General features: G+C 42.3%; 2 protein-coding genes across 6 annotated transcripts in view; one reads left to right on the top strand and one right to left on the bottom strand.

Annotated features, from left to right (window-relative positions):
* The first annotated feature begins 565 nt into the window (after positions 1-565).
* GPR19 (G protein-coupled receptor 19) lies at positions 566-37,014 on the top strand. Of its 5 annotated transcripts, XM_058442617.1 has the most exons (8): positions 756-1,055; positions 1,423-1,475; positions 4,665-4,948; positions 5,535-5,664; positions 9,257-9,399; positions 10,034-10,199; positions 12,705-12,861; positions 35,453-37,014. In XM_058442617.1, the coding sequence occupies exon 8, from the start codon at positions 35,475-35,477 to the stop codon at positions 36,720-36,722; it is 1,248 nt and encodes a 415-aa protein (XP_058298600.1). In that variant the 5' UTR covers positions 756-1,055; positions 1,423-1,475; positions 4,665-4,948; positions 5,535-5,664; positions 9,257-9,399; positions 10,034-10,199; positions 12,705-12,861; positions 35,453-35,474; the 3' UTR covers positions 36,723-37,014. The 5 variants fall into 5 exon arrangements, with proteins under 5 accessions (XP_058298603.1, XP_058298600.1, XP_058298601.1 ...); XM_058442620.1 differs by lacking the exons at positions 756-1,055; positions 1,423-1,475 and adding an exon at positions 566-673; XM_058442618.1 differs by lacking the exon at positions 1,423-1,475.
* A 14,811-nt stretch (positions 37,015-51,825) lies between these two features.
* Positions 51,826-58,206, bottom strand: part of CREBL2 (cAMP responsive element binding protein like 2) — a 32,115-nt gene continuing 25,734 nt past the window's right edge. Inside the window, exon 4 of the mRNA XM_032159657.2 lies at positions 51,826-54,441. Within this exon, the coding sequence (XP_032015548.1) occupies positions 54,437-54,441 (5 nt within the window). The 3' untranslated portion in view covers positions 51,826-54,436. The remainder of the gene's footprint in view (positions 54,442-58,206) is intronic.

Genomic DNA, 58,206 nt, shown 5'->3' with positions numbered 1-58,206 from the left:
CCGTGACAGCTCTGACGCGGCACCGATTTCTGAGGGTCCAGTGTTTTCACTACCATTATTTTCTTTGGTCTCAAGTTGACACTTAAACTGTCCAGTTTTAAACCTCCGATCCGTGCTCCCAAATGCAAACATGACTTTCATTATGAATTACACGTCAAGGGAGCAAACCAAGGCGCTCGGAGCGGCGAGAACCGGGACACAGCGCTGCGCCTGGACTGGTAAACAAACCGCTGCGCAGGCGCAATGGCAACAGGACGGTAACCTGGGTAGCCGCCAATGGGCTTTCTCGTAGAGTGAAAAGCGGAAAAGCCAAACAAAACGCTGGTTCCAAGGTGATAAACTGGCTGACTTCCTCTATTTTTACTTTTTAAAAAAATTTTGTTTCTGAAGAACTAGTTGCGCGGCCTACCGGGCCCCGCAGAGATCTTCGTGGAATTTCTCGGCCCCCGAGAAATGCCGCTAGCCTGTCGGCTAGTTATAGTGGCCTAATTTTTTGTCTTGACCTTTTTCATTTGACTGCAGCACTAATCCTAATCCACTGGGAAAGCAAAAAAAAAAAAAAAAAAAAAAAAAAAAAGGCGGCGGGATCTCAACGCCACAGAAAACCTTCCTACTAGCCGGCCATCACCAAACCACGCGAGATCTGCCTGAGGAGAAGTGCGACCTCGGGAGTGTACGTTTGCGCATGCGTCTGGCTCATCAGTTTTAGCGCGCGAAAGTTCCAAAACTTTCCGCCTAGTGAGAGGCGGTCCAATTTGGCCCTTGGGGAGTGTCCGTCGCGTTAATGTGATGGATTCAAGTACACACCACCACATTCTATGAGATTTTGCAGGCAAAAGTCCACCAAAAGGGATGGCCATACAAGTCATCCCTTCTTTCCGTTTTTATATTGGCCGTGAACTCTGTGAGGGGAGGTTTCAGCGAATAAAGTAGTAAAGGAGTGGGAGCGGGAGAGCCAATCAATGAGGCTGTAGAATAAGAGAGAAATCTGAAGGGACAAAGGAGTTTTATTTATTTTTCGGCTGGTGACCAAGAGGATGTGAGTGTGAGCTAAGGTAATACAGTGGGAAGGAGAAGATGGGAAGATTTGAGAGGTAAATGAAGGTAAATCAAGGCAGTATAGATCTAGCCTACCTGGGAGGCCAGACTAGAAGGAAGTTGACAGTAGAGGACATTTTTCTTAAAAGAGTGTGAACTTATGCATGTTTGTAAACAGGCAGAAATGGCATGCATTTAGTACATGGTGTATATAAGGTGGAAATCGGGACGCCCCTAATGGAATGGAATGAGGAAGATTCTAAAAGCCACAGTCCTGAACACAGGCCGAGGTGGAATTGGGAAGAACAGTCGCGGTAACAGAAGTCAGGAATTTGGGAACTGTCTGGAGGGATCTGACCAATCTGACCTCTTTTTGTCTCTCAGCATATATGGGACACATGCACAGGCATTGGATTTGGCCCTGCAACATCTTAAAGGTACCACCCAACACCTGAAGTGTCTGCCTCCTTCCGATGGAGCCTCCTGGCCCCTCCCACCTCTCACCAGCTTTACTCTTTAGCCGGAATGAAATGTGGATTTCATGGAATGAAATGGTGGCATTTAGCTACCACGTTACTCAGATGTGTCACTGACATCTTACAAAAGTACATACTTCTAGCCTCTAGCCTCCCAGTTCACTAGCTATTAGAGTCCATCTTGATATTGGCAGCAATTCTATGCCACTTAGCTAGTATATTTTGATTCTTTGTATACTATCTGGAGTACAAGGCAGAAGAATGCTGATGGAATACGTAATTTTACTCCAACAAACGAATGGCTGATAGGTAAACAGTATCACTTTATCTGTAAGAAAAACTAAATATGGAAAGCCACAGGATTGAAGCTAGCAGTGATGGAGAAGGATCCCAGTGTGAATATATAGAATCAAAGTACTTCAGTAAAGAGCCAGGCATGGTAGTCACTTACCAAGAAAGTGATTTCATTTCATTTTGGCAGCCTGAAGTATATCCTGGCAGCTGCGCTGTATGTGTGAAGTGCATAGGAACATGCTGCAGGAAAAATCCATGGAGGCAATGGAATAGGATTTCAGGGTTGAAGCCTGGGTGTCTTGTTTTAGGGAGTGGGATCATCCAGCTCTGAGAGGCATGACATCTCGATATGATGTCATATAAAGTGTGTACAATTGGGAATCAGACCTGGGCTTTGACTTTAGGGTCTGCCGATCACTCTGTGTGACTGTCTGAATCTCAGTTTCTCTATTTGTAAAATAAGGATAATAGTGCCTGTGCCATAGTATTATTGTAATGACAAAACGAGGTAGCATAGAACTTAGTATAAAGTACACGCCACCTACCAATTGAATTGTGGATGCTCTATGCATCATAGGGCTGTCTGTATTTAGGGAGCTTTAAGACAGGTACTCTACCAGGCCGGGCTCGGTGGCTCACGCCTCTAATCCCAGCACTTTGGGAGGCCAAGGCGGTCGGATCACAAGGTCAGGAGATCGAGACCATCCTGGCTAATACGGTGAAACCCCGTCTCTACTAAAAAAAAAAAAAAAATACAAAAAATTAGCTGGGCATGATGGTGGGCACCTGTAGTCCCAGCTACTCGGGAGGTTGAGGCAGGAGAGTGACGTGAACCCGGGAGGCGGAGCTTTCAATGAGCCAAGATCGCGCCACTGCACTCCAGCCTGGCAACAGAGCGAGACTCCGTCTCAAAAAAAAAAAAAAAAGACAGGTGCTCTACCATGCCCACACATTAGAATCACCTTGGGAGCTTAAAAAAATCCTAATGCCCTGGCTTTACCCTAGACCAATTAAATCAGAATCTCTGCGAGTGGAGCCCAAACATCAGTACTTTTTTTTTTTTTTTTTTTTTTTGGGAGGGGGGGCCTTCTCTGTCGCCCAGGCTGGAGTGCAGTGGCACAATCTCGGCTCACTGCAAGCTCCGCCTCCCGGGTTCACGCCATTCTCCTGCCTCAGCCTTTCTGAGTAGCTGGGACTACAGGCACCCACCACCACGCCCAGCTAATTTTTTGTATTTTTTAGTAGAGACGGGGTTTCACCATGGTCTCGATCTCCTGACCTCGTGATCCGCCCGCCTCGGCCTTCCAAAGTGCTGGGATTACAAGTGTGAGCCACCACACCTGGCCATCAGTACTTTCTTAAAGCTCTCCATTTTGCAACTAAGGTTGACAGCCACTGCTTTAAGAGTTCCCTCTAGGGCCAGGCATGGTGGCTCACGCCTATAATCCCAGCACTTTGGGAGGCCGAGGCAGGGGGATCACGAGGTCAGGAGTTTGAGACCAGCCTGGCCAACATGGTGAAACTCCGTCTCTACTAAAAATACAAAAATTAGCTGGGCGTGGTGGCACGCTCCTGTAATCCCAGCTACTCTGGAGGCTGAGGCAGGAGAATTGCTTAAACCCAGGAGGCGGAGGTTGCAGTCAGCCAAGATCGCACCATTGCACTCCAGCCTAGGCGATAGAGCAAGACTCCGTTTTGGAAAACACGTTTGGAGGAATGAAGTTTAGAGCTTGAGACAGGCAGATAAGTAGGGCATCATGAGCTCTATTCAGGAGGGAGGCCACTGTGATAAGAATGGGGTTAACATACTAATTTCGGAAAGGTCATTGATAAAGCCATTAGTATAATTGCCAGGATACACAGGCTTAGCTGTAGAGATAGAAGAGTTTCAGTCTCTCAAGCTGGTCTTTTGATCTAGCACAGGCAACACAGATAATGATGTCTTATTGCATTACACATGGTGAATCTTGGGCCATCAGCAGGGCTGATGGCAGTAGTGGGTTGGGGTGGACCATTACAACCTGCAATACCTCATTGGTTGGGGAGGGCATCAAGGCATGATTGAAATGTGGGTTCTTTTCCAATGAGAGTCTGCTATACATGGGAATGCATGTGCAGCAGGGCATTGATAATGAAGTGTTTTCTTGTAGCCTATCAGGGTTGATGTGGCTGCTGTGACCACACAAGTGGTTTTGTTATTATTAACAGATGAGAAAGGTGAGGTTCAAGCCTGTCTTTGTAGCCTTTCAAGGAACAGAGAATCACTTGGAATAGAAGTGGCATGGCCAGCAATTTCAGCTTCTAAGAGACAAGTTACTTGCTAGTAGGACAATTCTGGTTTCTAGGTTTATAAATAATTCAGAAGTTGAAATCACCATACTACTTTAGTTATTGAATATAGGACAAAAAAGGTAGTGATAATGGCCAAGAATATCTTTTGCCACATGAAGTTACCTGTCTTTAATTGGGTTCCTTTTCTTGAAAAGCAGGCACACATGAGTGACAGAGAATCTTCCTGGGACCGACAGGAATGCTGGACAGATTGGTCTGTGTCTTTAAAGGTTTTTATGAGTTAGAGTGAGCCAGGACTAGAGCCAAAGACAAGTAATGCTTCAGTTTCTTAAGGGCTTTTTCAGCTGCTGGAGGCCAGTAGTACTTTTGCCCAGAAAGCAAAGGAGAAAGGGGCTTAAGCCCAGTTGGAGAAAAAAAAAAACAAAACTATAATTAGGTCTCTTGTGCTCTGTGGATATCAAATACCTGTTGGACCTTTTTCAGAAACTTTCATATTGTACCAGTATGGGGTTCTGGTTCTATAAATGAGGGTATCCAGTCCATCTTTCTTTCTGCCTCTTTTAGGGATGCAAGAAATTAAATTTGAATCAGGCGCAGTAGCTCACACCTGTAATTCTAGCACTTTGGGAGACCAAAGCAGGAGGATCGCTTGAGCCCAGGAGTTCAAGACCGGTCTGGGCAACATGGCAAAACCCCGCCACTAACCTGGCTAATGTTACCAAAAAAAAAAAAAAAAAAAAAAGACAAGAGAAGCCAGCAGCGAGTCATCACTGGACCTGACCAAGATGACCACTCAAAGAGAGGAATAGACTTCAGCAGGGAAAAGCTAGAGGTCTTTCTGGAGTTAGGTAAGTGGCCAGCTGGTCAAAGGAGCTATAGTTGAAAAATTCATAGAAGTAGAGTTTTGTCCCCCTAAACCCACATAAGTGCCCATGAGATATGGAATCAGTCTTTAATACCTGTGAGGTACAGGGAAACTGATGGCAGCTCACGATAGTACCGACAAAGTAAGACGTACTGCTCATCCTCCTCTCAAACCCTGGAGGGATCAGAAACTAGGAGGGGCAAGATCTAAGGAAACAAGTCAGGAAAAAAGAGAAGTGGCCACACTCTTTTGCTAAGTCTACTACAGAAGGCACAAACTGGGAGGAGGGAGAACTGCCTAAGTCAGGTGCCAACTTTTGACTGTTATACAGGACTGGATATTTTAGTTATTAACACCTCTTAACTAAAAGTGACCAGAAAAAGTAACGGGACCACCCAGGTTTTAATCAGGGATAAGAGAAGAACCAACCTTGCAACCAGACACCCTTGAAGGGTGTTTTCAAAGGGACAGTGGAAAATAAAAATTAGCTGGTTTTAGGTTAATCTCAAAAGTCATGCTTATTCAGTGTGCTGGTACACTGTCGCTGAGCACCTACTTTGCTGTTTTAGATCCTAGAGGTATAAAGATGAATTGGATGACATCCGCCCTACAAGAATCTATGAAGTCAATGCAATATGATATATGCAATCATATAAGTAGCATATGTGAAAATTAAAGTACTATGGTGAAAAGGAAAATGTGAGTAACTTATTTTGGAAGGATACAGAGTGGGAGAGAAATAGAACTACAGATAAGATAAAACCCAGCAGGGTTTGAAAAGAGGAGTAGATGTTCACAAAGAGGACAAGGCAGAGAACCTGTCAAGTCTAAGCCACGGAGGCAGTACAAGCAGTGTGAAGGGCATGCTTGTTCAGCAGGTGACTCAAATGGAGGTGAAATGGAGGTCACAGGGGTTGAGTTTAGACCAGAGCTATTGGAAGGCTCATTCTGGAAAGTTAATGGAATTTTAGAAACAGATACACCAAGAGACCAGTCATTTCATCGATCAGTCATTCCTCACTCTGTTTGACCTTGCCTTTTATAAAATTGACCAACAGCTCTTTTTTTATTTTTTATTTTTTAATTATTATTATTTTTTCTTTAGTTTGGGATATGACCTTTATTGAGCTTATCCACCAGAGTGGAAATAATATCTGTACAAAACCAAATGTTTGTTACTATAACTTCTGCATCACAATTAAAATCCAAACAGTTATTTAAAAACAGTCAACTCAATCAAAACCCACTACTTCAGAATCGATAGCTTCTTTGAAGCCATAGTAACACTTAAATATGGTTAAGACTCGCATGCAGAAATTTGGTTGGTTGGAAAGCTAACTAAACTTCCAACTTGCTCAAATAGAATTACAAAAAGGTAAAATTGCCAACAGCCCTTTTAGAGAGTGCTGAGAAGATAGTACAGGAACTCTTTTCCATCCCGTTCTCCCAGCTGGTTGGATCTGGCTCTGTATCTGAGTTAGGCTGGGTCAAACAGACTCTGCCTCCTAAGAATTTAGAGTCAGAACATTGAGAGACTGGATCACTCTGACAGGAGCATTGAATTTATAAGGACATGTGAATTTCAGATCCAAGGCCACCATTTAGGGGCAGCCATTTTGGGGCCAGTAATACAATAAGGGACAAGCAGAACTAGTTGATTTCAAGAGAAGCTGGTGAATGCAGCTAATGAAGAAACAGAGAGAATTGGAGGTAGTAGGCCATGTGGTCTCCTAGAGAAAGAGAGAGTCAGTAGCTACCTTGGGTCTGACCACTTTCAGGACCCTTGTCTAATCTAAGGTCTGGCTGCCGCTTTTTGTTCTTGAGTTCCCTGCACTTCCTCTGAGTCATAATAAATCCATCTCAACCTAAGGGGATTTATTTTTCTCCCTAGACAACAGTGTTATGTGCCTAATTATGTTCTCCCCTTCTTAATGTTCTTTGTCCTGATAAAACCATGTATCTTCCACATTAGGGATACACATGTATAGCAAAGACACTTATTTAACTCGCTACAGATATCTCATGAAAATGTAGGTCCTTTATTTTGTCTAGAGTTTTCACCTATTAGTCATCTATTACTGCATAACAAAATTCCCTACAGTTTAGTATCTTGAAAGAATAATATCAAGTTCAACAGAGCTTAAAAAAGAAAACAAGCAAACAAAAACATTATGTCATAGTTTCTGTGGATCAGGAATTTGGGAGCAGCTTAACTAGGCCATCTGGCTTTGGGTCTCTCACAAAGCTGTAGTTGAGATGTTAGCTAGGGGTATGGTCACTTGACTAGGGCTGGAGAATCTCCTTCCAAGGCAGCTCACTCACAAGGTTGGCTAGTTGGTGCTGGTTGGTGAGAAGCCTCGGTTTGCTATGTGTGGGCCTCTTCACAAGGCAGCTTGAGTTTCCTTATGATGTGGTAGCTGGCTTGCCCAGAATAAGTAATCCAAAAAGGTGAGAGCCAGGTAGAAACTGTCACAGAATCAATTCTGTCACATTGTACTTATTAGAAAGAAGTAACTAAGTCTAGCCCACATTCAGGGGGAGGTGGATTAGGTTTCACATCTAAAATCTAATGTGGCAGCCAGACCTTAGATGCATTCTTTGAAGGCATATCAAAGAATTTGTGGATGTATTTTAAAACCACCACAACCTGTTAGGTTACAGAAAAAAAAAGTGTCTAATCCTGTTTCAAATATAGTTCAATTTCATTCAGTTCCTTTAGATAGTATTAGTACCCTATGGATGAAATGTTTCATCTTTCATAATACCTCCCAAAGAGGTCCTGTCATTTTTTTCTGAAGATGACGTTCACTTGTTTGGGGGGAAGCAGGGGTATAATTACATATCCTTGTGGCACTGATGAGAGAGAGGGTACCTCCTGGCTTCATTCTGGACCTAGTGTATGCACTGAGGTACTTTCAAGTTTCCAGGATGACACCCTCATGTAGTTTGAATTTATGTCCCTGCCAAATATCATGTTGAATTGTAATCCCCGGTGTTGGAAGTGGGGCCTGGTGGGAGGTGTTTGGGTCATGGGGCAGATCCCTCATGTCTTGGTGCTGTTCTTACTATAGTGAGTGAATTCTCTCAAGATCTGCTGTATAAGTGTGTGGCACCACCCCTAACTCTCTCTCTTGGTCCTGCTTTCGCCATGTGACATGCAAGCTTCTGTTTTACTTTCTGCCATAAGTAAAACTCCCTGAGTCCTACCCAGAAGCTGAGCAGATGTGGGCACCATGCCTCCTGTACAGCCTGCAAAAGTGTACAATTAAACCTCTTTTCTTTATAAATTACCCAGTCTCAGGTATTTCTTCATTGCAATGCAGGAACAACCTAATACATACCCCTTGTCTGCCTGATCCCTGGGGAACATGCTGTCCTGTGATGCTGAAGCCTGCAGCTGGTGAACTCATGGTGAACTCATGTCCCACCTTTGGATTCAGACAAATCTCCCAGGGAGTATTGGCCACCTCCCCTGGCAGACTCAGTACCCCTGGCCCCTGCTGTGGGGTTACCTTGCCTTGGTTGTTGCAGGCCTACTGGCTGTTAGTTCAGCATCATCCTTCGAGGGAACAGAAAGGCTTAGAATAATTGATTGTCATATCTGTGTCTGACCATGCTGTTGTGTACTTAGCCTGAACAGCCATAGAAATGCAAGGAATGAGGTTTGAGGGACTTGGGCAGTTGTCTCAAAAAGGGAGTCAAGGCAGAAATCCCTTACCCTGAGCACTGCTCTCAACATGGAGGTAACTCACTGTGGTAGGCAGCCTTTTATTTCATGACTTGACTTTTTGATGAGTCCAAGCTAGTTCTCTTGTAGAATAGTCTGCATTCTTGATTTGGCTGATTATTTCCTCATAATATCTTATAATTTGCTTCTCCAACCCTTGCCTTTATATTAAAAAAAAATTAAATGTACAGATTTGATTATATTCAGGTTAAACATTTTTAGAAAGAATACTTCAGTAACATTGAGTAGGTTACATCATTTCATGTTAGGCACATAATTTCAGCTTGTCTCACTATTAGTAACACTAAATTTGGTCACTTGGTTAAGATGATGACCCACCCTCCCACTCTCTCCATTGAAAAAGGACACACATCCCTTTGCACTTTATAAGTAATCTACAAATAACCTGTTCAACAACTTTTCATCTTATGCTTTGAACACCTTTTGTGATCTTTTCCTGAGTCAATTATTTCACTGGGGGTTGCAAAAATGGTGTTCTAACTGTAGTAGTCTGTATTTATTAACTAGCATTTTTCTGCAAAGAACTTTCTATCTTTTTTTAAGAGACGGAGTCTAGCTCTGTCTCCCAGGCTAGAGTGCAGTGGCACCATCAGAGCTCACTGAAGCCTCAACCTCCTGGGTGCAAGCAATCCTCCCACCTGAGCCTTCTGTGTTGCTGGGACCACAGGCACATGCTACCATGCCCGGTAAGAGCGCTGTTTTAAGAAAACCATTTTAATGAATTTCTCAGTGGACCACTGGGTAGTGGTTTGTTTCCAATTTTGTTGAAAGCACTTGGAAAGCTCCTGATTTTTAAAAGGATTCGTTACCCAGGTATTGGAGCTATTCACTTTCTCAATCTATCCCCAATATTTTCAGTTATTCCTATATTTGGTCCCCAGGAGGTTTTTAAATTCAGGCAATGCAGGATTTGAGGTAAAGGTGGAAGAGAGGTTCGGCAATCTATGGTAAGATGGAAGAAAAGCTGAGTGGAAACCAAGAACCAGCATGACATCTCGACTGCACCAGTTCTCAGAAAAGCAGTTTTAGAATGCATACTTGTAGAAGTTGAGGATCTAGAAATTGGTTCCCACAAAACTCTGCATGCTTTGGGACCCCTTGGAAAGTTTTTGCATGAAGCCAGAGGTCTATAGTACAGAACACTGAGCAAAGTCTTCCAGGTTTGGTTGATGACAATCTAAGGGCAGAAATAAAGGAATTTAGAGACTGGCTTTCAAAACAATAGCCTGGATTTCAAGCCTATTGTTTTGTTTCTATTTTGAATTTCAGAAACCAAATATTAATTTCTTTTTTTCCACTCCTTTTGTAACATCTAAACAGTGCCAAAACCCTATCTCCAGGGCAAATGGATTCCCCAGGCAGATGAGAAGATCACATTACTCATGTTCAAAATATTACTGCAGTTGCACAAGTATTGTGGAATTTTGTGCATTTGGATGAAAGACAACTGTTTCTTTATCTTCTTCCAATGTCAGGAGTAATTTTGGTGATTATAACTTTGGCAATATATTTTAAGCAGAATTAGTATATTATGTAACATGTTTTATGACCATCCTTAATAACATTTTGGGTTATGACTCCCTACAAAATGATTTTAAATATCATTAAGCCATAATATATACATGCAGTCATCCTGGAAGGAATAAATATATTGGTCATTTTTTTTGTCTCAAATAATTTAAAGCAATCTTTGTGATTTCTCACATCAAGGGGCCACAGTAGTAAGTCACAACACATTAAACTGACCAGTTATTTTAGTCTAGTCTACTATTTGTGACGCAGAATAGCATAGTACACTATGCCTGCTCTACAGGCTGAGTCAGTGGTTCCAAATCCTAGCTCCCACACTATGCAGCTTTGGGCATATTACTTATCCCCCCAAGCCTCCATTTCTTCATCAGTAAAACAGAAATGCCAGTAATAGTACCCATCTTGTTGGGTTGATAGGATTAAATGACATAATGTGTATGTAAATACCTGGCACATGTTAAATATTAGTTGTTCTTGTTGTTGTGATTATTCTTGACTAAGAGAGGAGATGATATCCAAGTCACCAGCCTGCTGACTCAAAGAATTTCTTCAATATCTAACTTTTTTGATAATGAGTTATCATTATCAAAGTGTTAAAATTAACAGTTGAATTTCTCTGAGTCTTACATAGAAAAACTAGAATCAACCTCACTCCTCCTAAAATAAAAATAGAAAATACGATGAGGATGTTGATCCAGGAAGGACCTTCAGTTTCTTGAAAACCATACTCCAGCTTCCTTGTGCCACCTGTTTGCTTACAAAGTTTTCATTTCAACATGCTGCAAGTCAGCATTCCTCTTTCAAAAAATAAATATTCTGAATTGCCTTGCTTAGGATTCTGAGTTAGAAACAACAAGTTATATGCCAGTGTTATGAGACAAATGTATAGCCAGTTTATATTTCTGACTTGGAGTAATCCAAATGCTATCCAAGTATTAATAAAATTTGTATTTATTTAAAATAATTCGAAAGCTCACATTTAAAAAAATTGTCTTTTCTCCCATAGTGTTATAAATAATCCACACATTGTTCCTAGTATCGACAATCAGGTGTGGTTCTAAAGTATCTCCCAATTAAGGCTGTTAGGACTTAGATAATGGCTTCCTAAAAGTCAGATGTTCTAACCTGAGGAGAAACCGATTTCTTGAGTTCTTTCCACCACCCTCTGATGGCACTTCAGGGTCAATCTGTGAAGCTGGAATTTTCATTCAGTTGCACCTAACTAGATTTTTAAGGAAAGAAGCAGTGGAAGATGGTGAGAGTAACTATTGCAGTGTCCATACTAATTCCTAGATTCCTTTCAAGATTTAGGACCGACAACAATCCAATTTGGCTCTGAGAATGCTAGTTGAAATCCCTCCTCAGCAATTCAGTCCTTTTCCCTCTTCCTTTCTTTAGTCAGCAGGCTCCCATGGTGACCGGTTTTAAAAGAAACCATCCTCTTCAGCAGTTGCCTAGCACCATGGCAACTAGGACGTCAGCAAAGCAGGATAGACCCTGCACAAAACAGCTCCAACCAGGCTCCCTCCCTGCCTCTCCAATTCAGCCCTGCCTGAGGCCTAGGGGATGGGGCTAATGACATCTAGACTTGTACACCCCAGAATTCCTATGTGTTTCTGTGGTTTTCCCCATAAGCATAGATATTTGGGCATACAGTAAACTATGTTACAGGAATCTCCCTCCCTGCCCCCCCAAAAAAACATAGATCATATTTAAAGGGTGAGGATGGGTGAGGGGATGGGGACAGGGAGGTAGGTATGGGATGGTCTTTTGGGTTTAAGTAAATATAAAAATTATGTTTGTGTTTATAAGGTAACAGTAAGCTGATAGTAGGGGAAGTCAGAGCCCTAAATGTATGGTGTGGTTTATATTTAGGCACAGGACCTCAGGGAAATTTTAAAAAATATTTTTATTTACTTGAGAGTGAAATAGACAAATGGCTTTAACAAGCACTGAAGAGGGTGTAATGCTGTCCGTGGTGCTGAACACCCCATTGTCCCAGATGTGTGCTAAGGGGGATCCAGAGGGGAGGTTAAGGAACACCTTGCCAGGTCAGGATACTGACTGTAAGAAAGAAAGAGAGGGGTTGAGGTTAAGAAAGCATCATTTATCTCCCATACTGAGCAACTCTGAATGGTCAGGATAAATCTTCAGACAGAAAAAAAAGAAAATAGAGAAGGAAGGAGGTTTGGGTGACTGAATCTTCCCCTTTTCATATGGAGATTTTTGGTCTGAGCCAATCAAGACAGAGATTTCTGCTGCTTTGCTCCTGAAAGGAAAAGTGGGGGAAGGGAGGGAGAAGATGGCCACATTCTTCCCTTCAGCCACATGATCCATTTCCCATGTGACACATTCCAGAGCCTTGGAAAGGAGAAGGGAGGGGCAACAAGAGAGTGGGGCTGGGGGCGGGAAGATGGTTTAACAGTCTACCCTGCACAGCGTCATCTTGTCTCCCTAACAGGAAGCAGGCTGTGAGCCAAGGGGAAGGCAGAGGACAGAAATGAATGTGTTTCCAGGCTTTCTTGGTGGTTTATGGCATTCTCCAAACTCCTATGCAAGGGCTATTCCTGACAAAGAAGATCTAAAGAGAACGTCTCTGAAATCAAGTCCGGATGAAGGTATGTGATAGGGATCCCTTGGTATTGCGACTGAAATTTGGCTCAGAGGACATAATGCCTTCTTTTTTTCCAGGCAATTTGGAGATTTTGTCCTGCCTTAGATGCTGGTTAGAGGCTTTAGGTTTGTTACCAGTCCAGAAAAGATGCCTAGGTAGTTCTGTAAAACGAAAATTCATCAGAGTATGTGCCTGTTGAAAAATTGGATGGAAATTGTGTATAGTGATAATTAATGAAACAAAGCACTCATTGATGAAAAGGATTTTTTCCCCTTGAATCCTGGAAAGGGGGAAAAAAATTACCGAAACCAACTAGGTTTCATCATCACTGCAATAAAAGCTGTTTCATCCCTTTTCAGCTGCTTATTCCATGCCCATGTTCCCAGAGGTTATTGGCAGTGGCTCGGGGAGCTGAAGTGGGCAGGCGTGCTGCTCCTTTGTGCTGTGCGATCATCTTCCTTCTGATGTTCCTGGAACCAGGGGTGCTTGTGATCGTTCCCAGCTCTGATTTAGGACAGTAGACTGCCACAGAATTTCACATCTTGTAGAATTGCTAGCAACAAGACCCTGGGGAAGTTCTCAAAGGAATCTACCAAACTTACGGCTAAAATAATCAGCCATGAACTCAAATTTTCATGTCTTTGACTATTTTCAGCACAAAGAGAGGAGCCCCTTTAAATTTTATTTTGTCTTTATTTAACAAATACTTAAGAAAGTTCTTTCTAATGTGCAAGGCACTGTTCTAAGCACAAACAGTCATTGAATCCTTATAACAACCCTTTGAGGAAGGTTTTATCACCCACATTTTAGAGATGAAGAAACAGAAGCACAGAGAAGTTAGGGAACTTTCCCAAGATCACACAGCTAGCAAATAGTAGAAGCAGAACTTGGACCTGTGAAGCTTGACCCCAAGGCCTGTGCTTTTAACCACTGAGCTATGCTGCTTGCCTGCTCATATTATTTCAAATGATGTCAGCAGTCAGTTTGGCTTCAAATTTTGTTCAGCTGACACTACTAGAAGATTGAATCAGCTTGCTTTGCTAAAACAGATCCCCAGAGAAATCTATATTTAATATTAAATTATCCCTGTAGTCACATTCTGTACCCCCAAGTAACCCAGTAAGTAATTGCTGTTCTGTTTCTCTTGTGCTGTATAGATCTCTGTAGTAAAATGCCATGTTACTATGGTGACCAATTGATGTCTCAGGAAAAAAGAAATCTAGAATTATATCATGGGTTTTTTTAAAAATCGAACGTAGAAACACTCTTCCATCCTCAGAACCTAGCAAGGCCAGCCTAAGCATATTTTCTTTAAAAGCACCTACCTAGTTCTCAAAATACAATAGATTAAAAACTTCTAAAACTATGTATATAAATTATAATATCAAACTGACTGGATTTATTGTTTTAAAATGATATTATACCTTAAAATAAGGGGATAGGTATCTTTTGCAAATTATTTTAGGTTTTTAAGGATAAAAGAGGAGATTTGCTAATAACTTTTTTTAACTGCTAGAAATTTCTGAGATATAGAGATTTCCTTTTTTTGATCTGTGTAGATTTCCTTCTGGCCTTTGATAATAAAAGATGACTGATCTGATTCCTATAAGCTATGGAAAAACTAAGAAAAGTTACTAGTTCCCTTCAGGGTTTCATTGCGCAGTACTTTAAGATGTAATTGTGTCCCCTACAATATTGCACTTTAGTCTTTTAGCTTAAGCGTTTGATCCCTGCTGAAATCTACATTTCTCTGGAACAATTAACACTTTTATGCTATTATAGTCACATGAAGTGAGCTTCTTGAGGGACGGTATCCTTTCCTCTTTGGATTTCTAGCACTTATCACCAGGCCTGGTTTATGGTGAACTCTCAATATACTCTTGCGAATGAAGACTGAGAAGACTCAAAACAATGACGTATTCTGCTGGTGCCAATTTGGGAGTCCATGCCTGTTTTATTTTGCATGTATTTATAGGGAGGACAGTGAGGAGACATGTGTAGTAAGAACTTGGCAACAGTCAAAATTATGCCTGAAGTTTATATAGTTAGGCTGGCCCTGGAGCAGCTGCAAATTACAGTTTAGAAAGTATACATGAATTATTTCCTGGAGATCACCAATCCCCCTGACATTTTTATTTACATTTAGAATGAAGTTCTCCTGATATTTTTATTCGTATCTAGATGGAAGCACCCCTAACAGTCTTATTTTCCTCTGATGTTTTGGGTGGTCCCATCTCCCAGTGTTGAAACAGTTCAACTCAGTTTGAGAGTGAATGTCTTGAGAAGTCAACTCCCGCCCCAGGCAATTCTCTCCTAATCCAATCTGGCTCCCAGTCCTTAGAACTCTGTATAGAAAGCTCATGGGACTGCAGGACTATTTCCTAGGGAACTCTGGGATCTTGAGTGTCAGTGTGGGTTAGGGTCAGACTGCCTTTCCCAAACCATGGCATGATTGAAGAAGATGTCCTGAATGAAGAAGATTGTCCTGGGGCATTTTGAAAGCTTGGTCAGGATTTAAATTCAAGTTAGCAAGAGAGTAAGGCTTAAAATAGTCACCCTCCTGATAATATACACAAACATAACCTATGATTTTTCCATCTAATTAAATCATTAAGGGGTTGTGGATAAAGTGTGGGTCCTTGAATTCTACCAGCTCATACTGCTCACCTCAAGCATTACCTGCTGAGCGAGCTGCACAAAAGAGACAACAGCCCTGATGGAAGCACAAACCAGCTGGCAAGTGCTACATGCCCCCGACACATGCAGGGCTTCTCAGATAAGCAGGGCTAGCACACACATGAGGCATGGATCTGGAAGCCTAGCTGGGCTTCCTACACATCCCTCTGGGGTCTAAAAGGGGGCAACCTACTCAACCAGCTAAATGGGAGGATAGAACAGAGGGAGAGAAAATGGAGAGCCTTCGCCTTGACAAGAGGCCTTGCCAAGTATGATTTCAACCTAGAGGTGAGGGGTGAAAGCAGAAATAAGAAGAGGGACAATGAGCGTGGGTGAAGAATATGAGAAAGTGATACCTGGGTCCTGCCTTTCAGACACAACAGCTTGCCTGCAAGTAAACCCCGCCAAATGAGTCAGGGCCTGCCAGGGGAATGATCACATCCCTTCCTAGGGTGTATGTAGGGAGGGGAGAGGAGAGAAGGACCAGAGTGTGGACGCAGTTTCTTCTCCATCGGCCAAGGCAAGAAATTGGATGACACAGGAGTTGTGCTCTCTGAGAGGATGGTTTAAAAGAAAAAGGGAGGCTGAGTGCCATGACTCACCCCTGTAATCCCAGCACTTTGGGAGGCTAAGGCGGGAGGATTGCTTGAGCCCAGGAATTCGAGACTAGCCTAAACATAGGGAGACCTTAGGCCAGACATGGTTGCTCACGCCTGTAATCCCAGCAGTTTGGGAGGCTGAGGTGGGCAGAACACTTAAGGTCTGGAGTTCTAGGCCAGCCTGGCCAACATGCTGAAACCCCATCTCTACTAAAAATACAAAAATTAGCTGGGCATGGTAGCAGGTGCCTGTAATCCCAGCTACTCGGGAGGCTGAGGCAGGAGAATCGCTTGAACCTGGGAGGTGGAGGTTGCAGCGAGCCGAGATTGCACTACTGCTCTCCAGCCTGGGCGACAGAGCAAGACTCCGTCTCAAAAAAAAAAAAAAATTATAGGGAGATCTACAAAAATAGCTGGGTGTGGTGGCACACACCTGTGGTCCCAGGTCCTCGGGAGGCTGAGGTAGGAAGATTGCATGGGCCTGGGAGGTTGAGGGTGCAGTGAGCGGTGATCGCTCCACTGCACTCCAGCCTGGGTGACAAAACAAGACCCTATCTCAAAAAACAAAAAATAAAATGCCAAAGGGGAGTTACCGTCATTAATACATTTCCCTGTTTATGGAGTCATTTTCCCTTGGCCAAACCTTTAAAGCAGTCATCTCCTGGAGCCTTTCATTCAGTATACTCTCCTAGACACTGCATGTCTGTCGTGTTTAATTCTCATAGCAACTTCTATGATATGCATTATTAGCCCCAATTTTAGCTGAGGAAAATGAAGCTCAAAGAGATTAACTTAACTGTTCAATGTCCACAGACGGCAGGTAGAGTCAGGATCTGAATCCAGGTCTTTTTAATTCTGTGCTCTTTTTACTATATCACAAGTAAAGTTCTTTTATCTGCATTATTTTAAAACATGTTTTTGGATATTAGATTAATACAAATATCATTCCAGAAAATTTGGAAAGTATAAGGCAGTATAAAAGGATAATGAAAATAAAAATCAGTTGTGATCTTGCCACCTGGAAACAGTCACTGTTAAAATGTTGGTGTATTTCTTCTCAATTTTTTTCAATGCATATACTGAAAACAAAAGCAAATATTTGTTGAGCACTTGCTTTGTTCCAGACATTGTCCTTAGCTCCTTTCTTGTGTAATTTATTTTATTATCATAAAAGATCAATAAAGTGAGTATTGTTATTATTTATTTATTTATTTTTTTTTTTGAGACGGAGTCTTGCTCTGTCGCCCAGGCTGGAGTGCAGTGGCGCAATCTCGGCTCACTGCAAGCTCCGCCTCCTGGGTTCACGCCATTCTCCTGCCTCAGCCTCCCAAGTAGCTGGGACTACAGGCACCCGCCAACACGCCCAGCTAATTTTTTGTATTTTTAGTAGAGACGGGGTTTCACCGTGTTAGCCAGGATGGTCTCGATCTCCTGACCTCGTGATCCGCTCGCCTCGGCCTCCCAAAGTGCTGGGATTACAGGCTTGAGCCACCGTGCCCGGCCACAATATTTATTCTAATTTTATTGTTGAAGACACTCAATAAGCACAACATGTAAAATAATTTACCAACAGCTACACAGATTATAAGTGACTTGAACCCCAGGCAGGCTGACTCTAGGGCAGGCTTTCTCAACCTTAGCACTATTGGCATTTGGGGACAGATAATTCTTTGTCGTGGTGGGGGTCGGGGACTGTCCTTGTCATTGTAGTGTTTTGGGCTTTTTTTTTTTTTCCAGAGACAAGGTCTCACTCTGTCACCCAGCCTCAAGTGCAGTAGTACAATCATGGCTCACTGCAGCCTGAAACTCCGAGGCTCAAACTCCTAGGGCCCAACATACCCTATCTTGTGCTTGTTAGTTTTTTCCCTTTAGGTCTGTGATAGTCCCACCTCAACCTTCCAAGGAGCTGGGACTGTAAGCATGCACCACCATGCCCGGCTAATTTTTTTTTTTGATAGAGACAGGGACTTACTATGTTGCCCAGGCTTGTCTTAAACTGGCTTCAAGTGATCCTCCCACCCCAGCCTCCCAAAGTGCTGGGATTACAAGCATGAGCCACTGTGCCTAAACCATTGTAGAATGTTTAGCAGCATCCCTGGCTTCCACCTACCAGATGTCAGTAACACTTCCCTCTCCCAGATGTGACAACCAAAAATGTCTCTAGACATTTCCAAATGTTCACTGTGAGGCAGAATTATCTCTGATTGAGAACCACTAGTCCAGAACCTGTTCTCTCAGCCACCATACTATATAGCCTCTTCATATTTAGAATGCACATAAAGAGCCGGACACGATGATTCATGTCTATAATCCCAGTACTTTGGGAGGCTGAGGTGGGCAGATCACTCGAGGTCAGGAGTTTGAGAACAGCCGGGGCAACATGGCAAAACTCCATCTCTACAAAAAAATACAAAAATTAGCTGAGCGTGGTGGCGTGTGCCTGTAATTCCAGTTACACAGGAAGCTGACGCACAAGGATGTCTCCAACCCAGGAGGCAGTGGCTGTAGTGAGTTGAGATGACACCACTGCACTCCAGCCTGGGTAACAGAGTATGACTCTGTCTCAAAAGAAAATATTAGGTTGGTGCAAAAGTAATTGCAGTTTTTGCCATTACTTTTCATGGGAAAACTGCAAATTTTTTTGCACCAATCCAATAAAGTAGAATAAAGTGAAATAAAATGCACATAAAGTTATTTTGTTCTATATCCAAAGAGAGAAATAAATCTTCAAATTTGGGTGCAGGCCGTGAAACTTTGCTGGAATGTCAATAGTGACTTTATGGATCAAGAAAAGTGCTCATTAGTAGATTCTTATTAAATGCCTATTAGTAGACTCGGAGAACTAGTTATAAGCTCACAGTTGCCCAGTAGAGAGAATAAGTGCACTTTTCTCTCTTATTACCTTTCTGTGGTTCTCTGTGCCAAGCACCTTAGCCTTCAAGAATTTAGATTTCATGTGTATACTTGTGGCATATCAGGACCGTGCATATCAACAAAGGTGTCAAAATATATTGCTATGTCATAAACAGAGCATGTTGCAAATAACTGCTTACTAATAAATAATCATTGGTTTTTTTTTAATTAATTGGAATAAATTTAAGGATATATACATAACAATTTTTTTTCAGTATGATTTCTTAGATGGAGATTAAAGGGTTGGAATTACAGGTCTAGCTCCTAGAATTGCACATAATTCTGGATATATGGGGGTATATCACACATACGAACACATTTGTCATGTGTCTCTGAAGAAGAAAGATTGAAATTGCTTCATAGGTGATTTTTTTTTTTTTTTTTTTTTTGAGACGGAGTCTTGTTCTGTCACCCAGGCTGGAATGCAGTGGTGCGATCTCGGCTCACCACAACCTCCGCCTCCCGGGTTCAAGCAATTCTCCTGCCTCAGCCTCCTGAGTAGTTGAGATTACAGGCACCCACCACCATGCCCAGATAATTTTTATATTTTTAGTAGAGATGGGGTTTCACCATGTTGGTCAGGCTGGTTTCGAATTCCTGACCTCAGATGATCCACTCGCCTCGGCCTCCCAAAGTGCTGGGATTACAGGCGTGAGCCACCCTGCCTAGCCAGCATAGGTAATTTGAGTAAACCATTACTGATACGCAGAGAGGATTGAATTAAGAAGCACTGAGAAATGATCATTTATAAACTGTCTAAAAACAGATGGCACTGAATATATATATAATCCATGTGAAATATATGAAAATATATGTTCAGCCATGTTTTCATATAGTCACATAATTTGTCAATGAAAAAATACACGTTAATGCGATATTAAATTTAACATCTGTGGCCAGATGCAGTGGCTCACGCCTGTAATCCTAGCACTTTGGGAGGCCAAGGCGGGTGGATCACTTGAGGCCAGGAGTTCAAGACCAACCTGGCCAACATGGTGTAACACGGAATTGAAAATTCTCAAATAATAGAGCAAATATACAAATATAAGTGGAAGACTTTCATTTTTCATTTTCCATGTCTACTAAAAATACAAAAATCAGCTACACGTGGTGCACATGCCTGTAATCCCAGCTATTCGGGAGGCTAAGGCACCAGAATCGCTTCAACCCAGGAGGCAGAGGTTGCAGTGAGCCAAGATCGCACTACTGCACTCCAGCCTGGGAGATAGAACAAGACTCTGTCTCAAAAACAAAAAAAACAAAAAAAACAAATTAACATCTGCTTCATAAACTTGAAGGTTGCTTTCTAGAACACCCTGACTGAGGACAGTGGTACAGATCAAAATCTTCCCGGAATGTTGATGTGAATAAGACGTGAGACAGAAGGTGAATGCTCCTGAGAAATAATGCTTAGTAACTTCCTGCTCAGTGCTTATACTCGCTTCTTAACAAGTCCTTCACCTTCTTTTCAAATAGCTGTAAATCTCAACTACTTCATTGTTCTTTGCTTTGACTTTAATAAGTCTAGTCTTTGCCTGTTGATACTGAAGTCAGAACTTAGAAATGAAACCAAACATTTACCTCCAAAACAACTGGTTCCCTCTAACTCAACGAGCACACAGCAGGTGTTCAAAAAATGTTTGCTGTAGTGAATTGAATTTAGTGAGGTGCAAATTCCTTGGCCAAATGGTTTTCTTCAGAATTTGAAAGACCTCATACCAGGAAGAAAGATGTAGAAAACTGACAGAGGACACTCAGGGGTTCTAGAAATGTGTCTCTTCTGAGAGGTTTGGTATTGATAGAATGGAAAGCAAACACAGGTGGCAGGTCCTCTTTGACCAGACCACTTCTTGCAAGGAATCTTCAGTAAGAAGTTGTTGACACTTCTAGGATAATTACTGTGGAAAGCTGGGCTGGACCCCTAGGTAAAATTCATCTTTCCTTTGGAGACCCATGCTACTGATCTTTGATATCAAAAACTCTCAGTGCTGGGCCCCAGCAGCCCTAAACAACTTCCCTCTCCTCCCATCAAAATGCACTCTCAGGATGAGCTCTCTGCCAGATGAAAGTGGTGGGTTATAAATTAAATGAGCTCATCTCAGATAACAATGTCCACCTGTCACTTTTTGCTCATAGAGCTGAAATGACCTTAGAAATCATCTAGGCCAACTCATGCATATTGTAGATATGGAAACAGAGGTTCAAGGAGATTGATTTACTTAAGGTCCTTATGCTGAAATAAAAATAAGACCAAGATCTCTTGACTTGTTCAGTGCTTATAATCAGAATTAGAACCCAGGTTTCTTAGCCCCCAGCCCAATGTGTAAGGTGAAGTAGAAAGCACTATACTCTTTAAGATTTTTGGTTTTCTAATATTTCAGATGCTAGTAGGGTAGTAGAAGGCGATAGAATGACTGGTATGAATTTTAGTACTCACATTCAATTATATAAGAAATGCTACATTGAATTAGTTTCTATTGCTGCTGTAACAAGTTAACACAAATTTAGTGGCTTAAGATAACATTGTTCATTATCTCACAGTTCTGTAGGTCAGAAGTCTGGGTGGGTTTGGCTGAGTTCTCTGCTTAGAGTCTCCCAGGGCCAAAATCAAGATCTTAGCAGGACCGTGATCCTTTTTAGAGGCTCTGAGCTTGACTGCCCTTCCAGGCTCAGTCAGGTTGTTGGCAGAATCCAGTGCCTTGTGGTTGTAAGACTAAGATCCTATTTCCTTGATGGCTATCAGGTGGGAGCCATCATACCTCCTAGAGGTCTCATCCTGGTTCCTCTATGTGGGCCCCTGCATCTCAGAGCCTGCAATAGCATGTCAGTTCTTTCTCATGCTTGGAGTCTCTCTGACTTCTCCTGCTGCTACCAGAGACAGTTGTCTGCATTTAAGGGCTCATGTGCTTAGATTGGGCCTACCTGGATAATCCAGCATAATCTCCCCACTTTAAGGTTCATAACCTTAATTATTGTGCAGAATCCCTTTTGCTATATAACATAACAAATTCACAGGTTCCAGGGATTAGGGCATGGATATCTTTGGGAGACAATTCTGCCTACTACTCACATTATTTCCTTTAAATAATGGCAAGGCTCTATCCTACCAGGCTGATGGGAACATCAGTGGCAAACATTACTGAGACTCTCTTCCTCTTCCTAGGTCCTGGGGTTCTTACACAGAACAAAATCTATGGGGATACTTTGTTCCTCTCGGCTCCACTTATCCCTCTTTCTCTCTAACCTGCTCCCCACGTGATAATTTTGGTTCTTTTGTCTACAAAAAACCTCTGAATTGCTTCCAGGACAACAGACTATCACAACAGTCCTAAATCCGGGTCTCAAGGAGCCTAGAACATTGTTAAGGACCTGGAACGTGGCTGGGACCCAAGGCGGCATGTTGGCTAGGCTAGACTCTCTTGTCATCTGTCAGCAGCAGGGGTCCTGGAGAGTCTACTTAGATGAGCCATTCTTCATCATCTCTGCTGCTGCTTCCATTGCCTCCCTGACCCCAGCCCAGGGGAGGGTCCTCACCATGCTGTCTTACAGCAGCCTACTCTTCTTTCATTGGACTTACTACAACTTAATACATTCATTTCTTCTTATCTGTTCACTACTCTCTACCCCTCTACAACTAATTACACTAGATCTTCATGAGGGAAGGGATACAGTTTGGTTTACCATTGTGTATCTAATTATTAACATAGTACATTCTGGAGCATAGTATGATCTTAGTGTATATTTATGGAGTGATGAATGAATTGATTCAAATGGGCAAAGATTTTCAAAAGACATTTTTCCAAATGTACATATTCAGTAGCCAACTGATATCTCTACATGGATATCTAGTGGGAATTTAACTTGTGTAAAATAGTATTACTGATTTCAAGCTCCCTAAACTTTTTCTCTCTTGCCCTCAGGCTCTCAAAACTAGGGGTAATCCCCATTCCCTAACCCCATCACACATAAAATAATCTTGTTGGCTCTGTCTCCATAATATTTTCAATATTCATCTACTTTTCTCCACCTACACTGCCATCACTCTGGTCTAAGCCACCATCATCAGCAGTGGTGTGATCACAGCATCACAGCTTACTGCAGCCTCAACGTCCTAGGCTCAAGCAGTTCTCCTGCCTCAGCCTCCCAAGTAGCTGGGAGCCTCCCACCAAAACCAGCAAATTTTTACTTTTTTTTTATATTTAGTAGAGATAGGATTTTGCCATGTTGGCCAGGCTGGTCTCGAACTCCTGACCTCAAGTGATCCACCTGCCTCAGCCTCCCAAAGTGCTGGGTGTAATAGCCTGTTAACTATTCTCCCTGCTTCTACTCTCGGCCACCTACACAGCAACTAAAGTTGTATTTTTAAAACATAAATCTGGGCGAGGGGGTTAAAAAAAAAACATGTCATATTCATTTCACTCCTTTGCCTGAAACCTGCGATGAATTTTCCTTCAATAGAATAAAACCATGCCCTACAATGCCCTGTGTGATCCTACCTTTGCCCACTTTTCCGGTTATATCAGGTATCATTTTCTTTGGTATTCATATGCTGTAGCCACATACCAAGCTCATTCCTACACCAGGGTCTTTGCACTCATCATTTCTTCTGCCTGAATGTTATGGTGGGCTTCCTGTCATTGGGGTTTCAGCTGCCATATAACCTCTTCAGAGAACCTTTCTCTAACCACTCCATCTAAAACCAGACTCTGTTTCACTCAGGGTGCTTTCAGCGGTAAGTAACAAAACTCAAAGTGGCTTAAGCCATAAAGACATTGATTGCTCACTTAGTAAGTCTGGAGGTGAGTGTCCTAGCAGCACCACAGTGTCAGGGCACTATGTCTCGGTGAGTCTCAGGACTTCCCTTGATCTCAGAAGATACCACCCAGTGCCCTGACATCTTCATATGACAGTTTACAGTGGCAAGAAGCAGAGAGGCAGCCAGGCCCATGAGAATACTCACTACACACCTCTTTCCTTTTATCAAGGAAGTAACATTTTTCCAAGGACCTCCCAACACCCTGCCAGGAGACTTTCTCTTGTCTCTGGCCAGAAGAAGATTATATTGATGTGACCACAACTAGCTGAAAGGGATGGTGGGGAAATTATTATCTTACCTTTTTAGCCTCTTAAGTAAGAGGCAGGAGAGGGAGGAGTTGGGAATGGTCATTGGGTAACCAGCTAACTAGCCATCTGCCATTCCATTTCCTATCAATTCTTAGTCCCTCATTCTCCTTTCTTTTTCTACATAGCACTAATCATTTCTGAATTATTGACATTTTTATTTGTTTAGCTGTTTATTATTTGTTTCCCATGTTAGAAGTAAGCTCCATAAAAACAGGGATCTTGTCTGTTTAGTTATTATAACGTCTGTGTCCCAAGCAATGAACACAACTCTGGCCACACTAAGTGATTTTTTTTTTTTGGAGATGGAGTCTCGCTCTGTGGCCCAGGCTGGAGTGCAGTGGCGCGATCTCGGCTCACTGCAAACTGCCTCCCGAGTTCACGCCATTCTCCTACCTCAGCCTCCCGAGTAGCCGGGGCTACAGGTGCCTGCCACCACGCCCGGCTATTTTTTTTGTATTTTTAGTAGAGACAGGGTTTCACCGTGTTATCCAGGATGGTCTCGATCTCCTGACCTCGTGATCTGCCCGCCTCGGCCTCCCAAAGTGCTGCGATTACAGGCATGAGCCACCTCGCCCGGCCACACTAAGTGATTTTTTTTTAAAAAGGATAAGTGTTGTGATTGAAGACTATTTTGCATATACCATCATAACAAAATGATCATTTCTTAGGGTGAATTTTTTTTTTTTTTGAGATGGAGTCTTGTTCTGTTACCCAGGCTGGAGTGCAGTAGTACAATCTTGGCTCACTGCAACCTCCACCTCTGGGGTTCAAGCAATTCTCCTGCCTCAGCCTCCCAAATAACTGGGATTACAGGCACCCACCATCACGTCTGGCTAATCTGTGTGTTTTTAGTAGAGATGGGGTTTCACCATGTTGGCCAGGCTGGTCTCAAACTCCTAACCTCAAGTGATTCACCCACCTCAGCTTCCCAAAGTGCTGGGATTATAGGCATGAGTCACCAAACCCGGCCAGGGTGAAATTTTTTTGCACTTGTTTCTTTTACATTGTATCTTACTTTACAGATTTTGTGTGAATGTAGGGAGGTAGGGAAGTTCAGTATTAAACCTGCAGCTGTGTCCTGTATACACGGAACTCTACTAAGCTACTAAGCAGCAGTTGGGAAGAGAAATATTAGATAGTATTCTTCATACATCCGCGGGGGTGCTCACCCCCACAGAAATGCCAACATGACCTAACATTTTTTTCATGCAACATTGTTTACAAAGAATTAGGGGAGGATTGAGCCTGTGGACAACATAAACCTTCATGTGGGGTAAAGCTCAGGCTCCTTTCTGTTTTATTCCTTTGGGTAGGGTATCTACCCAGTGGTTATCCATTCCTTCACAAAACTGTCAAGGAGGTGAAGTTTATCTTCTTCAACTTCACCTTTCACCCTTCACCCAGCCCTTCTCATAATGACATCTCATCTTAATTCTCTCAGTTACTGATGGTCCTCATGGCTTTTGCTTTTGGCATTTCTTCTGTTTTCATTTTCACTAATCGTAGATTTCAGAGATAGAATGAATGGGTCTCAGAGATCACTACTCTACTGATAAAATATAAAACTGAAAAAATAATGTACAACTGGTCTTTAAGAAACCTTTATATTTTAATAGGGATCTTGACTTTAAAAGGATGATGCTGTAATTGTGAGAGAGGTTGATTTTTTGAATTCATGTGAAGGATAAAGAAAGAGGCAAATGTGATAGGAGACTAATAGTCCCTTAAATCTACATAGGCAGAATTTCTGAGCCAGGAATGTTCATGGTTGTTTTAAGCTATTTTGTGAAGTTAGAAGAAGCTGTTTTGAAAACAGCTCTGTTTAAAAAAAAATCATGTTCCCATGAAAGCATATCCAGTTTCCAAACACAAAGAAACTATACCCTGTCTGAGCTTGAGAAACTGCTTGATGCCAGTTAGGAAACAGTTTGAAAGGCACAGAGCTGGATTATTATGGAGGAATACTTATATCTATTATATAAGAGGAGGAAAGGAAAAAGACCAGTAGAGAAAATTCCAGGCCTATAAGCTCGTGGCACCAGGAGTCTCAGGTTGTGGAAAGAAGCTCTGCTTTCATTGGCAGTGTGAGGTTCTTTTGCAATTATTCAAAATATCTAATGGAAATAATTTTTTTTTTTTTTTGAGAGGGAGTCTCACTCTGTTGTCTGGGTTGGAGTGCAGTGGTACGATCTCAGCTCACTGCAACCTCTGCCTCCCGGGTTCAAGCAATTCTCCTGCCTTGGCCTCCCTAGTAGTGGGATTACAGGTGCCAGCCACCACGCCCAGCTAATTTATTTTTATTTTTATTTTTAGTAGAGATGCGGTTTCCCCATGTTGGCCTGTCTGGTCTTGAACACCTGACCTCAGATGATCTGCCCATCTTGGCCTCCCAAAGTGCTGAGATTACAGGCATGAGCCACCACGCCCAGCCTCTAATGGAAATAATTTAAGCAGAATGGATTCTATGGGCTTTTGAAAAAGGCGTATTCAGTCCAGTTGTATTATGTATTTTGATGTAGGATATCTTAGAAAGTTTGATCTGGCCAACATGTCACATAAAATCATCCCCAACTTGAAGAAAATGTGTTTATTTATTTGGCCTCAATGATTTCCCCCTTAAAAACATTGTTGTAAATGATGATTAGGTACCTAGGCCCCTTCATAAAGGCCATTTACCCTTGACAAAGCTAAATTATGTGACCAATGTTAGTATTATTACTATAGCATGTGATGTGTAATATGGTTACTAAAATTTGTTTGTCATATGGTTTAAAAGACTAATTTTTGAAGCAGTTGCTATGTTCCAGACACAGAACTAGGTGTTTTGTAGAACTGTATATAAAAATAACACTTGTTGTTTTCCTCATACCAGGCAGAGGCACATGTATTAACTCATCTAAGTCCTGTGTATATTCTCTCATCTAATTATAATAATCAAATGAGATAGGAACTGACTATCTTCATTTTACAGAAGAAAACTGGAGCTCAAGAGGGTTAGGTAACTTGCCCAAGGTCACCCAGCTAGTGAGTGAGTGACAGGAATAGGATGCAACTGACTTCAAAGCCTACATACATATCTACTTTGCAGTATGCCTGCACTATGAGATTTAAAACATGAGATTTTTTAGCAGAAGATTACATTCTGGGTGTAGGTTTGCCAGATTTAACAAATAAAAATACAGGACACCAGTAAAATATTGCATGGGGTATTGCATGGGACATACTTTTACTAAAAAGTTATTTGTTATTTATCTGAAATTCACGTTTACCTGGGCATCCTGTATTTTATCTAGCAACCTCATCTGAGTCGACATCGCAGGAACATGTCTCACCCTCTCTGATTTTCCTGTTACCCCACCACAGTCATGCTGGTGGCTACCTAGCCTTATGTAGTTTTATAAATCACCTAATGTTCATATCAGAGTCTTTTTTTTTTTTTTTTTTTGAGACGGAGTCTTGCTCTGTCGCCCAGGCTGCAGTGCAGTGGCGCAGTCTCGGCTCACTGCAAGCTCCGCCTCCCGGGTTCACGCCATTCTCCTGCCTCAGCCTCTCCGAGTAGCTGGGACTACAGGCGCCCGCCACTACGCCCGGCTAATTTTTTTTTTGTATTTTTAGTAGAGACGGGGTTTCACCGTGGTCTCGATCTCCTGACCTCGTGATCCGCCCGCCTCGGCCTCCCAAAGTGCTGGGATTACAAGCGTGAGCCACCGCGCCCAGCCCATATCAGAGTCTTATCTCAGCTGGGCATGGTGGTTCACACCTATAATCCCAGCACTTTGGGAGGCCAAGGCAGGAGGATTGCTTGAGCCCAGGAGTTCAAGAACAGCCTGGACAACATAGCAAGACCTCATCTCTATAAAACACACACAAGCACACATACACCAGAGTCTTATCTCAAGGCCACACAGCAAGAGAGTCACTTAGGAAGCTTCGGAAGAGCCTGTGTGGCCTCCTGAGCCATTTTTAAGTTCAGCAATGTGTGTAAGTTCAGGACTTAGGATAGGCTGCCCTGAAAGCCCTGCCCTACTGGAAGTGGTGTGTGGGTAAATGTTTAACAACTGGCTTTGCAGAGTGGGGAAAAAAAAACAAAACTTCAATTTTTGGTGTTTGCCATATTCCTACCATGGCTGCTTCACGATACCAACATGCTGTCTTTGAGCCTGGAGTTGGGAAGAAATGTATATACAGTTGGCTCAGGGCTCCCTATGTAAGCCAGTCCCAGCCCACTAGTGTTACAGGCACTTCTCATTTTCACATGTAAACAAATGAAGCCTACACAACAATGAAGGGTTTACGTTAAAATCTCCATACCGTGGTATCTCTTGAATTTAAACAACTAAAATTTTAAAAGATAATTTCCTACTTGGGATAATACAATTGATCAAATTTTTTCCTCACTTTAATTCAAATTGAAGTCTAGAATTCTGCTTTCATTCTGTTTAAAAGGCAACAGTTAATTATGCAGCATGTTGAAATGCCAATACTCTCACATTCTTTATTCTGAAGAAAGGCTATTTCTCCAGGCAGCATGTCTGCCGCACTTTTGATGCTAAGCTTCTGTGCAGTACATCGTGGGAGTGATCATTTTTTAAAACTGTTCACTATGTCACATATTTCTGAGCTAGCATATTGAACAGATGTATCTGTGGGTAGGCAAGAGGCTACAGGGAATAACTTTGTATTCCTCTGTTTGAATGAATAGTCAAGAAAGACTTACCCATGTACAGCCAATTTGACTCTCTGAATTCAGATCCAGCCCTCTGTGGTCTCACTGGTCAGGAAACCCTGATGGTAGTTAAGAGCAAGGGCTTTGGAGTGACCACTTTCCAACGGTATGACTTTGGGGAAGAACTTCCATTTTTTTTCATTTGTAAAACAAGATCAGTAATTTTACCTACTTTGAGGGGTTACACATATAAAGTGCCTGGCACATAGTAAGCACAAAAATAAGTATTAACTCTTGGTAGTATTAATGCTATAACTACTGTCATGATTGTAATCTTACTGCTCATTAGTAAATAGCCATATGTATCCATGTAGGTCCAGCAGATACTTCCCATTCTGCAGAAAATGTTTCTGTTTTTTTTTTTTTTTTTATCAAATCACGTAAAAAATCAACATTATAAAAATTCTTGTTTGACATTAAATTTTTAAACAAATCTCAAGAAATAAAAATGGTCTTTATACCTTGTGAGAATGTTTGTGAATCTTTATAATCTCAAGAGGAGAAAAAGTTAGTTGTTAGGGTATTTTTAGACTTAAAAAGTAGACTAAAAAACCTATCCAACAGTTGATGCAGAATTGTGAAGCAAAGTTTGTCATCCATGCCCCATTCCTCTTTGTGGTCCTCCGCTCCCTCTTATTAGCTTCCAGTCATTCATCCATCCATTCCATCCAACAAAGTATGATTTTCAAAAAGCTAGAATCATGACTTTTACAAATATCGGATGAACATATGTTAAAGATTTATTAACATAATACCAAAGGAACCATGAGATAATAAAGCTGGTTCCAAGAGCATTTGAAGAATGCGTCTTTATAGGCATTTTTAAAAAAGAATTTCAGCATAAGATTGCTAGGTAAACACTAAACTAGCTAATGTCCTAGAGGGCAGTAAGTCCATAACCTTTGGGGTTATTATTTTCTGCTAGAAAGAAATCTACAAGTTAACATATAAATATCTTCACAGTGTCTCAGCTCTAGTCAAATATTAAATAGCAAAGTCAAGCACAGGTACATTCTCCCAGAGAGAGAGGCCCATTTAAGAATGTCCCAGCATGATCTTAAGAGGATATGTCCTTTTTTGCCTTATTTTCAAGTATTGGATAATTTTTACTAACATATCCACCCATTCATATATTCATTAAACCTTTTTTAATAGCTATGTGCCCCAGGGATATAGAAGTAAAGACATAGTCCTTATCCTCAAGGAACTCATAACCTAGTAGGGGAGACAAACATGCAAAATAAAAATTACAAAGCAAAGTGATAGGGTACATTCTCCTCCCAGGTGCCCCAGGATCCCATCATTACAGGGGTCCGCCCAATCAGTCCCCAGTTCTTTTTTTTTTTTTTAATTGAGATGCAGAGTCTCACTCTTGCCCAGGCTGGAGTGCAGTGGCGTGATCTCAGCTCATTGCAACCTCCTCCTCCCAGGTTCAAGCGATTCTCCTGCCTCAGCCTCCCATGTAGCTGGGACTACAGGCACATGCCACCACGCCTGGCTAATTTATGTATTTTTAGTAGAGACGGGGTTTTGCCGTATTGGCCAGACTGGTCTTGAACTCCTGACCTCAGGTGATCCACCCACCTCAGCCTCCCAAACTGCTAGGGTTACAGGTATGAGCCACCATGCCTGGTCCCCAGTTCTGTGCTATGACAACCCATCTACCATTTTCCCCACTCGTGTATTAATCTTAAAGCTTGGATGGATGAGAAGTAGATAATAGGATAAATGAATGATTCCTCTTTTAGATCATATATAGGTAGAGATAAATAAGGACCTTCAATACCTCAGCCAAGGGAGTATGTCAAATGGTAGTCTCAGAACTGGCTGGGAAGAGATAGGTTGAACAGGAAAGAGGTGAAGAAGCCTTTCTTGTCACTCCTAAAATTACTGCATATGGATGGCTCTGAACAGAAATACTAATTAACCAGATCTTATATTTCAGAAACACCCCCTTGAAGATATATTTTTATCTAAATTAATGGAGCAGGGGAGGCCTTTCTGAAACTTCACTTTGGGACCCTAGAATTTAGTTATAATATGGCAGACCTTTTTTCTGGGAGGAAAGTGCAAGAACCTTTCCCTTAGATGAGATATCTGTTTCATATAGCAGTTGACCTGGTAGCTTCAGTTTCACCTGCCCTGCTTTTATCAGGAGTCATGTTTTCCCCTATCACCATGATCCCCAATGTTTCAGCTGTCTGAGAATATACAATGATTTTCTATCTGCATTTCATTCTCCTAGCAGAGGCACACAGAGTAAGAGTCATTTATTTCAGTTCTCTATCCTTACAGATCCAATTTAGTAAACATCTAATAAGCAATTATTAATGTAAAGAACTTCAGTGGAAACTGTAGAGCTTGGAGAAAAAGAATAACACCCCCATCTCCCTACTGGAGTCCACAGTTTATTGGAGAAGACAGAAACATGGAGGTGTTTCTAAAGCAGAGATCTTAATCTTGGCTACACTCAGGATCACCTGGGAACTTTGAACCATCCGACACCCAGGCTGCACTCCAGAACAATTAAATGAAAATCCCTGAAGCTGGGACTCAGGCATCAATATTTTTTAAGGCTGCCTGGGAGACTCCATTCTACCGTATTGCTAAGCTAGAGAAAAACAAACTTGGAAAACGCTGCAGTAAAGGACTAACAAGATGCTCTACGAACAAGGGCACCACAACCACTCTGGACATGCTAATATTCTTATCCACTGTCTGACCGCATTTCTGCCCATGAATGCAGAAAATATAACCTCTCATTGTAACCAGGGGAAAAATTTAGGTCAGTTTGATTGTAGGGCATTTAGAAACTATATACTCTGGGAGGTATGGTCTGAAGGAAACTATGTTTCTGAGGGGAAAAGGGCCCCAAAAAAGATCAACCCAGAAAAATGACCCCAAAATTCAATCCACATGCTATCTCTCTCCCCTAGAATGTTTTATTCACTTGTCTTCCTGAAGAAGTCCTGTTCATCCTCTAAGCTCCCAGCTCAAACTTTACCTCTTCTGTGAAGCCTTTCCTTTTCTTCCCCTTACCCGGACAAAACCGGGTCCCTATTTTTCTCTTACTTAGCTCCTTGTACATAGTTCTGTTCTTAGCAGTGAATTATAATTATTATCAAATTGAGTTACAATATGGCACACTGCTTATTTTATGGGCCTTACGTATGTTTTCTTAATACCTAGCCCAGTTTCTCGCTTTATTGAATGAATGTTCAGAACTGCAGCAATTTTAGGTGGAGTGAGAACTCATGCCACCAGCAGGGGAAACCTAGGCTCAGGAACTCCTCGGGCTCCCTCGTCCTGTTTCTGAGCATTGGGGTCCTCTGCTTCCAAGTGGTTGGGCTGGGGAAATGGGCAGACATACTCATGGGTGTAAAGCAGCTGGAGGACATGATGGAAGGGCCCCCGCCTCCGGGCTTTAATTAAAGCGGTGAACTTGAGTTTCATTTGCAGTTTTGTTATTAGAGGAAGAAAGAAACAGAAGGAAGTTCACCGGTTTTCAAGGATATGCATTAAGGAAAAGCGTCTGTGTGGACTCCTGTTTTACTCAGGCCACAGGCATCCCAGAAAAGTTAGAACAGTTTTCTCTCTGGGGAAATTGTCTGTTTTAGTTTATTTTTAAACTTTAAATCTTAAAAGGTTTTTTAAAAAGTTTCATAGGTTTTACACATATGAAGACGAAAAGATGATTTCAATCTTATATGAATGAGGGTCATGCAGTCCAGATTTTCTAGGACAGTGCTAATTTTAGATCTTATGTCCTGATTTCTTTTTTTTTTTTTTCTTTTTTTGAGATGGCATCTTGCCCCGTCGCCCAGCCTGGAGTGCAGTGGCACGATCTCGGCTCACTGCAACCTCTGCCTCCCGGGTTCAAGTGATTCTCCTGCCTCAGCCTCCCGAGTAGCTGGGACTACAGGCACCTGCCACCATGCCTGGCTAATTTTTTGTATTTTTAGTACAGACGGGGTTTCACTGTGTTAGCCAGGATAGTCTCGATCTCCTGACCTCGTGTTCTGCCCACCTTGGCCTCCCAAAGTGCTGGGATTACAAGCGTGAGCCACTGCACCCGGCCCTGATTTCTTATATGGAAAGTGTATGGCTGCTATTCTTACCATTGGCTATCATTTTCCCAATATGCTTAAAAGATCTTTTAGTAGTCAAAATGTTTAATTATTTTTGCTTTCTGTGTGGTGAGCAAAAAAAATTTTTTTTTTATTTTTTAAATTTTAATTATCTTACTTAAGCTTGCTTAAGTAAGGTTGCCTCATGGACAAAAAGCCTAAAGATAATATAGAACAGGCATTGAGTATATTGCCTTGAGCACTAGACTTGTATTGAATATGGCTTTTTGGTGAAGATTATATATATTAACACTTATTTCTCTACCACAAATTAGTACAAAAATCCTTCAAATTAAAAATGAAGGCTGGGCACAGTTGCTACGCCTGTAATCCCAGCACTTTGGGAGGCTGAGGCGGGCGAATCACTTGAGGTCAGGAGTTCAAGACCAGCCTGGCCAACATGGGGAAACCCGGTCTCTACTAAAAATACAAAAACTAGCCAGGCATGGTGGCACGCACCTCTAGTCCCAACTACTCCAGAGGCTGAGACACAAGAATCTCTTGAACCTGGGAGGTGGAGATTGCATTGAGCAGAGATCGTGCCACTGCACACCAGCCCAGAGGACAGAGCGAGACTCCGTCTCAAAAAAAAGAAAAAATCAGTCATTAAGAACCGTTCTTTCATTATGAACTATTATTTAATCCTGACTGTCACTTGAGAAATGTTTCTTTGTAAGGTGCAGACACAGGAGCCCACCAAGAAAGAAACTAGTGACTACTAGAAAAGCCTGTTTCTGGAGCCACATCCCCTTGTGCCACAGGCCAGATGGAATCTCAGCAAAATGGTGGCTGTAACCCCACATGGGCTTTTACTTTTAGTGGGCACATTTTTGAAAATATTAATGTTTATCCTTGTCTCTTACCTTAAGAACCATAATTATTATGGTTATTATGGATTAAATTGCTACTGTTTCTCTTTTTGTTTCCTGGATTCAGACCAAATTAAGGCTTTATAATCTGTGAGCAAAATCACCTCAATTTTGTTTTTTTTGTTGTTTTTTTTTGAGACGGAGTCTCGCTCTGTCGCCCAGGCTGGAGTGCAGTGGCGCAATCTCGGCTCACTGCAAGCTCCGCCTCCCGGGTTCACACCATTCTCCTGCCTCAGCCTCTCCGAGTAGCTGGGACTACAGGCGCCCGCCACCACGCCCGGCTAATTTTTTGTATTTTTAGTAGAGACGGGGTTTCACCGTGGTCTCGATCTCTTGACCTTGTGATCCGCCCGCCTCAGCCTCCCAAAGTGCTGGGATTACAAGCGTGAGCCACGGCGCCCGGCCTAATCACCTCAATTTTAATTGAATGACCCACAACTATTTAATCTTTTTGCCTATTTAAAAAGTGTGACTTTTTCTCACTGAATAATACAGAAAGTACAAAATAAAGGCTAAACTTTAAAATATTCTTTTGTATCTAAGATCTATAAGCTTTTTAAGCTTTTAAAAAGTGCTCAGTAATTTTAAGTTACTTTTTTTTGAGATAGGGTCTTGCTATGTTGCCCAGGCTGGATTCAAACTTCTGGACCCAAGTGAGCCTCCTGCCTCAGCCTTCTGAGTAGCTGGGACTATAGGTGTTCCCCACTGTGCTTAGCTAACAGTTACATTTTTTTGTTGTTTTTAATCACCTGACTGCTATAAGGTCTCCCGAAACCTGGTTACATTTCGTAGAGGACATCTTGTATGTTCTTCAGTCAGTATTTTATGAAACAATAACAACAGAATAGCATCAAAATATATGTCACTGGTAGGTGGCAAGTTATTAGTGCATGAACTGTATCGTCTTTTAGAAAAAGCAAGCTAGTTTCAGATGTCATTAAATTAGGAGCTATTTCTGGCTCATGTAGCAGTGTTGATTGCTCCATATGTTACCATAATCCTTCTGTGATGGAAAATCTGCACTAAGTAAGGACAGCACCCTTCCCAGTAGCTAGCCAGTCTATATTCACAGGCTGCTGTTAGCTACTTCCATAGTCCAAATCTGTGTGTTTTCATCTGCCCAAGCTTTCCTCTCTTGCAACCTTATGACAATTAGGAACTTCTCACATACTTGCCCAGAATTCCAGCAGATCTTCAGTTGGTGGTAACACCCTTACCATGAGCCAGATTTGAGATCCCTAATCTTCTGTGATCCCTGATGAGTGAAAGGGAACAAGGATATGTGTAGGAGTGGAGCTTGGTATGACTAAGGGTCAAGAGAAGGTGAGGCCAGAGACAGCCTGAGCTGGGATCTGCTGAAACAGCTCCTAAAATGAAAACAAAGTGGGGGCCAGAATTTTTTCTGGATAGTAGTTATGTTTTCCTGCCAACGCTCAAGTCCTACTCATAGACAAATGACAATCAATCTAAATGTCAAATAAGATCGTTAGCCTTAGTAATCATAACCAATCTGTATGACACCTTTTTAACAGGAGGACTCATTCTTGTTTTCCCCATCCAGAATTAAGAGAAAAAAAGTGAATATGGTTTTTGCTCACAGAATGGATAACAGCAAGCCACATTTGATTATTCCTACACTTCTGGTGCCCCTCCAAAACCGCAGCTGCACTGAAACAGCCACACCTCTGCCAAGCCAATACCTGATGGAATTAAGTGAGGAGCACAGTTGGATGAGCAACCAAACAGACCTTCACTATGTGCTGAAACCCGGGGAAGTGGCCACAGCCAGCATCTTCTTTGGGATTCTGTGGTTGTTTTCTATCTTCGGCAATTCCCTGGTTTGTTTGGTCATCCACAGGAGTAGGAGGACTCAGTCTACCACCAACTACTTTGTGGTCTCCATGGCATGTGCTGACCTTCTGATCAGCGTTGCCAGCACGCCTTTCGTCCTGCTCCAGTTCACCACTGGAAGGTGGACGCTTGGTAGTGCAATGTGCAAGGTTGTGCGATATTTTCAATATCTCACTCCAGGTGTCCAGATCTACGTTCTCCTCTCCATCTGCATAGACCGGTTCTATACCATCGTCTATCCTCTGAGCTTCAAGGTGTCCAGAGAAAAAGCCAAGAAAATGATTGCAGCATCGTGGATCTTTGATGCAGCCTTTGTGACCCCTGTGCTCTTTTTCTATGGCTCCAACTGGGACGGTCATTGTAACTATTTCCTCCCTTCCTCTTGGGAAGGCACTGCCTATACTGTCATCCACTTCTTGGTGGGCTTTGTGATTCCATCTGTCCTCATAATTTTATTTTACCAAAAGGTCATAAAATATATTTGGAGAATAGGCACAGATGGCCGAACAGTGAGGAGGACAATGAACATTGTCCCTCGGACAAAAGTGAAAACTATCAAGATGTTCCTCATTTTAAATCTGTTGTTTTTGCTCTCCTGGCTGCCTTTTCATGTAGCTCAGCTATGGCACCCCCATGAACAAGACTATAAGAAAAGTTCCCTTGTTTTCACAGCTATCACATGGATATCCTTTAGTTCTTCAGCCTCTAAACCTACTCTGTATTCAATTTATAATGCCAATTTTCGGAGAGGAATGAAAGAGACTTTTTGCATGTCCTCTATGAAATGTTACCGAAGCAACGCCTATACTATCACAACCAGTTCAAGGATGGCCAAAAAAAACTACGTTGGCATTTCAGAAATCCCTTCCATGGCCAAAACTATTACCAAAGACTCGATCTATGACTCATTTGACAGAGAAGCCAAGGAAAAAAAGCTTGCTTGGCCCATTAACTCAAATCCACCAAATACTTTTGTCTAAGTTCTCATTCTTTCAATTGTTATGCACCAGAGATTAAAAAGCTTTAACTATAAAAACAGAAGCTATTTACATATTTGTTTTCACTCAACTTTCCAAGGGAAATGTTTTATTTTGTAAAATGCAGTCGTTTATTGTAGTTTTTGTGGGTTTTATTTTACTTGCTTTTTATGTTTTAGGAAAAGCGTTCACTTTGAACTATAGCCAACAGTCCTTTTACTATTAATATATTAGTTACATGCATAAAAAAAAATGCTTTCTTACTTCTAATTTACCGTTGGTTCAAAAACATAAACCTAAGCCATACACACAGTCTTTGATTAATGATTCAATCTAGTTTTATTTTGTTTTCTTTTTCTCCTCCTTACTGAATTTTTATAACTATGGGCTTCAGTTCCAAATGAAATCCCCGTGTCACCTATCTCAGAGATTTATATTTCTTTCACTAAGCAACATTTAGGATGAGTTAATATTGTATAGGTTGTCACGTTACCTTCCTCCAAGTAACCACTAGCCAGATCTGCTACGGAAAGCATGCCATATATTGGAACTTGCTGGGAGGTCTTCTGTGGTTGGATTTTCATCAGGATTCTTAGGGGAAGAAAGCATACAGAGTTGCTGAATTTCTCTTGCTCTTTCTCTTGTTTTTATCCTTCCTTAATCTAAGCAGCTGATGAAGGCTTGAAAAATGCAAAGTCAATGCAATGTTTTCCTCACATCTGTGTCCCATCTAGGCTGTGTCTAGGACATTCACCTCCCATTTTTGAGTTATATACAAGTAAATGTGCAGGTGCTGTTGCTAGCATATCTAAAAAATGCCAAAGACAGAAATGACAGACGGCATTTCTCTGTGCTCTGCAATTCAAGCCGAGACTTTCAGCTGCCCAGCCCTACCCCTGTACACCAGGACAGCAAGGGCAAGGGCTGCCTTCCTCGTCCTCCTAGAAACTGGAGGTCATTTCTCTAGCCAGAGCCTGTTCTCCCTCATCTCTCTCCAGGGCACAGCACCATACCCTGGCCAAGCTCAAACTCTTCTTTGCCTGTGATAACTACGGAATTTTTTTCCTCTGCTTCCCAGATCTCCATTATTTCAAATCGAGGACCAGCCAGCACATTTAAAAAATGTTTTTATTTAAACAATAAAGGGTTTACAGGCAAGACTGGTATGCATTTTCACGCCCTAGTTAACAAGAGCTGCAAATAATAACTCCATTTGTTCAGCAATTCTACATGCATTATCTCCTTTATCCTCTCAACAATTCTGTGATATATTTATTATCATCCCTTTTATAGATGAGCAAACTGGAACTCAATAGTTATGTGACCTGCCCAAGTTGGAATGTGACAGAGCTGGTATTCAAACTCGAGCCTCTAACCGCATGTCTGTCTGTTGCTCTTTCCTTGACATTTCAGATGTCTCCCTAGAGAACACGAGGTGGCAAACCCATCCAGGCCTTGAAGGGCCTCCTGACCACTGCCTTGGTGGAAGTCAAAGGTCTAAGAGAATTTGGCCATTCTGTTTTCTTTTTTAATTTTTTTTTTTTTTTTTTTTTGAGACGGAGTCTCACTCTGTTGTCCAGGCTGGAGTGCAATGGCGTGATCTCGGCTCACTGCAACCTCTGCCTCCCAAGTTCAAGTGATTCTCCCACCTCAGCCTCCCAAGTAGCTGGGATTACAGGTGCCCGCCACCATGCCAAGCTAATTTTTGTATTTTTAATAGAGACGGGGTTTCACCATGTTGGCCAGGCTAGTCTCGAACTCCTGACCTTAGGAGATCCACCTGCCTCAGCCTCCCAAAGTGCTGGGATTACAGGCGTGAGCCACCGCACCTGGCCTCTTTTTTGTTTTCAATTTTAAAAAATCAGCTGAATTTAAGATTCACTGGTGATTCTTAAAACAGGTCTAGCTGAAATGTAATGAGCTGGCCTTCACCTGTTCCTTGGCTGTAGCTAGGTTCTTGGACTTGTGCTGCAGAATGTTTGCGACAAGGAGGGAAACCTGTACCTTCCTACCTCCCAGACACAGGGGAATGAGACAAGATTACGTTTTGATATTTGGGACAAAGAATAACAAAACATTTAATCTACAAAACATTTACAGAGCTGATGTTTTTAAGTTGAGATGCTTTGTTCAATCGCAAATTCCAAAGATAGAAATAATATATTTTTCTTTCTCCCTTTTCCCGTCCTCCTCACATTCTTATCCCATCAGCAAATGGCTCTAAAACAACAAAATGTGCCAGATATTTACCTCACTTAGCCCTTGAATTTCATGGTTCAGACTTGTTAAAATATAGAAGAGACCCCTGTCGTAGTTTTATTTTTTGTCTTTTTAAGTGAACTATTATTTTTTCGAGTTACAGTGTGAAAAGTTTAATTTGTTTCCATTTTGTTTTTATATATTTATAGTTCTCGGTTTAAACTGAAAAGAATTACACCAGGTGATTTCTAAGCTCTATTGTGTCTAATGTTCTGGGAGTTTACTACAGTAGGTGAATATTCAGTGAGACAATGTGATACAAGCTCTTGTGTAAACAGTTTGTTGTTTTTTTTTTTCTTTTTGAGACAGAGTCTCGCTCTATCACCCAGGCTGGGGTGCAGTGGCACGATCTCAGCTCACTGCAACCTCCATCTCCCAGGTTCAAGCGATTCTCGTGCCTTAGCCTCCCAAGCAGCTGGGCCTACAACCCACCACACCCGACCAATTTTTGTATTTTTAGTAGAGATAGTGTTTTTCCATGTTGGCCAGGCTGGTCTCAAACTCCTGGCTTCAAGTGATTCACTCGCCTCAGCATCCCAAAGTGCTAGGATTATAAGCACGAGCCACCGTCCCTGCCAGAAGGTATTTTTTAATCCCCCAAATAATGACAAATTAAGAGTATTAAGTCACAATCAAGAGAGCCCCAAAGTTGCATGACCTGTATTAATTCAGCTATGTTCTCTCAGGGTGTTGGTAATTCACTGCATTTCTGTTTAGCTTAATATTCAGCATTCCTGGTGTTTCTCTTGATCCTGAATTTGGAAGAGGCTTCACATAAGGCACAGATGGATGAAAATTTGCTTAAGTCCCGCAACACAAGAACAGCATTCACTACACCTCACATTTACTCCACAAGAACCAGAATTAAGCCACAGAGAGACAATGAGGTGCGCCACATACCCAGATTCATGTGGCCCTTCAAACAGGAGTCCAAGAAAGGCAGCAGCGGGAAGCAGCCTCCACAGTAGAGGCAGTTCTCCTACCTGGCTCCAGGTTCTCATAAAGCGTCGGTGGGGAGGGAAGGGACAGGGATGTATCCTCTGAGTAGAATTTGAATTCTCCCTTTCTTCTCCTCTTCATTGAATACATTAATGTCCAGCCTGCTGCGGAGCCAATAAGCACATCCTGCACAGATGCGTTTGCCTGGGAGCCTTTCATCACAGGCTTAGCCCCCATGCCCGGAGCTGATACCCCGGGCCAGATTTCTCCCTCAGGAATGACAATTTTATCCTTGGTGGAGGCCCATCTCCACCAAGCATGTGGGGAGTGGAGTCGTTTGCCAGAGACTGCTGGCAATTTCACCTCCCCCTGTGGGCACAGACCCTCCCCCTTCCATACTTGCTGCTATTTGCACAAGCTCACTCTGAAGCCACATAACCAAGCTCAGCTGGGGAGACCTGACCAGGATCCGCTTCCAGGTGATGCTCCTCTGAAAACCACACGTAAAAGAAGCAAGGAATTGACACTTTTAGAGCAGACGGGATGTTGGGAGACCTAGCCCAAGCCCTTCATTAGTTAGAAGCAGAAATTGAGACCAAGAGAGGTGAAGTTAGGGCTAACCTACAATGTCTCTTTTTTTTTTTTTTTTTTTTTTTTTTGAGTGAGTTTCGTCTGTCCCCCAGGTGCAGTGCAGTGGTGTGATCTTGTCATGCAAGTCCGCCTCCAAATTCACACCTTCTCTGCCTCAGCCTCCTGGTGGTGGGATACAGGTGCACCCCACCACCCATAATTTTTTATTTTTAGAGAGGGGTTTCAGTTTAGGCAGGATGGTCTCACCCACCTTGGCCTCCCAAAGTGCTGGGATTACAGGCGTGAGCCACCGCGCCCGGCCTCAACTTTCTTTCAACTTTGCCATTTGGCTTGCTGTGGTTTTTTTTATTTATTTATTTATTTATTTATTTATTTATTTATTTATTTATTATCTGAGACGGAGCCTCACTCTGTCGCCCAGGCTGGAGTGCAGTGGTGGAATCTCGGCTCACTGCAACCACCTTCTCCTGGGTTCAAGCAATTCTCCTGCCTCAGCCTCCCAAGCAGCTGGGACTACAGGCGTGTGTCACCAAGCCCAGCTAATTTTTGTATTTTTAATAGAGATGGGGTTTCACCATATTGGCCAGGCTGGTCTTGAACTCTTGACCTCGTGCTCCCCCCACCTTGGCCTCCCAAAGTGCTGGGATTACAGGCGTGAGCCACGGCACCCGGCCTGATTCATTTATTTTTTAATACATTAGTTTTATTTATTCCTCAGCACTCTGGGAGGCCAGGCAGGCAGATCGCTTGAGCCCAGGAGTTTGAGACCAGCCTGGGCAACATAGTGAGACCCCTCGTCTCTACAATCAGCCAGGTGTGGTGCATGTGCCTGTAGTCCCAGCTACCCAGGAGGCTGAGGTTGCAGCTGAGATCTGCCACTGCACTCATCTTGGCTCACTGCAACCTCCACCTCCCAGGTTCAAGCGATTCTCCTGCCTCAGCCTCCTGAGTAACTGGGATTACAGGCCCCGTGCCACCACGCCCTGCTAATTTCTTTTGTATTTTTAGTAGAGACGGGGTTTCACCATGTTGGCCAGGCTGGATGTATTCGATTTTTAAAAATCCAAACTGTGTGCAGGAGAATATGAAAGGAATACATAAGCCTTCACTGTTCATTTAACCGGCTAATTCATCTGTGAAAATGATGACTTTAGAGTGCGGTAATTAGAGAACAGTGGAAACGAACCGACTTCCTCTGACAGTTTTACAGAATGACCGCTTGATGGCACTGTGACTTGTGGGCAGAGCCCACCACCTCTTCACGATGCCTGTCACACTGGCGAATTCAGAGAAGTCCTCGTCTCATAGCAACAAGACAGGGAAAATTGCTGAGCACCCAGAAGCAGCTGTAGATTAAGTAATCAATCAGTGTGTTCAAAACACAAAGCATTTAAACACTGGAGGAAATTCCAAAATAATACCCTTTTCAGACATGAAATGACTAGTCAAAATATTGTTTTAAACCCATTTTACAAATGTGATCATTTTCAAAAAACTCCATCAGACCACCAAGCTGGCATTAGTGCCACCCACACTTGCCAGGGCCTGTCTTTTCCTTTTCCGCTCTTTTCATCATGGACACAGAGAATTCATGGACTTTTTCATAGCAGTGTATCTAGAATTTCCCCACAAGTGAATGTTCATATGCTGCTAGTAAGTAGGCAGTTAAATTTATTTTAAAGTAAGCCCCTACAATCTGGGCTATTCTGAACTTTTTTGCACAATTGAACACTTCAAGTGCTCTATATTTTCTTTCTCAGAAGAAACCTCTTTTATATATATATATATTTTTTATTTTTTAGTAGAGATGGAATCTTGCTTTGCCGCCCAGGGTAGTCTTGAACTCCTGGCCTCAAGTCTGCCTGTCTTCTTCTGAGCCCTCCAAACTGTTCCAACCTCTGCCTGGTATGCAGTTCCAAAGTCACTTCCACATTTTCAGCTATCTGTATGGCAATGCCCCCACTTCTTGGTACCAATTTTCTATATAAGTCCATTCAAGCATTGCTATAAAGAACTACCTGAGACTGGGTAAAGAAAAGCGGTTTAATTGACTCACCGTTCCACAGGCTGTACAGGAAGCATGGCTGGGCAGGCCTCAGGAAACTTACAATCGTGGCGTAAAGGGGAAGCAGGCACATAAAGGGGAAGCAGGCACATCTTACAAGGCCAAGGAGGAGGAAGAGAAGGTGGGAGATGCCACACACTTTTAAACAACCAGCTCTCATGAGAACTCACTCATTATCACGAGAACAGCAAGGGGGAAATCTGCCCCCATGATCCAATCACCTCCCAGTGAAACAAGAGAAGTTCCCTTGTCCCCCTCGCAGGCCATGCAATGGGGGTGTGCCTCACTTTTTCAGTGCCCCACTCCTCAAACCTCTCAGGGAGCATACAGACAGGCGGGCTATGGGGCTCCAACCCCATGGCAGTGTCTAGGGGTGAATGTTTACAGCTGAAGCCCCGGTGGGTGTGTGTTACAGGGTGCTCTTTTAGTTTAGCTATCCACAGGCGGCTTGTGTTAGTCAGCTCAATTAGACCCCTGCCTGATCACAAGGACAGAGGGCTTTCTGTATCCTGGGATTCTTGCCTTGGTGTACTGGAAGACTCAGATCGCACGTGGGCTAGGAGAGTGAGTGCAAGGTTTTACTGAGTGGAAGTGGCTCTCAGCAGATTGTGGAGCCAGAAGGGAGATGGTTTTCTCCTGGAGTCGGCCGCTCAGCGGCCCGGGCTCTCCTCCAACCGCCCCCCCCAAACTCCACGTCGTTCTGCTGGTTGGTGGCCTGCTGGCATGCCAGCGTGCCTGTCAATGTGTTCTTGACATCCTCTCAACATCCAGCCATTTGTGTATTCCTCTGCCAATGTGTTTCTCTGGACATCCAACCGCTGGGGTGCCTGCCTGCGAGGGTCTTGGGGGTTTTTATAGGCACAGGATGGGGGTGTGGTGGGTCAGGGTGGTCCTGGGAAATGCAACATTTGGGCACGAAGGCAGGAGTCCCTGTTCTCACATAGGTCCGCGGGCACAGGCCTAGGGGTGGAGCCCTCACCAGGGACCTGCCTCTCTCTAGCCAGCACTTCCCTGCCCCCGCTTCCATATCACCAACACTGGAGGTTGGAGGTTGCAATTCAACATGAGATTTGGGCAGGGACACAAATCCAAACCATATCAAAGATACTTTATATAGCTTTGTTATGGCATTTTTTCAAACAGACACTTTTTTGTAGTCCATTTATCAGTCTTGTGGGTCTTGCCTAAAAAGCCCCCCTGACTCTGATTTTTTCCTTTTATTTTCCATGTTTCCTCTTAGGATTTTTATAGGTGTTTTGGTTTTGTTTCTTTGTTTGCAGGGTATTTTGTTTGTTTGTTTGTTTGTTTCTGAGACAGAGTTTTGCTCTTGTTGCCCAGGCTGGAGTGCAATGGCGCAACCTCAGCTCACTGCAACCTCCGCCTCCCAGGTTCAAGAGATTCTCCTGCCTCAGCCTGCCGAGTAGCTGGGACTACAGGCGCGTGCCACCACGCCCAGCTAATTTTTTGTATTTTTAGTGAAGACGGGGTTTCACTGTGTTAGCCAGGATAGTCTCGACCTCCTGACCTCATGATCCGCCCACCTCAGCCTCCCAAAGTGCTGGGATTACAGGCATGAGTCACCATGCCTGACTGGTTTTGGTTTTGTAGTATGTTTACATCTTTGCTCATCTAGAATTAATTTTGTCAAAGGAAAGAAGTATTTAATTTAAAATGGGGGCCGGGTGTGGTGGCTCACATTTGTAATCTCAGCACTTTGGGAGGCCAAGGCAGGCAGATCACCTGAGGTCAGGAGTTCGAGATCAGCCTGGCCAATATGGCAAAACCCTGTCTCTACTAAAAATACAAAAAATTAGCTAAGTGTGGTGGCGCACAGCTGTAATCCCAGCTACTCGAGAGGCTGAGGCAGGAGAATCACCTGAACCCGGGAGGTAGAGGTTGCAGTGAGCCCAGATAGCATCACTGCACTTCAGTCTGGGTGACAGAGCAAGACTCCATCTCAATAAATGAATGAATGAATGAATGAATCAATCAATCAATCAATCAAATGGGAACTGGCCAGGCACAGTGGCTCACTGTGGATCACGCCTGTAATCCCAGCACTTTGGGAGGCCAAAGCAGGCAGATCATTTGGGCCCAGGAGTTTGAGATCAGCCTGGACAACATGGCGAGACCCCATCTCTACAAAAAAATTAACTGGGTATGGTGGAGTGTGCCTGTAGTCCCAGCTACTTGGGAGGCTGGGGTGGGAGGATCATTTGAGCCTAGGAGGCGAAGGTTGCAGTGAGCTGAGATTATGCCTTTCCACTCCAGCCTAGGCAACAGACCAGACCCTGTCTCAAAAAGAAAAAAAAAAAAAAAAAAAATCAGCCTCTATAGTACTGTAGTATTTTGAAATATATTTATTTCATTCAGGCCATGAAAGGACCTAACGAACCATCTCAGCCCAATATTTGCATGTACCTCTTTGACAACTAGACTTTTGTATGCCATATTCATAGCCTCTTTCTGAAGAATGCTGAATAAACTCTACCACCTTCTGACTCTTTTGATTTCCATTTTCTTTGTTCTGATCATCCTCCATCTAGTCATATATTCTCATAAGAGGGCAGAATTGGTTTGTACTTAATAAATTATATCACATTTAGGTATGCTTTCTTGAGAGTCTACCAAAGTCACCTTAATTGGAATTTAGGAAGTTCTCCCAAAGCTCAGTCATTTGTTTACTGATGATCTCTGGTTTATTCCACAGTTAACTGCATTGATTTGTTGTGGTGGACATTGTTGGTTGTACTTCCTAACAGCCAGTCCCTTCCTTGCCAACGGCACTGATTTTGTTCAGGTGTGAAGTAGCAATGAAGGCAAGGTTAGTTGGTTTTAAGGGATTAACTGTGTTTAAGCCAATCATGGCAATTCCATTCCCTCTTATCAGTGAATGGCTTATTGGTATTAATCTAGCCCAAACTTCTGGCCGATGAGATGTAAAGATTAGTCTGTTGAGGGGGCATCTGGGAAAGGTTTTTCTCCCTGATAAGATGAAGTAGTGAGGCAGAAAAATAGGGTCTGGAGGCAGGGAACATAAGGCTGATTCACACTTCAGCTATGACAGGAAATATCCTCTCCATAGGGCATATACTGAGTAAATGACTTTGTAACTTTACTTCATCCTCTTCATTTACATAGGGCATACCCTAAGTAGAGGGTATTTAAGCTCACAAAAACTCTGTAACAGAGTCTTTGAGCCCCTATGCACAGGCCCACTCCCACACCGTGAAGTGTACTTTCATTTTCAGTAAAACCCTTCATTCTTTCCTTGCTTTGCTTGTGCATTTTGTCCAATTCTTTGATCAAAACGTCAAGAACCTGGAGACCCTCCACCATTAACAGCAGCAAGAAAAAAACTCCTTTTCCTCCTTAGATCGTGGTTGTGAGAGTGATGCCTGGAGCAGTTGTCTTACAACCATGAGCAGGTAAGCTGAGGGTGAAAGCCAATCTGCAGAGGATGGTGGAGCAGAAGGAAGGAAAGATTCTGGGTTTTTAATGTCATTTTTTTTTTAAGTGAAAGCAAGTTTATTAGGAAGGTAAAGAATAAAAGAATGAGCTGGGCACGGTGGCTCAAGTCTGTAATCCTAGCACTTTGGGAGGCCAAGGCAGGCGGATCCCTTGAGGTCAGGAGTTCAAGACCAGCCTGGCCAACATGGTGAATCCCCATCTCTACTAAAAATACAAAAATTAGCTAGGCCTGGTGGCGGGCACCTGTAATCCCAGCTACTTGGGAGGCTGAGGCATGAGAATCACTTGAACCCAGGAGGCAGAAGTTGCAGTGAGCTAAGATTGTGCCACTGCACTCCAGCCTGGGCGACAGAGCGAGACTCTGTCTCAAAATAAGAAAAAAAAAAAAAAAGAAGAATGGCTACTCCATAGACAGAGCAGCCCAAGGGCTGCTGGTTGCCCATTTTTGTGGTTATTTCTTGATTATATGCTAAATAAGGGGTGGATCATTCATGCTTCCCCTTTTTAGACCACATATAGGGTAACTTCCTGACTTTGCCATGATATTTGTAAACTGTTTAATGACATTGTTGAGCCACTGTAGTCCTCAGACTTATTATGTCAGATAGGTCTTTATTATTTATGTCAACTTTAGTTGTGTATTCTTTACTTGCAGCCGAGAGATTCCTAACTGATATCCCATCCTTATACCATATAGGTTATCCCATGATGTACAACTGGCTCATACACACTTGCAAGAGCCAATCCTAAATTTTCAAAAACTTTGGGAGCTGGTTAAGAGCACAGTAGCTTGAAACCAACTATGGTGGGAATATTTCCACCCCAGAAATTGGCAAATACTACAAATTAGGCCTCCCCCCAACGAAGAGTCAGTTGTTAAACATCTATCAGTACACAACTGATTACGTTTTTTACTAAAAAAAAAAAAAAAAAAAAAAAAAAAAAAAGGCAAGCTCCTAAAAGCCATGTTTACTTAAAATGATATTGGCACATTTCAGACTTGTAGAGCCATTCTATTTTCATCTTACCTAATAATAAATGGATAAGCACATTTTACCTTGATGTTTTGTGTCACCCCCAGTCACATAATGATATGCCTAATGATCTGAAAACATTAATTTCACTAAGCATGATCATTTAAAGGAAGCTGGGCATGGTAGCTCACACATGTGATCCCAGCACTTTGGGAGACCAAGGCAGGAGGATTGCTTGAGGCCAGGAGTTCAAGACCAGCCTGGGCAACATAGCGAAACAGCTCTACAAAAATTTTTTTTAAAAAATCAGCCAATTATTCCCAGCATATCCATAATAGAAATTAAAAAGAAAAAATTAGCCAGGTGTGGTGGCACACACCTGTAGTCCCAGCTACTTGGGAGGCAGAGGTTGGAGAATCACCTGAGCCCAGGAGGCAGAGGTTGCAGTGAGCTGAGATCATGCCACTGCACTCCAGCCTGAATGACAGAGCAAGACCTTGTCTCAAAAATAGTAATAAACAAAAATAAAGGAACCCTGTGATGAGTCCCTTGTATTTGGAACCATCTTTCCCGATTTTCTACTTCAAATATATCTAGCTGGGTACCCTTGTATCACCTAAAATAAGTCATCGTCTCCTGAGCCCAGATTTATTATGATTTGTTTCTTACACTAGTCTGTATTCTTCTGATTTGTGCTAAAGACTCCCTTCTCCCCATTATTTCAGGAAGAGGACTGTTGCTACTATAGTCAGTTCTAAAGACATTTTATTGGTTATTGCTAGGTAGATTTCTTACTCTGCCTGGTTCAAAAGGCTCATGGGCACATGGGTTTTTCTTTTTTTGTCTGGAGTGGCAAAAAGGTAAGGTTACTCCAACAAGAGAACAGGCATTGCCAGCTTTCATCTTTGATTTGGCTCCTGATATGATTTGGATCTGTGTCCCTACCAAATCTCATGTCAAATTGTAATCCCCAGTGTTGGAGGAGGTGTCTGGTGGGAGGTGACTGGATCATGAGGGCAGAGTTGCACCATCCCCCCTTTGGTACTGTATAGTGTGAGTTCTCATAAGATCTGGTTGATTAAAAAAGTGTGTGGCATCTCCCCCACCCCTTTGGTCCTGCTCCTGCCATGTAAGACACCTGCTCCTGCTTTTTCCTGAGGCCTCCCCAAAAGCAGATGCTGCCATGCTTCCCATACAGCGTATGGAATCATGAACCAATTAAACCTCTTTTCTTTATAAATTATCCAGTCTCAGGTATTTATTTATAGGAATGTGAGAACAGACTAATACAGAAAATTGGTACCAGAAGTGGGGTATTTCTATAAAGATACCTGAAAATGTGGAAGTGGCTTTGAAATTGGGTAACAGGCAGATGTTGGAAGAGTGTGGAGGGCTCAGAAGAAGACAGAAAGATGAGAAGGTTTGGAACTTCCTAGAGACTTGTTAAATGGTTGTGACCAAAATGCTGATAGCAATATGGAACAGAGATGGCCAGGCTGATGACATCTCAGACAGAGATGAGGAACTTAACTGAGAACTGGAGAAAAGATAACTTTTCCTATGCTTTAGCAATGAATTCGGAGGCATTGTGCTCCTGCCTTAGGTATATGTGTAACTTTGAACTTGAGAACGATGATTTAGGGTATCTGGCAGAAGAAGTTTCTAAGCAGCAAAGCGTTCAAGATTTAGCCTGGCTGCTTCTAACAGCATATACTCACATGTGCATGAGCAAAGAAATGACATAAAACTGGAACTTATATTTAAAAGGGAAGCAAAGCACAAAAGTTTGGAAAATTTGTAGCCTGGCCATGTGGTAGAAAAGCAAAGCCCATTTTCAGGGCAGGAATTCAAGCCCACTGCAGAAATTTACTTAGTAAAAAGCAGCCAATTGCTGATAGTCAAGACAATGAGGTTAAGCCCTCAAGACATTTCAGAGAGCTAAGAGACAGCCTCTCCCATCACAGGCCCAGAGGCCTAGGAGGATTGAATGGTTACATGGGCCAGGTCCAGGGCCCTGTTACCCTGAATAGCCTCAGGTCTCTGCTCCCTGCATCCCAACCACTCCACCTCCAGCCATGGCTCAAAGGTGTCTGGATACAGCTCAAGCTTCAGAGGGTTCAAGCCATAAGCTTTAGCAGCTTCCACATGGTGTTAAGCCTGCAGGTACACAGGGTGCAAGAGTTGAGACTTGGGAGCCTCTGCCTAGATTTCAGAAGATGTATGGAAAAGCCTGGATGTGCAGGCAGAAGCCTGCTGCAGGGGCAGAGCCCTCATGGATAACCTGCTAGGGTACTGAGGGGGTTGGAGCCCCCACAGAGAGTCCCCACTGGGGCACTGCCTGGTGGAGCTGTGAGAAGAGCGCCACCATCCTCCATAACCTGGAATGGTAGAGCCACCAACAGCTTGCACCATGCACCTAGAAAAGCCACTAGCACTTAACACCAGCCCATGAGGGCATCCATGGAGGCTGAACCACAGGGGCAGAGCTGCCCAAGGCTTTTGGGAGCCCACCCCTTGCACCAGTGTGCCCTGGATGTGAGACATGAAATCAAAGATTTTGGAGCTTTAAGAGTTAATGACTGCCCTGCTGGGTTTCAGACTTGCATAGGGCCTGTAGCCCCTTTCTTTTGGTTGATTTCTCCCTTTTGGAGTGGGAGTATTTACCCAATACTTGTACCTCTTTTGTATCTTGGAAGTAACTAACTTGTTTTTGACTGTACAGGCTCATAGGTGGAAGGAACTTCTGTTGTCTCCGATGAGACTTTGGATTGTGGACTTTTGAGTTAATGCTGGAATTAGTTGAGACTTTGGGGCTACTGAGAAGGGGATGATTGTAAGAAGGACATGAGATTTGGAGGGGCCGGGGCAGAATGATATGGCTTGGATCTGGTCCCCACCAAATCTCTTATCAAAATGTAATCCCCAGTGTTGGCAGGTGGGGACTGGTGGGAGGTGGCTGGATCATGAGGGTGGAGTTCCCATGAATGGTTTAGCACCATCCCCCTTTGGTACTGTATAGTGAGTGCTCACAAGATCTGGTTGTTTAAAAGCATGTAGTACCCCCTGATCCCTGGTCCCACTCCTGCCATGCAAGATGCCTGCTCTCACTTTGTCTTCCGTCATGACTGTAATCCCAGCTACCCAGGAAGCTGAGGCAGGAGAATCACTTGAACTTGGGAGGTGGAGGCTGCAGTGAGCTGAGATGGCACCTCTGCACTCCAGCCTGGGTGACACAGCAAGGCTCCATTGCAAAAATAATAATTCAGCTGATTCACTTCCTAGTCATTTCTAGAGTTGGACTGCGTTATTTTTTCTGTGACCCATAACAGTTTCTGAGTCAGAACTACCATGTGTCTGTGAACCAATCTGAATTTGATATGGACATCTCCAAGCTGCCTACAACTTTATAAATAGCGTTCTTCCAGCTCTATGTGTCCTTTAATCATACACATTTTGGGACTCCAACGTGCCTGCTCTGGGAAATACAATGCTAGCCTACATTGGGCCTTTTTCAGTGGTGTGTTAGAAACTGACTGAGGGGGTGGGGGATCCACAATTTGCAGCAAGTACTAACATCTATGATAGAAATACTCCTACCATTGTCCATTAAAAGCTACCAACCTGATGTCACTGAACATCAAGTTGGGAAGAGATGCACACAGTTGGTTCTCCTCTGGGGAGCCAGCAAAAGCCAGCTGCCACACACCATGGCTTTGCACATTTTTAAAAAGGCACCCCCTGGTGGATGAATTAAGACAGGTATCCCCTTTGGGCAAATTAGAAAAAGACACCTCTTCTGGGGAGAACTGTGCCACATGTACACCTTGGTGAGAAGGCAGGAGCCCCTTCCTCCACACATAGCTTGCTGAGGGGAATGTAAACTAGATTTTAAAGTCCATTCGCCTCCTTTTGTGGCAGTACTACGTACTTTTGTGCAGTGCAAAATCAGCACAACTTTACAAGGCAGTCCTGCCACTGATTCATGACCATCCTGTAGTTAAATAAAACGGATGCAATAGAAGAGAGCCAAGTTACCTAGCAGCCTGAAAGCCTGCTTTATGCAGATAATTATAGGATGATATTGCCAGTTGGAATATTAGTTGTTCTTAAAATTAGTCTAATTAATAGAAGGCTATTATTGCTAAAAAGGGCCCCTGACTATATCATTCCAAGGATAGACATGATATAGCTAAAAAGAGTTGGGAAATATGATACCTACAGTACTACATATTTAGAGTCCAACTCACTAAATACATTGATCTTTAGTGATTTAAATGCTAACAATAGTCAAACACAGGCATAAGGTGAATATTTAAATTTAATGTAGTTCTTTCCTATTTAACAGTTTTCTATAACTCCTATTTAGCCTACCAATTACCCTGTGAAAGTTATCCTCCCCCCTTTTTTACAGATGAGAAAGCAGGTTGAGAGATCAAATAATTCAAGTTGACTCAGAAAATAATTCAAGGTGACTCCTCCTTTTAAAACTAAATATGTAATGAATAATATGCAACTGGTTTCTTGTGAAATATAACATTTATGTTTTTAGATTTTCTTTGCCTTTAACTCAAGGTAAGTCCAGTTTAAACCTGTACTTTTTGTAATTAGCCAAATCAAATGATCATAATTCAAAGATGCTAAAATAGAATGCTACACAGTGATGCTGATAAATACTGTCAATTAGCCAGCAAACGGTAATGTGAATTTGCTGCAGGACGATCATTCTAATTCAGATATAATAGAAAGATTTTAGATAAAATAGAAAACTTTTTAAATAAATTCAACTATATCCTAAAACTTGACCTGGTCAAACTTATTCCATATTATATTCAGTTGCTCTAATATACAGCAGGTTGACGCTAAAATAATGACAGAAGAATTTGGCTGGTCTAAACATACAAATATATTTTCCCCCTTATCTTTCTTTCTTTGGGAAACTAAGAAAAAGAAGACATTACTCTGTTTACTCAGAAAGCAAGGAGAGCAGCACCTTCTCCTGGGCTCCATGACTGTCAGCCTTCTTGTCATCACAAAAAGGTGAGGGGTGCCAGGATTTCACTATGCTGCTCCTTCACTGGAATGGGAAGGAAATGCTCCAGCTGTTTTAATCAGTGACATTTATTAACATGCTTCAAAAGTGACCAAAGTGTCCAGCCAGCACAATAGCCAAGGCAATCAACGTTCTCTTAGTGTGATCTCCTCCAAAATACCAAATAAATAGGTTTAGGAATAACCTCAAATAAATTGTAATTTAACTTCGCCCAAAATTATACATCCTCCACCTGAAGATAAAGTCACTGCTCTTCCCTGCTCCTGTAAAGATACTAGCGGGAGGGGAGAAAGCTCAAATGACTCTGTAATTTAGAATTACAACCAGAGAAGAAATACTTCAAGCACAATAGAGACGTTCCATTGAAGAGCGACATTCATTTTGGAATGTTTGTTTTGAAAACAACTCTTCCGGGGGAATTCAAAAGGTACTGAACAAAGCAACATAAAGTAAGTCTTGGGTTGTTCTGCAAAATAAAAATATACAATCGAGTAGACCAGATGGCAAAAACATACCAATTACAATCTGAATGCTATATTTAAAACCCTTAAATTCTGAAGGCCTGAATATCAACCAACCTATTTATGTTTATGATCCTAAAAAGACATTAAATATTATTAAACCCCCAACTTCCAAAACATAGAGACCCAGCAAACTGGGCTAGTGGTATCTCAGTACACAGTCACACATGACTAGACTAGACTAGAGATCTGAGTTTGCAACCAAGTACAAGAGGTCTTTAGGAGCTCAGGCTAAGGGAGGCACTTTATTCAAATGCATGGCCTGAGAGAAGAGGGAAAGTACCTTGCAATCTTAAACTATGTGGTCCATCGCATGTTCTACCTCAAAGACAATCTAGACTACGGTATCTCCTCTTAAACTGCCAGTTCAGAACAAAACATACTTTATTTGGAAGCTAAATAGTTGCTTCACTCAAGTGAAGAATAATTTAGCAGCGACAGAGAACACAACTCCTGTTTTAAACATGGGAAAGAGAAGAGAGAGTGATAAGTATCTCGCTGGGGAAATCAAAAGATTTCTGGGTCTGTCTGGGTGTATCATATTATGAGCTTGATTCTTCAACCGTCACTCCATTTGGTAGTCAGGAAGAAAGTAAGTGTAGCTGCAAGGGGAACTGGAAAGAACTACCCTGCCCTTCTGCACCCCCAGCCAGGCCCACTAGCTGCGGTGCTGTGCACAACTCCAGTTCCGATGCTTCCCTCCACAGTGGAGGCATAGCCAGGGCTGAACCAGATGCACACCCACAGTGTGTTTCTGGCTCAGAGCCTGTCAGGAAATTCATGTCTGGGAAGAAACTAAGTGTCCTGGTGATGGCTACGGTCAGTAGATCTACCAGCAATTTGTCCCTTTTTTTGTTCCAGATTTTAAGGCAGAAACTCAATCTCAGCAGCTAATTTCATCCAATTTTCTTCAGAAACATTCTCCAATTTCGTTGAGTACGCAAGAAAAGTGTGTGAACATTCACTCCTGTCCTCCCCACATACATATATAGACATACAATAAGAAACATACATACATATATACCCTAGGTTGTCAATGTATGCTGCTGAAATGCCTGAAAAGTTACTTTTCACTTAAAAATAAAATTTGATGAATTATTCTGCAAGTATGGATTTGGCCCTAGCAAATTTTTATAAATATAGTTTGAGAGGACAGCAACAAAGGTTTCAACTAGAAGCTGTCTTGAGGGTTTTCCTGATAGATTTTGTTAATATGTATGTTATTTAAAACAGGCATATCCTTATGGATTATAAAAATAGAAATGTATATATTTGTTAATACATATTCACAGCTTATGCTGGAATGGCTCACAGGAGAAATCATGGTTCATGTAGAGAATAAACATTACTCAAGTAAATAAAAATAAGATTAGGTCCATAAAGGCTGAGAACTTACAGTCAGTAATCAGCTCATTTGGTTTCTCTTTGTAGGGCAATCAAAAACATGAAAGGCGGTGACACATAAACACACACAGACATACAATTACATGAATTACATGGAAAGAATATAAATTAACCAATAAAGCAATGTGGAGTTAAGGTGCAAAAATACAATCTTCATCGATTTTCTCTACTCCTGTGTTTTCAAGCATCACAACATGTTAAATGTCATGGGTGGCAATACCAACCCAGACAGGTCTGAATGTTTGTAGATTTTCTAAGTGTTGAAAGTTAAAGCAAGATCCTTTGAGATCTACGATCACACATTTTGGTAGAAATTGCAGATTTACAGAGATGACTACTGAGCAGTAGGTAGTAAATGGAGCCAAGAAGTACACTCTTGCCCATCCATCTTCCATGGGAATCAGAATATTGGCTTCAATCACTGACTCATCTTTATATAATCTTCACCCTGAAAAATAAAAGTTACCAATGTAAGAATGTTTTTAGAGTCAATAAAGTTTGATTAATCTGTTTTAAGATGCATAAATTTTTTTTTTTCAGTTTAGTATCTTCAGTAAGGCTAATTTTTAAAAATACAGACTAAAAAAAAGCTGATTTGTCTTTTTTCCATTAATTTAATTTAGATGAAGGCAAATGTTTTGTTTTTTTAATTTTTAAACACTTCAGTAGCTTTTGGGGTAGAAGTGGTTTTTGGTTACATGGGTGAATTGTATAGTGGTGGAGTCTGATATTTTAGTGCACTTGTCAACCTAGATGAAGACAAATGTTATCTAATAAAAGTTATCAAAAAGCCAATTTCTTCAATTTTGTAAAAAATATTTAAAACATAAAAAGTTTGTTCTGGCCGGGCGCGGTGGCTCACGCCTGTAATCCTAGCACTTTGGGAGGCCGAGGCGGGTGAATTACCTGAAGTCAGGAGTTCAAGACCAGCCTGGCTAACATGGTGAAACCCTGTCTCTACTAAAAATACAAAAAATTGGCTGGGTGCAGTGGCATGCACTTGTAACCCCAGCTACTTGGGAGGCTGAGGCAGGAGAATCGCTTGAACCTGGGAGGCAGAGGTTGCAGTGAGCCAAGATCGTGCCACTGCACTCCAGCCTGGGCAACAGAGTGAGACTTCGTCTCAAAAAAGAAAAAAAAAGTTGTTCTGTGCTCCCAGAGGTTGACCTAAAAAAAAAATGACAATAATAATAATAAAGGTTTGTAACATTTCTTTATAGCTATTTAAAGTGCTCCCAGAGTAATCACAATAATGAAGAAATCAACATAGAACATATTCATTTTAAAATCTTTCCAGTTTCTTCAACAAATGTTGCTTGGACAGCTAGATACTCACAGGCAACATATGGACTCCCACTTTACACCATATAGAAAAATTAATTCAAAATGGATCAATCACCCAAATAAAAGAGTTAAAACCATAAAATTCTTAGAAAACATGAGGCAGGTAAATCTTCGTAACTGTGGATTTGGCAATGGAGTCTTAGCTATGACACCAAAAGCATAAGTAACAAAAGAACAAAAGGCTGGGCGCGGTGGCTCACGCTTGTAATCCCAGCACTTTGGGAGGCCGAGGCGGGTGGATCACGAGGTCAGGAGATCAAGACCACGGTGAAACACCGTCTCTACTAAAAATACAAAAAAATTAGCCGGGCGTGGTGGCAGGCGCCTATAGTCCCAGCTACTTGGAGAGGCTGAGGCAGGAGAATGGCGTGAACCCGGGAGGCAGAGCCTGCAGTGAGCCGAGATTGCGCCACTGCACTCCAGCCTGGGCGACAGAGCGAGATTCCGCCTCAAAAAAAAAAAAAAAAAAAAAAGAACAAAAATAGATAAATTGGACTTCATCAAAATTAAAATATTTTGTGTATCAAAGAACACTATCAACAAAGTGAAAAGAAGCCTAGAGAAGGGGAGAAAATATCTGCAAATCATGTATCTGACAAAGGTTTTATAACCACAATAAAGAACTCAGGGACCCTGAACAGAGGGGCCGGCTGGAGCTGCAGCAGAGGAACATAAATTGTGAAGATTTCATATTAATATGGACATTTATCTGTTCCCAAATAATACTTTTATAATTTCTTATGCCTGTCTTTGCTTTACTCTTAATCCTATTATCTTCATAAGCTGAGGATGTATGTCACCTCAGGACCACTGTGATAATTGTGTTAACTGTACAAATTGATTGTAAAACGTGTGTTGGAACAATATGAAATCAGTGCACCTTGAAAAAGAACAGAATAACAGTGATTTTTATGGAACAAGGGAAGAAAACCATAAGGTCTGACTGCCTGCAGGGTCGGACAAAAAGAGCTATATTTCTCTTCTTGCAGAGAGCCTATAAATGGACGTGCAGGTAGGAAAGATATTGCTAAATTCTTTTCCTAGCAAGGAATATTAATATTAATACCCTGGGAAAGGAATGTGTTCCTGGGGGGAGGTCTATAAACAGCCACTCTGGGAAATGTCTGTCTTGTGCAGTTGAGATAAGGACTGAGATACACCCTGGTCTCCTGCAGAACCCTCAGGCTTACTAGGGTGGGGAAAAACTCTGCCCTGGTATTAATTTGTGGTCAGACCGCTTCTCTGCTCTCAAACCCCGTTTTTTCTGTTGTTTAACATGTTTATCAAGACAATATGTGCACCACTGAACACAGACCCTTATCAGTGGTTCTGCTTTTGCCCTTTGCCCTGTGATCTTTGTTGGACCCTTATCAGTGGTGCTGCTTTTGCTGTTTGCCCTGTGATCTTTGTTGGACCCTTATCAGTGGTTCTGCTTTTGCCCTTGTCCTGTTCCCTCAAAAGCATGTGATCTTTGTTAGACCTTTATTAGTGGTTCTGCTTTTTCCCCTTTGAGGCATGTGATCTTTGTGCCTACTCCCTGTTCTTACACCACCTCCCCTTTTGAAACCCTTAATAAAAACCCAGGTGGACATCACAGTCCTACCAATATGTGATGTCACCCCTGGCAGCCCAGCTGTAAAATTCCTCTTTGTACTGTCTCTCTTTATTTCTCAGTCGGCCGACATTTATGGAAAATAGAAAGAACCTATGTTGAAATATTGGGGGCAGGTTCCCCCAATAGAACTGTTACCACTCAACAACAAAAACAACCTAATTAAAACATGAGCCAGGGACCTGGACATTTCCCCAAAGAATACATACAAATGGCCAACAACCATATGAAAATACGTTCAACATCATTAGGCATTAGGAAAATGCAAATAAAACACAATGAGATACCACTCCATACCCATTAGGATGGCTATAGTTTTAAAAAATGGAAAATAAGTGTTGATGAGATGTGGACAAATTGGAACAGACATACATTGCTGGTGGGAATGTAAAATGTTTCAGGTACTATGGAAAACAGTTTGACTATTCCTCAAAAATTAAACATAGAATTGTCATATGACCCAGCAATTTGACTCCTAGGTATACATACAAATGAATTCAAAACAGGTATGTAAACAAATACCTGTATGCACATGTTCACAGCAGTACTATTCACAATATCTAAGAGGTAAAAACATATGTCCATCAAAGGATAAACAACTGTATATATATAAATATTATTTGACCATAAACAGGAATTAAATACTGATGATACATGCTACAATGTGGATGAACCTTGAAAACATTATAGTAGGTGACAGAAGCCAGACACAAAAAGTCACATACTGTATAGACTCCATGTATATAAAATATTAATATATAGAATAGGTAAATCCATAGAGACAGAAAGTAGATTCATGGTTGCCAGGGGCTGGGGGAAGTGGGTAATGGGGAATAACTGCTCAATGGGTTCAGGATTTTCTTTTGAGGTGATTAAAAGTTTTGTAACTAGGTAGACATGATGGTTGCACAACATTGTGAATGTACTAAATGGCTCTCAATTTTTATGTTATATGAATTTTACCTCAATTAAAAACAATCCTTACGGCCGGGCGCGGTGGCTCACGCTTGTAATCCCAGCACTTTGGGAGGCCGAGGCGGGCGGATCACGAGGTCAGGAGATCGAGACCACGGTGAAACCCCGTCTCTATTAAAAATACAAAAAATTAGCCGGGCGTGGTGGCGGGCGCCTGTAGTCCCAGCTACTCGGAGAGGCTGAGGCAGGAGAATGGCGTGAACCCGGGAGGCGGAGCTTGCAGTGAGCCGAGATTGTGCCACTGCACTCCAGCCTGGGCGACAGAGCAAGACTCCGTCTCAA

The sequence above is a fragment of the Hylobates moloch genome, unplaced genomic scaffold, assembly GCF_009828535.3.
Source record: "Hylobates moloch isolate HMO894 unplaced genomic scaffold, HMol_V3 SCAFFOLD_8, whole genome shotgun sequence".
Taxonomy (NCBI): domain Eukaryota; kingdom Metazoa; phylum Chordata; class Mammalia; order Primates; family Hylobatidae; genus Hylobates; species Hylobates moloch.
This window is presented reverse-complemented; position numbering and strand designations above follow the sequence as displayed.

Coding starts and splice junctions, on each gene's coding strand:
- GPR19 (XM_058442620.1), top strand. CDS start 35,475: ATGGTTTTTGCTCACAGAATGGATAACAGCAAGCCACATTTGATTATT.